Source organism: Dreissena polymorpha, chromosome 4 (assembly GCF_020536995.1).
Source record: "Dreissena polymorpha isolate Duluth1 chromosome 4, UMN_Dpol_1.0, whole genome shotgun sequence".
Taxonomy (NCBI): Eukaryota; Metazoa; Mollusca; class Bivalvia; order Myida; family Dreissenidae; genus Dreissena; species Dreissena polymorpha.
This window is the reverse complement of record NC_068358.1, coordinates 63135303-63207391: the sequence shown is the minus strand read 5'-3', so window position 1 is coordinate 63207391 and position 72089 is coordinate 63135303. Positions and strand designations below refer to the sequence as shown.

At 38.0% G+C, this 72089-nt stretch overlaps 3 protein-coding genes and 1 non-coding gene across 5 annotated transcripts in view; 3 read left to right on the top strand and 1 right to left on the bottom strand.

Annotated features, from left to right (window-relative positions):
- Window positions 1–16529, top strand: part of LOC127876288 (protein inscuteable homolog) — a 23058-nt gene extending 6529 nt beyond the window's left edge. The window contains exons 5-10 of the mRNA XM_052421415.1: window positions 821–934; window positions 3230–3527; window positions 5060–5235; window positions 5425–5650; window positions 6545–6621; window positions 7776–16529. Coding sequence (XP_052277375.1) covers window positions 821–934; window positions 3230–3527; window positions 5060–5235; window positions 5425–5650; window positions 6545–6621; window positions 7776–7907 — 1023 coding nt within the window. The 3' untranslated portion in view covers window positions 7908–16529. The remainder of the gene's footprint in view (window positions 1–820; window positions 935–3229; window positions 3528–5059; window positions 5236–5424; window positions 5651–6544; window positions 6622–7775) is intronic.
- Window positions 16530–25240: 8711 nt separating this feature from the next.
- Window positions 25241–25394, bottom strand: LOC127880339 (5.8S ribosomal RNA). The gene has a single exon (XR_008049531.1). It is a non-coding gene; the product is annotated as a 5.8S ribosomal RNA (ribosomal RNA).
- Window positions 25395–31315: 5921 nt separating this feature from the next.
- Window positions 31316–62005, top strand: LOC127876300 (uncharacterized). Of its 2 annotated transcripts, none has more exons than XR_008047769.1 (3): window positions 31316–31411; window positions 34613–34739; window positions 53145–53648. XR_008047769.1 is itself a non-coding variant. In XM_052421431.1 (3 exons), the coding sequence occupies exons 1-3, from the start codon at window positions 31381–31383 to the stop codon at window positions 61768–61770; spliced, it is 348 nt and encodes a 115-aa protein (XP_052277391.1). In that variant the 5' UTR covers window positions 31316–31380; the 3' UTR covers window positions 61771–62005. The 2 variants fall into 2 exon arrangements, 1 of the variants encoding a protein (XP_052277391.1); XM_052421431.1 differs by lacking the exon at window positions 53145–53648 and adding an exon at window positions 61581–62005.
- Window positions 61839–67248, top strand: LOC127878473 (galactoside alpha-(1,2)-fucosyltransferase 1-like). Its single transcript, XM_052424999.1, has 3 exons — window positions 61839–61928; window positions 61995–62157; window positions 62334–67248. The coding sequence occupies exons 1-3, from the start codon at window positions 61839–61841 to the stop codon at window positions 62507–62509; spliced, it is 429 nt and encodes a 142-aa protein (XP_052280959.1). The 3' UTR covers window positions 62510–67248.
- The last annotated feature ends 4841 nt before the right edge of the window (window positions 67249–72089 follow it).

The window sequence follows — 72089 nt, the reverse complement described above, 5'->3', positions numbered from 1 at the left end:
GATACTGTTTTGGTTTATCATTTTATCTATTAAATATATTTGCAGTCCACTATAATGATGCCTTATCATTACAAGATGTTTGACTGTGAATTAGAAAACCAGAACAAGAGGATTTTTTGTGTTTCAAATCTTGTTTTATGCTCCCGGTTTGTTGGAATATAGCAGTCTGTCTTTCCCTCCAGCACTCCAATTTCCGGAGGTTTTTAAAGCACAGCTTTAAGATATTGAGCTGATATTTGGTATGTGAGTCAACCTACATGACCTACAGATGAAGTGTGAAATTTGTTCCGGTCCTTTGATTTTTGGAAAAGTTATGGGCTTTGGACTTGAACATTTCTCTATAATAACCGTTTCTGGAGGTTGTTCACGTAACGCTTTCAGATATCTTTAATGATCTTTATTATAACCTTTTTCCGGAGGTTTTTTTACGCAACTCTTTCAGATATTGAGTTAATTTTTGTATTTTAGTCTACCTACATAACTTACAGATGAAGTGTGAGTTTGTTTAGGTCTATTGATTTTGGGGCCTTGTTTTCTTTAAAACAAACTGCTGTGGGACTTCAACGCACAGAAGAGGGCATCGTGTTTCACAACCGCAGCTCTTGCTCAGTTTGTTCATACATACATGTTACAACCCTTGATTAATGTGGAATATGACTTTTAACATACATAAATCAATTGAATTATATTGCTAGTTATACATAACGTATTCATTTTAGCCATAGAATTCATAAAAAGGTTATACATATCAAATTAAGATTTTTCAAACATTACTGGTATATAGAATTCAATGTATTGTGCTTTTTATTTTACATTTCAGAAACTTGTAGAAACCCTGGATGAATCTCATACGCCCTTAGCTCTGACCAGCTGTATCAGCACTGTGATCAGTCTGGGCCTGGAGGGGGAACACATGTGTTATGTTCTATCAAGAGTAAGTTGAGGTGAACACATGTGTTATGTTCTATCTAGAGAAAGTCTGGGCCTGGAGGGGGAACACATGTGTTATGTTCTATCTAGATTAAGTCTGGGCCTGGAGGGGGAACACATGTGTTATGTTCTATTTAGAGTAAGTTGACTCATGTGTTATGTTCTATCTACATGTATAGTAAGTTGGGCCTGGAGAGAGAACACATGTGTTACGTTCTATCTAGAGTAAGTTGGGCCTGGAGGGGGAACATATGTGTTATGTTCTATCTAGGGTAAGTCTGGGCCTGGAGGGGGAACACATGTGTTATTTTCTATCTAGAGTAAGTTGGGCCTGGAGGGGGAACACATGTGTTATGTTCTATCTAGAGTAAGTCTGGGCCTGGAGGGGGAACACATGTGTTATGTTCTATCTAGGGTAAGTCTTGGCCTGGAGGGGGAACACATGTGTTATGTTCTATCTAGGGTAAGTCTGGGCCTGAAGGGGGGACACACGTGTCAGTTCTATTTAGGGTAAGTCTTGGCCTGGAGGGGGAACACATGTGTTATGTTCTATCTAGAGTAAGTTGACACATGTGTATCTAGAATAAGTTGGGACTGGAGGGGGAACACATGTGTTATGTTCTATCTAGGGTAAGTCTGGGCCTGGAGGGGGAAAACACGTGTAATGTTCTATCTAAAGTAAGTCTGGGCCTGGAGGGGGAACACATGTTACGTTCTATCTAGGGTTAGTCTTGGCCTGGAGGGGGAACACATGTGTTATGTTCTATCTAGGGTAAGTCTGGGCCTGGAGGGGGAACACATGTGTTACGTTCTATCTAGGGTAAATCTTGGCCTGGAGGGGGAACACATCTGTTACGTTCTATCTAGGGTAAGTCTGGGCTGGAGGGGGAACACATGTATTATTTTCTATCTAGAGTAAGTTGAGGGGGAACACATGTATTATGTTCTATCTAGAGTAAGTTGAACACATGTATTATGTTCTATCGAGAGTAAGTTGAAAGTCCACTGCTTAGATAGCTCGTACTGGCACCATGATAATTCTATTGCATACTGTGGTAATATTTACCGATATGTGTATTATATATATATAGATACAGTCAAAACTGAGAACAGCAGTCGGTCAAGTGAAAATGGCCAAAGTTACCGTTGTCTACGAGTGACTGCTATTCTAGGATCACCACTTTTTGGATGGTTGGTCAGTTGGTAGTATTGCTAGGTTGTTATCCCACCAGTCGTTCGCACACAGTCTAAAACAAAGGCCCATTGCCGATAAGCATAATAACATAAATAATTTCTATAAAATAATACAGAATAATGTCTTATAAATTGATTTAATTTCATAACTATTTTAAAATTAAATCTATGGCTTTATCAACGATAGATTTGTTGTTTACTCATGCATCTTGTTCATTCAGTAAATTTAATCTGACAGTTCGCATTACATTCATTGGGTTGTATTTTTTTTTAAAGATTGTCACTTGTCATTGACGTCATGTCCGAACAAGTATAAAAGGTTAAGCATATTCGCTGTCATGAGCTGAAAGTACAGTGTAACTGTATCGTTTTAATTCAAACAAAAAGACGCCAAAATCTTGTTAAAAATATTTAGTTTGTTATAAAATTTGAAATTCAATGTATATTTTTCTTGAATAGACGATCACTTATTCTTTTATCGCCTTCTTATAACAACACTTGCCAGGTAATTGTTGTTTTAACACCTTATTGGCGATACAGATATATTGACTTTGTTACGCGCTTATGCTTTGTCGTTATAGATGCAGCCGAAAATTGCTACTAATACACTTTCTTATTGTTACGCGCACCTCTTTTGTTTGTGTTCTTAATTTTCGTGACTCGAAAAGACTGGCGCCTGAGTGTCGTTTTCAGTTCAAACATGACTTTCAGGGTAAATATTCTGGCCATTGGCCGTTATGGACAATTTACCGTTATTCTCAAGTGTAAGATAGAGTGTCGGGGGGATTCCAGACTGACCATTGTCTGCAGATGACCATTATTCTTAAGTGACAGTTAGGTCAGTTTTGACTGTATTACTGCTTGATGGGAAATTAGCCACATCATTTTTTGCAATCATCTGCACAGTTATAACTTTAAAACAGTCTTCAATCGTAACAAATACAAGATACAATCTATTAGTAAATAGTTTGGAAAAAAAATTGTAGTCTGAATTGTACAACCTGTGTTTGACACGAAGTGGAAACTGCATAGAATGCGCTTACCTCTTCAGCAATCGGTAAGCAGATATCACCATCGAAGCGCTTTCACTGCAATTATTTAACAGGAAGGTTGCATTCGAGCCTTGTTCGAGATCAGTCGGACAGACACGCTGGAGTTTGCGCATGTCCAGTCTTTAAGAGCGTTGGCCACGATCTGTTGCGTCCCAGAGTCGATACTTGAACTCGAGAAAGAGGGCGGAGTGGACATCTTGACAGACATCTTGTGCGACAAGACCGTGTCAGAAGCTGTGAGGGGAGAGGCAGCGGGCGTTGTGGCCCAAATTACCTCCCCCTGTCTTGATAACTTTCAGCACATCACGGGATTTATTGACAATGTGCAGGATTTGTTACGTGCTTTAATAAGTAAGTGTAAAATTGATTGGTTATGTGCCTTAATAAGTACGTATAGAATTGATTGGTTAAGTGCCTTAATAAGTACGTGTAGAATTGTTTGGTTACGTGCCTTAATAAGTACGTGTAAAATTGATTGTTTACGTGCCTTAATAAGTACGTGTAGAATTGATTGATTACGTGCCTTATTAAGTACGTGTAGAATTGATTGGTTACGTGCCTTAATAAGTACGTGTAGAATTGATTGGTTACGTGCCTTAATAAGTACGTGTAGAATTGATTTGTTACGTGCCTTAATAAGTATGTGTAGAATTGATTTGTTACGTGCCTTAATAAGTACGTGCAAAATTGATTGGTTACGTGCCTTAATAAGTACGTGTAGAATTGATTGGTTACGTGCCTTAATAAATACGTGTAGAATTGATTGGTTACGTGCCTTAATAAGTACGTGTAGAATTGATTGGTTACGTGCCTTAATAAGTACGTGTAGAATTGATTGGTTATGTGCCTTAATAAGTACGTGTAGAATTGATTTGTTATCATAATTATGCTTAAAGCTTATGCTAGTTAACCTAGAAGTGTTTGTTATTCGGTTTAATTTAGATATGTTATGATATTACTTTTATTGTAACATTCACTAATTGACACTTTATTTTAACAGTCTTTTAGTTCATTTAGATCAAACTAAAACTGTAGATTTTGTTGCATCAATTGTCTGAGGATGACAGAATTATCTTAATTATAAATATGTAAATTTGGACATTCCAGCAGCAAAGAAAGTATATCGATATGTTAAAACCACGATATATTTGTAAATGTAATGACTGTATATAAACAATTGGCCATTTAAAGTTAAGATCTTCTTGTTGAAAGTCCACACAAAAATCTTGTTTATGCCCCCGGATCGAAAGATCGAGGGTATATTGTTTTTGGCCTGTCTGTCATTGTATGTGTGTGCGTGTCCAAAAACTTTAATGAAAACTTTAACCTTCGTCATTACTTTTCAATATTGAACATAGCAACTTGATATTTGGTATGCATGTGTATCTCATGGAGCTGCACATTTTGAGTGGTGAAAGGTCAAGGTCATCCTTCAAGGTCAAAGGTCAAATTTATGGCTTCAAAGCGGCGCAATAGGGGGCATTGTGTTTCTGACAAACACATCTCTTGTTTATACCCTTTTTATGCTGCCCTGCTATGGTCATAGTGCAGTGGCAGCAATGAGATACGAGCAAAACTATTATAAAACAGATGCAAAGAAAACTATGCACAGTAAAGTGCAGTAAACGATGGATAAATCTGCAGATAACAAATATTATAGATGATGATCATCTAATTGTTGTGGATCAGTTAATTGAGTCAAATGCCCATAGGATGTGCCAGATATTCATTTTCTTAGGCCTTTTCAATTAAGAATTGAATAGCACTTTTTTGTATTTCAACAGTGTAAGAACTATTGGGAAAAGGACAAGTAATTCACTTCAACATTATTTGTGCGGAAATTAAAGCAGTTGTTAATGTTATGAAAAAAACCACCCTTTCAGACCTTTGCCACACAACCACTTCTCACGAGACATTCCTGCTGGGAGCTGCGGCCATTGCCAACATCACGTTCATGGACAGTCAGACATGCGACGTTCTACAGGGGCTGGATGCTCTCAAGCTGCTCATTCATGCGTCCGGTCAGCCGAAAGCCAAGTCCCTGTTTGTAAAAGATCAGGTGTGTGTTTGCTATGTACTGAATACGAAATGATCATATTTAAAGCTGCGTATCTAGAATGAACATAATTAAAAGGTAAAGGAAGGAGTATGCTCCCAAGACCAAAAAGTTAGTTTCCATCCCTGTTTTGTTTTTTAAAGATTCCTTAAAGAATGCTCAACAATAATGATCAGTTATTTCGATACGCAGATCGCCACCATTCTTGCCAATATGGCCACCACAGACCTCTCACGCCGCGACATCATCTCTTACAACGGGATCCCCCTGCTCATCCACTACCTCGAGCAGCGCCCTGCGGACTGCCGACAAGACGCCGAGGTGTCAGCGTGCGAGCGTCTGCAGCAGAAGGCGGCCATAGCCCTGACGAGGCTCTCTAAGGACGGGGTTACTGCTGCCATGATTGTTGAGTTACAAGGTATGATAGGCAAGTCATAGTGTATAATCTTCCCATAATTACAAAACTTGTGAAAAAGTAGTATTTAACACTAATCCAGTGTTTTCTACGTTATCCATGAAAAGGGAGACAAATCAATCCAACATCTACTACTTAGTGCATTCTGTTTATTTAGATGTGGCATGAAGTAGAAGAATTGAAGTGTTGCATCCGCGGAATAATAATATGTATACAAGCATATACATTTTTTTAACTGTTTTATTTTGTTGATTTTATAGCTGTTATTCAGTTTAATTTCCAATGGCGAAAAGTATCTCTGTTTCCTAAATCCAGTCCAAAAATTCCCAACTGATAATTAAACTTTAAGAGGTTAAGAAATAAAGCTTTAAAGTGTAAAAATTAAGAGTTTGAAGTTTTAATATCCATTTAACTGATACCTATATGTTTAGTATTATCTGTTTTATGTAAGTTTTACCAATAAATATTCAATAGAAATAAATCAAGTAATAATTATTTTTTTCAATTAAAGTAAATTGACGCTAACATTCCCAGTAGTAGAATTCACAAAATGTTGAGGAAAAGCCCTGGAAAAGATTTGATTATTAATCAATCTGACGGATTTAAATGATGTGCAGAGTTAGTATGTGAACCAAGAGGCATCCAACCTATTTTTAGTATGATGATATTTGCAAATGAATCCATAAGCATCCCATGCACATGTGGGCACAAAATAAAAATAATTTCTCAAGTACATCATATCATACAACATGAATAAGCACACTGGTAATCTGAGAATCAACACATGTGTACACAATGCTACTGATTGTATCATTTTAGTTGTTCTGAGACTTTTTCAGATCTATTAAACAATCTTAGGTTAACTAAGACTGGTTCAGATGTATTGTACACTTTCAGGTGTACCACGACTGGTTCAGCTGTGCAGGAGCAGCGAAGAGAGGAACGGAAGTGAGGCAGTCTTGGTGGCCAGCCTTGTAAGTGGGGACAAGAATGATGTACAGTTATAATGTTAATTTAAACTTAAGGAGCATTTTCATGCCCCCAGCATCTACTGATGCCCATAGGCATAACGCGATTAGCCTGTCAAATTAATACTTCCATTTGTACAAGGTTTATACAAAATGACATGTTTCAGATATTTTCAACGCTACCTACGAAGCTTTCAAACACACTCACATCACCCTTATCTCATATTTGACTTTAACATTGATTTACCTTTGGATTTATACTGATTCAGAAAGTTTTTATTCTTGGCTTACTAAAAATAATGCATATCATCTAACATCCATAATGCTATAAATCTTTGATACCTGCTCTTTGAACGCATTAACACACCCACAGCACTTGACCTCATTTTGACATCCGTAATGACCTACTTTTTAGATTAAGACTAATTCAAAAGGTAATTATTCTTTGTTTCTCCAAAATGAGGCCTTTTGTCTCACATAAATAATGTGTTATACAAAGCTTTGATATTTGCATGGATTATGTCTTCGAAAACTTTCAACACACCCACAACAACTTGATCTTTAGACTTACCTGCTTTTGGACTGATTCAGAAAATTCTTGGTCAACCCCAATTAACCTGTTGCTTGTTATCAATTCTACTTTCTTGAAAGCTTTGATAATTCCATGCAATACTCCAGACACTCACACATCATCTGGCCTCATTTTGAGCTTGACTGTTTTTTGGACTTTCATGGACGTATAGCCTAACAATATAAACTCAGTGTAGGGCAATGTTTATCAATAAAAACAAACAAGATTTGTGGTTTCACCTTGCTTTGATACGGATAGTAAGATTTGTGGTTTCACCTTGCTTTGATACGGATAGAAAGATTTGTGGTTTCACATTGCTTTGATACGGATAGAAAGATTTGTGGTTTCACCTTGCTTTGATACGGATAGAAAGATTTGTGGTTTCATCTTGCTTTGATATGGATAAAAAGATTTGTGGTTTCATCTTGCTTTGATATGGATAGTAAGATTAGTGGTTTCACATTGCTTTGATATGGATAGTAAGATTTGTGGTTTCACCTTGCTTTGATACAGATAGAAAGATCTGTGGTTTAACCTTGCTTTGATGCAGATTGAAAGATTTGTTGCTTTGATACCCATGTGTTTACAGGCAGCTCTTCGTAAGATCTGTGCTCTGTGCCCGTGTCCAGACATCACGACGGTGGACTACCATCAGCTGATTAAACCTCGACTGATGGACTCATTCCTGATGTGCTCAAAAACAGATGAAAACTTTGTTTAACTCTAGAAATAGCCTATTCTCCATATTTTTTGGTAAACCGCCCTAATCTGTAGGTCTTCTGTACAATGCCAACCCATTTTATCTTCAAGTGGTAGTTTCAATAATTACATTTGATACAGTCTGTGATTTTTTAAAGATTTTTGATTCAATAATGTGGTTTATACCTAATGTTCTGTATGGTTTTCCAAAATCTTGCACATTTTCTACAGATGAGTGGTATTTTTCAAAATCTTGCACATTCGCAGATTAATAAGTTTTTCCAAAATCTTGAACATTTTCTGCAGATTAGTAGGGTTTTCAAAAATCTTGAATATTTTCTACAGTTTAATGGGGTTTTCCAAAATCTTACATTTTTTTGGTAAGTCTATATAAACATACACATGTATGTTGACTTGTTGAGTTTATCATGTGCTCACAAAACACAATATTTGTCTGCCTATATAATTATATTAACACCACATATTTATACATGTTGCTGTTATAATGTCCACAATTATGTGATTTATATTACAGTTACTTTATTTTTATGTGCTCATCTGTACATTTTAGCGGCAGTCAAAAAAGCAAACATGTATGTCAAACATGTTATGGTTAATTTTTTGATGCTGTTATTCAGACACCCTCCATTTATAAACAGGATATTTACAATTTGTATACGTTATAAAATTATTTACACTATGTTTAATATTGTAGGTTGTTTAAGAATGATTGACAATCATCTGTTTTCTTTTGTCTTTATGTAAATAGTGTTAACAGTATTTGCTGGGAAATTTGTGCACACTAGAATTTTTTTTAGTAAATGAACACTCACTTTGAATTGATGTCTAGACAAGGATATATTGTACAATCATTTTCTGATTAAGAAATCCATTATTTCATGTGTCAACGAAACAACCATTTTTTCAACAACCACAAAATTTCATGCAGACGAATACAAATATTTAAGTTTCATTTTGACCACGATTGCCCCCCTTTGTTCCTTCAGGACTTAAAAAGGGCATTTTCCTACCGATTCTAGGGGCCGGCACATACTTTACGGGCCACTTTAGGGACCAAGGATTCAAGCTAAATTACATTCCTTTTGTCAATATACACTATGTATGTAATGAAAGGTGTACATTTTTAATTTATCAAAAGATTGTACAAGGGAAAAAACTAAGTATTATTATAAACATTTCTATCTATTACAATGAAGGGGTGTAAGGGATATAATTTGACTATTATAAGCTCATTAATTCTGAACACTTATTTCTAACATCTGAACATATAAATTGACAGCCATGCAGATAGGCTTCAAAACATGGCGTGTAACTACAACTGTCTTCCAGTTGCTTAATTTGACTTTTAGTATCTTAATTTGGAAAGTCATGGTTTGATTAGCATAGGCATTTCATTTCTATAATATTTTTGTACACACACCTTTTATTTCCTATTTTTGTCTTTTAATTGATTTTAGTCGTGCTCTGTGAAAAAGGGGTTTAATGCATGTGCGCAAAGTGTCGTTCCAGATTTGTGTATGCATAATGTATTTTGAGTTTCAATTTTCCTATCTGGGCCACTGTTTTAGTTTGTGTGATATTTAGCGTTTTACGTGAAAATGTATAAATATTGTATAAGTAAATTTATGTGGAAAAATTTACTGTTTTGTGAACTTATCCATATTGACAAAGACCCACACATATTAAGTAGAAGCCTATTTAAAATGAAATGAGAGTACAACTGTATATGCAGCAAGGAAGGAACAAATAATATTATGGGAAGCATGTGATGATATTTAATACTGCTATACAGAAAGGGGCCAGTTTGCTTGGCGTATTAAAAGCTCAGCTGTTCACTGTATAGTCAGAGCTCCACTACTGACCCAAATGCTGGCGTTGGCGTCTACAAAATACTCTTGTCAAGGCTGTAGTGCACACTCTCTGTTTCACTGTTTCTACTTCAGGTATACAAGTAAAACATCACACATGTGCTTGGGGTTATTGTGTGAGGTCGCTGACCAAGTTCAATAACTTGGATATGCATTGTTGAATTATGATATTTGAAAAAGAACGTTACATATGTGTTGAGGATCATTATGAACAATTACTCACAAAGATTGGTAATTGTTTCCAGAATTTTAGCAGGATTATAATGCCCAGTTTGTACTTATAAAAGTCTGGTTAAGGTTTGTGGGCTGGTAGAAATTCATTTTTAAGTTTACAATGGACAGGTGCATATCTCTGTTATTACTACAGATATTGAATTGAAACTTCACTCATATCTTTTGGTCACTGACGAAGGCCCATAACTTTGACCTGCAATTTTGCAGAATTATGCCCCTTTAATACTTTGCAGATGTTTTTTTGATATTTTTAAAACGTCACTGAGCAAAATCTGAAATTTCACATATGTCTTCAGGATCATTTTGAAAAGTCACTGACCAAGGTCCAAATCTCTGAGCTTTAATTTAGCAGATTTATGACTCTCATTGTATTGTTTTTACTATAAGGATACAGATATTGCGCTGAAATTTGATGTGTAGGTAGGTTACATGCTGATGTAGTGAGGGATTGCATTTGGGGACCAACGGAGTTAAGGTTTCTTTTACTCAAATACCAACAAAAGTGTTTCCCCTTGAAATCTGTTTTGCTTGTTGGTAGTTTACATGCAGACCTCAAGGTCATTGTTACTTAAAGTTGTAAAATGGTTTCAGCTAAATAACTTTGTATACCCCCACAAACGAAGTTTAGGGGGGTATATAGGAGTGAGCTTGTCTGTCTGTCTGTCGGTTGGTCCATATTCAGTGTTCGCTCTCTAATTTTTAAGTTGTTATCCCCCGCCATAGGCGGAGGGATATTGTTTTGGGGTTGTCTTTCCATCCGTCTTTCTTTCCGTGTTTCCGTCCGTCCGTCCAGAGCCATATCTTGGAAGTGCTTTGGCGGATTTCATTGAAACTTGGTATGAGTATATATATGGATAAGAGGATGATGCACGCCAAATGTCATTATACACCATCTGTTAATAATCGAGTTATGGCCCTTTGTATCTTGAAACAAGAGATGTGTTCGTCAGAAACACAATGCCCCCTATTGCGCCGCTTTAAAAAAAAATAAATAAAAATTGACCTTTGACCTTGAAGGATGACCTTGACCTTGAACTTCCACTACTCAAAATGTGCAGCTTCATGAGAACGCTGCTTTGAAATTATTTTATGTTTTTTACCTTGAAGGATGACCTTGACCTTGAAGGACCACCTTGACCTTGAACTTCCACCACTTACTATGTGCAGCTTCATGATAACGGGGCTTTAAAAAATGTGGTTTTTTGTTGACCTTTGATCTTGAAGGATGACCTTGACCTTGAAGGATGACCTTAACCTTGAACTTACACCACTCAAAATGTGCAGCTTCATGAGAACGCCGCTTTGAAAAAAAAAAATGACCTTTGACCTTGAAGGATGACCTTGACCCTGAACTTCCACCACTCAAAATGTGCAGCTTCATGAGATTCACATGCATGCCAAATATTAAGTTGCTATCTTCAATATTGATAAAGTTATGGCCAATGTTAAAGTTTTCGGACAGACAGATGCCATATATTTGACATTTGACCTTGAAGGATGACCCTGACCTTCACCTTTTACCACTCAAAATGTTCAGCTCCATGAGATACAAATGCATGCCAAATTTCAAGTTGCTATCTTCAATAGTGAAAAAGTTATGGCCAATGTTAAAGTTTTTTTTGGACGGACGGACAGACTGACTGACATACTGATGGACAGTTCAACTGCTATATGCCATCCTACCGGGGGCATATAAATGCTTTTTTGAATGTCAAATATAACACTTTTGTGTCCAGAAGCATATTTGCGGGGATATCAATTCAACGAATTTGCTTGTTTTCATCCGATCTTCACCAAATTTGGTCAGATGTTGTATCTAGATGATGTCTAGGTCAAGTTCGAATATGGGTCATGCCGGGTCAAAAACTATGTCATGGGGTCACTTAGTGCATTTTAAACATTCAGCATGGTGTCCGCTTTCTAATTCAAATAGTTTTCATCCAAGCTTCACCAAACTTGGTCAGAAGTTGTATCTAGATGATCTTAAGGCCAAGTTCAAACATGGGCCATGCCGGATCAAAAACTAGGTAACAGGGTCACTTAGTGCGTTTTTAACATTGAGCCTGGTGTCCGCTGTTTTTTGTGAAAGACAACATGCAAATTATTCTGTGTCAGTGCGGCATGTGGGGGTATTCGTCACCTTTGTGACAAAGCTCTACTGGAGTTTGAAAGAGAGAATGTGCTGTAATCATTTATCTGGGTAGCTTTTACCCTGACCTCGATTCAAACTTAATTGAATTCAAATATTTTTTTGGACAGTGTTGAAAATCGAGTCACTTGACAAAGTCACATTGCGTGTTATAGTTTTTTACTTTCAGCTTTAAATTTACATGTACTATATAACGTATATTCCACTGTAAAGATGTCTGGGTGGTCATTAAATCAGGATACTGACAGATATTGTACATTATACTATCAGAGCTGAAGAATAGTCGTGTGCATTGTTTTGGAACAGCTCTTGTTGATGAGTAAAAATCTTATGAATCAACATTGTGATATGATATTTTATACAGTATATTAAAATATGTTTGTATTAAACTATTCTTCTACATTATCATATATTGATAGTAATTTTTATGTGATATAGTTCATAAGAGAGATCCAGATATGTTTAATCAGATTCCTTATCTAATATGTTTTTGTTGTTTTTTCATACATGCATGGAATGTCAAATATAATTTGCTGTTTTGTCGCCTTAATCACAATTGAACTTATTGATATAAGCCTACTAATTATCGCAATGTTAAAATGTATTCACATGCATTATATAAGTCCCTTGTAGTCAGTTTGCTCTTTGATTATTTAGACAAATTTATTGTGTTTAACACTGACATCAGTTTTAGATGGTTTGCTTTAGAAACACATTTTATTTCTATAGTCAGATTTTTATTATGCCCCACTTCGAAGAAGAGGGGGTATATTGTTTTGCTCATGTCGGTCCGTCCATATGTATGTCCGTATGTCGCTATGTCCATCCACCAGATGGTTTCCGGATGATAACTCAAGAACGCTTAGGCCTAGGATCATGAAACTTCATAGGTACATTGATCATGACTCGCAGATGACCCCTATTGATTTTCAGGTCACTAGGTCAAAGGTCACGGTGACCTGAAATAGTTAAATGGTTTCCGGATTATAACTCAAGAACACTTAGGCCTAGGATCATGAAACTTCATAGGTACATTGATCATGACTGGCAGATGACCTCTATTGATTTTCAGGTCACTAGGTCAAAGGTCAAGGTCACGGTGACCCAAAATAGTAAAATGGTTTCCGGATGATAACTCAAGAACGCTAATGCCTAGGATCATGAAACTTCATAGGTACATTGATCATGACTCGCAGATGACCCCTATTGATTTTCAGGTCACTAGGTCAAAGGTTAAGGTCATGGTGACCCGAAATAGTATAATAGTTTCCAGATGATAACTCAAGAACACTTATGCCTAGGATCATGAAACTTCATAGGTACATTGATCATGACTTGCAGATGACCCCTATTGATTTTCAGGTCACTAGGTCAAAGGTCAAGGTCACAGTGACGTGAAATAGTAAAATGGTTTCCGGATGATAACTCAAAAACGTTTATGCTTAAGGATCATGAAACTTCATAGGTACATTGATCATGACTCGCAGATGACCCCTGTTGATTTTCAGGTCACTAGGTCAAAGGTCAAGGTCATTTGAAAAAAAAGTTATGAGCTATTGTCATCACCTTGGCGTCTGCGTCTGGTTAAGATATTATACACTAACTAACTATTATGAGGGGACTGGGCTGGCAAAGTTAGATAACTCTGGTGTGCATTTTGACAGAATAATGTGCCCTTTTTATACTTAGAAAATTGAAAATTTGCTTTAGAAAAAAGGATACTTTTTGTGATTGGGAATATAGCCGAATTTCGGCTATAAAATCGGGCCAAAACAAAACCCTGCCTAGGATCATGAAACTTCATAGGTACATTGATCATGACTGGCAGATGACCCCTATTGATTTTCAGGTTACTAGGTCAAAGGTCAAGGTCACGGTGACACAAAATAGTAAAATGGTTTCCGGATGATAACTCAAAAACGCTTATGCTTAAGAATCATGAAACTTCATAGGTACATTGATCATGACTCGCAGATGACCCCTATTGATTTTCAGGTCACTAGGTCAAGGTCATTTGAAAAAAAAGTTATGAGCTATTGTCACCTTGGCGTCTGCGTCTGGTTAAGTTATTATACACTAACTTACTATCATGAGGGGACTGGGCTGGCAAAGTTAGATACTTTTTGTGATTGGGAATATAGCCGAAATTTGGCTATAAAATCGGGCCAAAACAAAACCCTGCCTAGGATCATGAAACTTCATAGGTACATTGATCATGACTGGCCGATGACCCCTATTGATTTTCAGGTCACTAGGTCAAAGTTCAAGGTCACAGTGACACTAAACAGTAAAATGGTTTCCGGGTGATAACTCAAGAATTCTTAGGCCTAGGATCATGAAACTTCATAGGTACATTTATCATGACTTGCAGATGACCCCTAATGATTCTCAGGTCACTAGGTCAAAGGTCAAGGTCACAGTGACAAAAAACGTATTCACACAATGGCTGCCACTACAACTGACAGCCCATATATATGGGGGGCATGCATGTTTTACAAACAGCCATTGTTTGTAACTATATATATTCAGAAAGTTTGTGGTCGTTCCATATAACAGTATATTGCATAAATATATTTTTTTATTTAAGTCAAAACAAGTTAGTATTGCTTTAATCATTATTATTTTCTGCTTTTGTTAAAAAATAGGTATTTACTAAGAAAATTTTAAACATCTTAAAGTTACAATATCAAAACATTCTATGACATGAAATTCTGTAAGTGACAGTTCTGTCATGAAGTAACATCTTTATTAAGATGTGAAAAATTTCTGCTTTAAATGTATAGTATACAATGGATGCAAACGGATACAATAATTCTTTCAACAGCTCTATTAGTCCCCAGTTAATGTGTTTTTATGTAAACTGTGTAAGGCACTGTACAGAAAAAGTGCAATCTATCAAAATTGTTAAGACAAAGTTTGAATGTGGGTCCAATTCCCTTTTTGCCTATGTAGTATAGGTCATTGATGTTAACTGATATGCGAATAGCCACCTTTTTGGGGTTTTAAATGATCCTCTATTAGTCTGGGGACACATGTTACATTACATATAAGAGTTGTCTTGAATAGCGAATAGATCGGTAGATTCACAGGGTATTTTCTACATGTATTTTTAAAATGTTGCATAGGTTTTAAAAATCCGATGGATGAAACATCTCAATGTATTTAAGATGTGTGTACCAGTTACTGATATTGTGTATTTTTAAAGTGTGTTTTTTTCTTGATGTTTTAATTAGTATTGGGTTGCTGTAATATGTGTAAAATACTGTATAAATCGTTATACTTTTTTGTAAAGAAGTATCTTAACAATAAATTGCACATGTTTATAAGTAATGATAATTTGTATGTACTTATAACACTATATAGCGGTAGTAAAATAGATAATAACAACATCAGTGATAGATGTTGGCAAACATGTGCACTAAGGTTTCATGACTGATCCAGACAACGATGCTATACATTTACATTCCACATCTATATGGGTAAATAGTTCCCTTTTATATATGTCTTTTACATTAAATTCAGATGGTCATTAGGTTTGTGTAGTGTTTAGTCCAATATACATGTAGCAGTGACAAAGGTCGAGTGTTTGTGCTTTCGTTCGTACGGGCTTGTCCTGACTGTAACTTCGTCATTGAGTATATAATTTTGCAATAACTTGAAGAAGGCGTCAGATGTAACACCCGTAAAATTAGCTCAAAGGTCAGGGTCACTCTTAGAGGACAAAGGTCAATTTGATTATACATCATCTTTTTCGGACTATAACTGACTCGTTCATCATGCATCAAACAGTATGTCTTTTTACCTAAAAGGTAATAAAATTGAAAGGTAAACATCTAAATGCGGCCATACAACTGTTTTTTTTTATTATACAGTTTGAACGGTTTATTATACTATTTGAACATGATTAACCAAATTTTTCTCCCCGTGTGGAAAATGTGTGTAAACCCTTCAGCAAAGGTCAAGGTCACACTAAAGTCCTCAGTTCAAGCGTGTGCATTATTAAGCTTATTCAGTAATTTCAAGCATTATTGACTTTAGGTTTCAAATGTTTCTTTGTGGTAATACTGATGAAAGGAATTCTGAAAAAGTGTTGTTGTTTTTTTAAAGAAATATTAGCAAAAACTGTCGACCAATATACTTAGCATGGTATTAGCTATTGTGAAAACACACAGCAAAGCAAATGTCATCTGAAAATGTATACATGTATATGTATGATAACAGTGCCTTTGAATACCAATCAAAAATTGTATAGTTTATTATAAAACAATTAACTGTAAGTTGTATGCATTGATGATAACGTTATTGTATGAATACCAACAGCTTTTCATCTTAAGTTGTAATACGATCTCAATAAATATACATATAATACAGATTAGCTTTTTTAACTAATGATTCGTTTCTCACCCTTCAAGTTTCCGCCGCTTAATGACACTTAAAAAATGTGTATGTGCGTGCGCGTGTGTGTGTGTGCGTGTGTGTGTCTTACATAAGTGTTTAAGTGGTACATATTATCCCATGAACTTGTGTACAAATGCAGACTCATTGCATTTTAAACACGTACGCGGCAGTTTAGTTTTACGCAAATTTGTTTTGACTGTAACAACGGTTGCGCAATAAGTGTAAGCTTTTTCGGATATTCGAATAAAAACGGGATGCATAGTCAATAAGGCAATGATACCAAGAAATAAAGTATCATGAAGTTTAGAAAATTGATAAACAATGTGTAGCCCCTGAATTACACAGTTAGAATCGACCAGCATTACTGCGACTTTTTTTAACAACAAGCAAGAATCTGATCATCTCATTACAGAAAACAGTCAATACTTCCTTATAACTGCAAATGTTTGTGTCGCAAGTACGACATGTTTAAAACGGATAGCTTTCCTTCAAATTAAGCAATTTGTCATTGAATCATCATATATTTAAAACATGCCATAAAAGTATATGTGTTATATATAAAATATAATCAAAATCGTTATGTACGTTTCATGCTATGCTTAAAAATAAATCAGAAAACTTTAATTTCTCAAACAACGGCATAAGATATCAACTTTTGTGTAGAGTTGTTTGAGATAATTTACTACATAGAACTGAGCAATTTTTTTTTTATCCACGACGATCTGAGACGTCTGAATCATGTGCGGATTATGGTGCACCTTGCCGCACGTGTATATAATACTTGCATTTTTGTTTCGCTTAATTTAATTTTCTCTGACCAATATGATTCGAAAAAAACTAACATTGTGTTTATTTTTGGTACGCAGTTGATTAAAAAGCACATTGATGTACTCTAAGGCATTTACAGGCTGGTCAATCGTTAAGCAAATTATTTGAACGTACGCCGGTACCGCATCTGCAACCCACTTATAATACACACATAACGTCATATTACACGAAAGCAATGCAATCTAAATCTTTCTATTTTAATATAGTGAAATCATTTTTGTGACACGCTGCAATTCTTAAGAAAGTACAATGGGATCACGAGTAGCATAGGGGAATTTGATAACGCCCGTATTCTGGAATGGGAAAACAACAGCTTTAAAAATACACTTTTATAATGGATTTTCAATATTAAAGATATATTCTAACATTTTACAAAACAATGACCCGCATTATATTGAGCAAACAGGATCGGATATTTATTTTGTTCATTTTCAGTCGTGATGCGTTAGAACTTAGCATTTATTGTTTGACTGCGAATTATGTTTTGTATTGCAATTGTGAATAAAAGAGCCGGTTGACTTAGCAAATATCCCCCGCTAAAGGCGGAGGGATATAGAATTGGCCTTGTCCGTCCGTACGTCAGTTCGTCCGCCCGTCTGTCACAAACAAAATGTTGCGGGGATATCAAGTCAACGAATATGCTAGTTTATCTGTTTTCTTATTTCTTTTTGCTAACCCACGAGCAATTTGGGTAAATTGCAATGAAATCTATATGCGGGAAGGTATTAAAAGCTGAAAGTAAGAAATTATATATTGTTTAATTTTACAACGTAAAACGTAGTCGTTTAATTCAAAGGTCAATACAACGAATAAAAACACCCATCACCCTCAATTTTTATTTTATTTTAATATCAGCAAAAGATGGATCTATCAAACATTATGCTATATGTAATAAAAAATAATTAAAATTATCGCGTACTTTTTTAAAATGTATTTTGTACTTTAAAATATATGAGTCATTGTAGATTTAAAAACAAAATACTGATTTCAGTATTATTACATTACAGTGGCGTATCAACAACTAAAAGATTATTATCATGTAAAAAAAAACTCATAATAGATAACGAAGTTCCTGTAGGTAGTGAATGATTGCTTTACATATACGCCATAATTGCCTCCTGTAGTATCTCTATTCATATGCGAACTTGTTTGTAGTATGTAAATGCTTTCCTAAAAATGCAATACTCATGCTGGATTAGATTTTTATGGTACACGAACTGTAAAATTGTTTTTCATATATGTTTTCCTAGCAATTCCAATAATATGGTACTGCGTTTATATACCTTTATACATACAAATGGTATGCCGTGAATAGGTAAAGTCATATCAAGTATCACAATTAATCCCGTTGATATGCCCCTTTACGTGCATTGTATACGTATTGGTTTTGATTGAATACTTAATTAATCTAATGTAATGATTTGATATACCTCATTTACAATTTGTTTTTTCATTATTATATAAATCTACATTTGCATACAACAATAAATTGGAAAAGTCATGTCAAGAATTTTAACAAAAAAGTGGTATGCCCCTTAAAAAGTATCCTGTCAAAAATTACTGTCGCCCGCTACCTTGGCAATCACGTGCGGAATGTTTACACATTATTCTGTCCCATTCGCGCATACGCAGCACGCAGTTTTGCATTTCCGTTGTATTTGGATAATTAAAATATCGATTGCAGCTGAAACTGTGCTGTAGAATAGAATAATGCCATTATTTAAGTTTTGACAGTAGCTCTAGTCATAAAAATTTCCATTTAGTATAAACGACACGCTTACCTCAATGGCAACTTTAATCAAATGCTAATAACAATAAAGTTACAACAATATACACTTCCAGTGTCTGTTCTTAAGGTGTTATGCATGACAAACACCTTAGTTTTTCCTAAGTGGGCCACTGTTTTAGTTTGTGTGATATTTAGCGTTTTACGTGAAAATGTAAATATATATATATTGTATAAGTAAATGTATGTGGAAAGATTTACCGTTTTGTGAACTTATCCATATTGACTAAGACGCACACATATTGAGTAGAAGCCTTTTTAAAATGAAATGAGAGTATATGTAGCAAGAGAGGAACAAATAGTTTTATGCGAAGCATGTGATTATTAGCTCGGCTGTTTTCAGAGAAAACCCGAGGTATTGTCATAGTCAGCTCGTCGTCTGCCGTTCGGCGTTCGCCGTCTGCCGTGCTAAAAACCTTGACATTTTGCTCTAAAATCAAAGGGCTTCCTACAACTTTGAAACTTCATATGTAGATGCACCTTGATGAGTTCTTCACGCCACACCCATTTTTGGGTCACTAGGTCAAAGGTCAAGCTCACTGTTACCGCTAAAAAAATCGGACAAGCTTTTATTTATTCAAAACTGCACCCGCAGCCGAGCGTTGGCACCCGTTATGCAGTGCTCTTGTATTTAATACTGCTATACAGAAAGGGGCCAGTTTGCTTGGCGTATTAAAAGCTCAGCTGTTCACCGCATAGTCAGAGCTACACTTCTGAACCAAATGCTAGAGTTGGCGTCTACAAAATACTCTTGTCAAGGCTGAGGTGCACACTCTCTGTTTCACTGTTTCTACTTCAGGTATGCAAGTAAAACATCACACACGTGCTTGGGGTTATTGTGTGAGGTCGCTGACCAAGTTTAATAACTCGGATATGCATTGTTGAATTATGATAATTTTATTTGAAAAAGAACATTACATATGTATTGAGGATCGTTATGAACAATGACTCACGAAGATCGGTAATTGTTTCCAGATTGTTAACAGGATTGTTACGCCCAGTTTGTACTTATAAAAGTCTTGTTAAGGTTTGTGTGCTAGTTGAAATTCATTTTTAAGTTAGCAGTCAAAAGGTGCATATCTCTGTAACTACTACAGTTATTTAATTGAAACTTCACGCATATCTTTTAGATTATCACGTGAGGTCACTGACGAAGGCCCATAACTTTGACCTGCAATTTTGCAGAATTATGCCCCTTTAATACTTTACAGATGTTTCTGTTTATATTTTTTTAAAGTCACTGATCAAAATCTGTAACTTTTACCAGCTTTAAGCATTAATTGCCGCTTTTGAACTTGTGCATGCAAGTTCAAATTATACTAAGGTTTGCATGCAAGAAGTACATGTAGATTGCTCTGTAACTAATACAGATATTCAATTGAAACTTCACATAGGTCTTCAGGATCATCTTAAAAAGTCACTGACCAAGGCCCATATCTCTGAGCTTCAATTTGGCAGATTTATGACTCTTATTGTATTGTTTTTACTATAAGAATACAGATATTGTGCTGGAATGTTATGTGTAGGTAAGTTACATGCTGATGTAGTGAGGGATTGCATTTGGGGACATTAGGGTTAACCCTTTGCATGCTGGGATATTTGTTGTCTGCTAAAATGCTGTCTGCTGAATTTCTAAAATTAACATTTTTTTGCGATTTTTTTCAAAGAATACTATCAGAATAACAAACAGTTTGGATCCTGATGAGGCGCCACGTTCTATGGCGTCTCATCTGGATCCAAACTGTTTGCAAAGGCCTTCCAAATTCGGTTCCAGCACTGAAAGTGTTTGTTTACAAGCAGACCTCAAGTAGAAATATGGTTTCCGCTAAAAACTTTTTGAGTTTGAATTGAGATATTGTGCTGTAATTATTTATCTAGTCAGCTTATACTCAGACCTTGATTCAAACATAATAAAATTAAACTAAATTAGTTGGTAAAGAGTTGGCAATCAATTAACTTGATATAGTGACATTACTTGTTATAATGTTTATGCCCCCAAAGGGGGGCATAAAGTGATCGCACTGTCCGTCTGTCCGTCACACTTATGACTTTGTGTTTAGGTTTCGAAAAATGCTCACAACTTCTATGTCGCTTCAGATGTAACATTCATATTTGGTATGCATGTGTATATGTACAAGGCCTTTCCATACGCACACAAATTTGGACCCCCTTGATCTTGAACTTAGGGTGCGCGTTTTTTTATGGGCTAACTTTATTATGCCCCCTTCGAAGAAGTGGGGGTATATTGTTTTGCACATGTCGGTCTGTTCACCGAATGGTTTCCGGATGATAACTCAAGAACGCTTACACCAAGGATCATGAAACTTCATAGGTACATTGATCATGACTCGCAGATGACCCCTATTGATCTTCAGGTCACTAGGTCAAAGGTCAATGTCACGGTGACTCGAAATAGTAAAATGGTTTCTGGATGATAACTCAAGAACGCTTACGCCTAGGATCATGAAACTGCATAGGTACATTGATCATGACTGGCAAATGACCCCTATTGATTTTCAGGTCACTAGGTCAAAGGTCAAGGTCACGGTGACTCGAAACAGTATAATGGTTTCAGGATGATAACTCAAGAACGCTTACGCCTAGGATCATTAAACTTCATAGGTACATTGATAATGACTGGCAGATGACCCCCATTGATTTTCAGGTCACTAGGTCAAAGGTCAAGGTCTTAGTGACTCGAAATTGTATAATGGTTTCAGGATGATAACTCAAGAATGCTTACGCTTAGGATCATAAAACTTCGTATGTACATTAATCCTGACTCGCAGATGACCCCTATTAGTTTTCAGGTCACTAGGTCAAAGGTCAAGGTCACGGTGACTCGAAACAGTAAAATGGTTTCCGGATGATAACTCAAGAAAAATTAGGCCCATGATCATGAAACTTCATAGGTACATTGATAATGACTGGCAGATGACCCCTATTGATTTTCAGGTCACTAGGTCGAAGGTCAAGGTCACAGTGACAAAAAACGTATTCAAACAATGGCTGCCACTACAACTGACAGCCCATATGGGTGGCATGCATGTTTTACAAACAGCCCTTGTTTTACGAATTATTTTTCGAAATATTTGGGTATTTGAAATAAAGCAATACTTCCACAGTTCTATGTATTAATGTCATGCGTAGTCTATCGGTTAGCTAATTGTTTGGTACACGCGCTTCTCGCCTAAGCGACCCGGGTTCAATGCCTGCTCCAGAAGCATCCAGAAGAATGTGAGTTTTTTTTTGTGGTCACAATGCCGGACAGGTAGGGTTTGCTTTGGGAACTCCGCCCCCCCCCCCCCATCCCCCGAACACAGGACCGCAACAACAATTTAAAATCTTTTAGTTACAACTAGAAATAGCTTGGAATGGGCGGTATAATTTACAATCTCTATTTTCGTAAGACTGTTTAGTTAGTTTAAGTGGGAGCGGTTGGTCATTCTCAGGGTCCATACATAGTGAAGCCTGGGTCCGTTTTAATGAGAGCGACCATGGTCGGGCGACTATGGTTGTACCAGCGAATAATCGTCGTGCGACGATAACCGAGTTTAATGGAGAGCGATGATCGTCAGTCGAACGTACGTTGTTCGACATATTGTCGTGCGACCGCAGTCCACCCCTCACACCACGACTGCTCGTCGCTTGACGCTTTGTCGGCACCCAAAACCCGTGCCAGGAGACTCCCAGACAATCTGCGACGGTACCAAGATCGTCTTGACACCTGTATGACAATCCCAAACTGTCTGCGACGGATTCAGAAGGTCTCCCAGACCAGCTGGGCACTTTCAAGAGACTCCAAGACAGTCTGCAACGCTGCCAATACCATCTAGGCACATGCAGAAGACACCCAGACAGTCTGCGACGGTGCCAGAGAGTCTTACGGACCGACGAGGCACCTGCAGGAGACTCCCAGACAGTGTGCGATGGTGCCAGTCTCCAAGACCAGGGGCGCACCTGCAAGACACTCCCAGACAGTCTACGACGGTGACAGGACCGTCTGGGCACCTACAAAAGACTCCCCAAAACTGCAAGACAGTCTGCCAGACCGTTGCGGCAGACAGTCTGAGACGATGCCAAGACTGTCTGGGCACCAGCCGGAGACTCCCAGAAGTCGTCCAGACCAGTGGGGCACCTGCGACGGTGCCAAACAATCTCTCAGACCGGCGGGCAACTGTAGGAGACTAGTTGTCTCTTGTCTCCGAATGTGTCAAGAACGTCTGGGCACCTGCAGGAGATTCCCAAACAGTCTTCGACGGAGTGAGAGACTGTCTGGGAGTCTCCTGAAGTTGCCCAGACGGTCGTGGCACGTCGCAGAATGTATGTGAGTCTCTTGATTGTGCCCCGCCGGTCTGGAAGACTGTCTGGTTCCATTGCAGACAATCTGGGAATCTCCTGCATGTGTTCTTACGATCTTGACACCGTCGCAGACTGTCTGGGAGTCTCCTGCAGGTGCCCCTCCGGTCTGAGAGACTGTCTGGTAACGTCACAAACTGTCTTGGGGTCTCCTGCATGTGCCCAGACGGTCTTGGCACCGTCGCACACTGTCTCGGAGTCTCCTTAGGTACCCCGCCGGTTTAACAGACTTTCTGGCACCGTCGCAGACTGTCAGGGAGTCTCCTCCAGGTGCCCAGACAGTCATGATATCGTCGCAAACTGTCAGGGAGTCTTCTCCAGGTGCCCAGACAGTCTTGGCATCGTTGCAGACTGTCTGGGAGTCTCCTGCTGGTGCTCCGCCGATCAAGGAGACTGTCTTGCATCGTCGCAGTCTGTCTGGGAGTCTTCTTCAGGTGTTCAGACGGTCTTGGCACCTTCGCAAAATGTATGAGAATCTCATGTATCTGCCCGCCGGTCTCGGAGACTGTCTGGCATCGTCGCAGACTGTCTGGGAGTCTCCTGCATTCGTCAAGGCGGTCTTTGCACCGTCTCAGACTGTCTGGAAGTCTCCTGCTGGTACCTTAAACGCGACGAGTTGTCAGTCTAGTGCATTCCTCTTTATGTCCCGCATCGTTTAATGCCCCCGGTAGGATGGCATAGAACAGCTGAACTGTCCGTCAGTCTGTCCGTCCGTCCGAAAACTTTAACATTGCCCATAACTTTTGCAATATTGAAGATAGCAACTTGATATTTGGCATGCATGTGTATCTCATCGAGCTGCACATTTGGAGTGGTGAAAGGCCAAGGTCATCCTTCAAGGTCAAAGGCTAAATATATGGATTCATAGTGGCGCAGTAGGAGGCATTGTGTTTCTGACAAACATATCTCTTGATTTTACATGTGTTTGCTGTCCTCAACGCCACCCCACACGCGTTTATGGCTGCCACAATCTCCGGCCACTTTTTCCGCTTATTTGCCTCGGTCACAAATGACCCGTGCTTTCCCTCCAGCAGGTTTTTGTTCTCGATAACAAACTCTAAAAGGATATCTATATCTTTTTGGACCACGAATGGCACTGACTTAAATTGTGCTGTCTTCGTCTTCCATTTTTCGCGTGTATTCTCGCCGTCGGATGTTGATGGCGGAAGTGGTAATTTTCCTAAAAATAGCGACTATCACGACCGCAGTCGACTGACCACACCGTCGTGCGACCGCAGTCGCGGCAACTTGCTCCTTGAACGCGACGAGTGGTTTAATGGAGAGCGACGATCGTCAGTCGAACGCGCGTTGTTCGACATACTGTCGAGCGACTGCAGTACACCCCTCACACCACGACTGCTTGTCGCTTAACGCTATGTCGGCACCCAAAACCTATGCAAAATGCTAATAAATTACTGATATGCTTAAGTTCAGCGGGTAATCTCGTCTGATCCGATGTCGGTTCGGCTAAGGTGTTCGTGGCCGGGCAGTGGGCGCGAAGGTCGGCTGCGCGAGACAAGAGGCCCGTCGAGCCCTGCCGTCACGCCGCTTCGCGAGTGTACGCTAGAGCCGAGACAGCCACACATGTGGTCTCGAGACGGACGGATCGGCCGCTGGTGGGCCAGTGCGACGCATCAAAGCCCGGCGTCGTGGTGCCCGAGTACCTCGCTGCGGCACTGCTAGGACACTGATCGCTCGGGAGTACGTTTTGTCGACCCTCGAACAGGCGAGTCCCCGGCAATTAGCCGGGGCCGCAATGTGCGTTTAAGATGTCGATGTTCAATGTGTCCTGCAATTCACATTAATTCATGCAGATAGCTGCGCTGTTCATCGACGCACGAGCCGAGTGATCCGACGCATAGTGTTGTTTTTGTCTGCACATTGAAGGGTCGACTCGCGGCCGCCGTGAGGCAGCCGTAGGTCCGCGCTTCGACGCCGTGCAGGGCGAGCGAAGACTTGCGTTCTAGGGTGACTAATACAAGTCAAGACCGAGTGTTTCGTGTACCACGATCGGGGCGGCAGCGACTCTGCGCCGCCGATCTTTGAACCTCGCGGGGCAACCCAGCGAGCGGTCCCGCTGGCCTCGGGGTTGCGAGACCTCCAGGTGCCCCACAGTCTGAACGCTAAGGCGGATTCCGCGTCCGTTCGCATTTCGCCCTGGCGTTTCCAGCTTGAAGGACACGCCGCCGTCATCAACGTGGGCTAGTAGCGCGGGCGGCAGCCAGTACCTCGGCCGCACGCTCATTGTCGCTCAACTTTGTCGGCTTCGCCGCAGCGCAGGGCCCCGATGACTGGGACCGCGCGCGACTGGCCTGTGGTTTTGAGATTCGCGAAGCGCTTCGGCTTTCTGCGATAGTCTCGGTTATGATCCATCCAAAGGTTCACCTACGGATACCTTTTTACGACTTGTACGACCTCTACCCCGCTCGACTTGCGCATCTTATCGGCGCACCGAGAGCCGACCGCGAAGCCGGCCCAAGGGTCCAATCCGAAGAGCTCATTGACTGGAGCGATCGGTAGTAGCGACGGGCGGTTTGTACAAAGGTGAGGGACATAATCAACGCGAGCTGATGACTCGCGCTTACTAGGAATTCCTCGTTCATGGGCACAATTGCAAGCCACAATCCCTAGCCCGAATGGGATTCAACGGATTTTCCGGCCCTCTCGGGCCAGGCAAGACGCACACTGATCCATTCAGTGTAGCGCATGTGCGGCCCCGAACATCCAAGGGAATCACAGACCTGTTATTGCTTAATCTCGCGTGGCTAAACGCCACTCATCCTTCTAAAAAGCTCAAGGTGCGCAGCAGAGGAAGCCCAAGCTATTTAGCAGACCAGAGTCTCTTTCTTTATCTGAATTAACCAGTCAGATTGCTCCACAAACTAAGAAGCTGAACGGCCATGCAGCACCAACCACCGAATCAAGAAAGAACTCTCAATGTGTCAATCCTCGCTATCCTCCTTGGGGGCCCTACCAGGCCTGGCTCGCGCTTCTGTACGAGCGCCCAATGTCCCTGCTTGCGAACACAGGCCCGCGACGTTCGGCTACTGCTTACTGGTTGACCACTACTAGTGCTAGGCACGTCGCGAGAGAAACTTTTTCTTTCAACAATTTTTCCCCCATATATATATATATATGAATGTTTTCGTCCTCAGCGGTACCGTCCCAAACGATATTGTACATTGCCAGCGGTTCCGTAGTTCCTCTCTGTACACGAAATCGCAGACACCGGACGATTCTCGGCCGACAGTAACCTTCGCGATCGGCAGGGCGTCCATAATCCCATGCGTGACCACAGATGCCTCGCGAGCTCGGAAGCCCGCTGGCCCGCGCGAGACCAGCCGGGCCGGCTAGCGAGTCCCGCAAGCCAGGCCGACCGAGACCACGCGGGCAAGTCAGTGGGTCCCGCTAGCGGGTCCCGCAAGTCAGGCTGACCGATGCTCCGCAAGCTTGGAAGCCCGCTGGCCCACGCGAGGAGGCGGCGAGACCACGGCTGTGAGTCCCACAAGCCAGGCCGACCGAGATCCCCGCGAGCAAGTCAACGGGTCCCGCAAGCCAGGCCCACCGAGGCCTCGCGAGCTCGAAAGCACGTAAGTCCGCGCCACTAGTACGCAGGTACCACTGGTACTACTACTTCGACTACCCCTACTACCACTGGCGGGGAAAAATCACAGCTTCCACCACGGCCGTCATTGGTTCCGCGAGAGGCCTTCGCTCAGGGTCCGGTTTAATAAAAAACTACAAAACACGACTGTAGTCGCGCGACTGTGCGGTCGACCGACGGTTGTCGGCCGACAACTGACAAATTGTCGCGTTCACGGAGAAATTTGCCGCGACTGTGGTCGCATGACTGTGTGGTCAGTCGCCTGCGGTCGTTGTAGTCGCTATTTTTAGAAAATTATCACTTCCGTCATCAACATTTTTTTATTTATTGTGCGAAAACTCATATCACGAAAAGTAAATCTTAAATTTGTTAAAATAATATGATATTATTTGTTTAAACAGAACTCGCTTGCGGATTCTTCGTCAAACGTGTGTTTGTAATAATATTCATTAAGTGTTCAAAGTTCAAATACAAAATCTGACGCAATGAAATAAATTCTACTACAATGGTTCACGCGTCTCTGGACAATGTCCTTTCGCGTGTCAAAATTGCAGAACCTCAAACATACTTGCCAACGCAGTTTCAAGATGTTGGTACTAAAGACCGTACATTTATATGAATATTCACCATATACCAATATGAATTGGTGCGCTCGTCAAATCGGACGGAAGGGAGGATCGAATGAATAATGCTCGTAGATCGAGGAAAACGCGTGCAAAAACTGCATTGTGGAGTCTGGATGTCTACGGAAGTCTTTAAAACCAAATAACGGGTTTGCAATCAGCTCTGGAATTCACTAATGATTATGGACGTAATGCTGAGACATTTTTGTTAAAATGTTCTTTTATATCTGGCTTCTAAATCTGCCCAATAATTATTGCACTTAAAGTTTTGATACATTGCATTATCGTCTGAAAAATTCATATTAATGAGAATCTATCTAAATAAGGTTGATATTTCACTTTTATAGGATTGTACTTATGACACTTTATCTGGGCAATGATTGTTTTGTTAATTATTTATATTCCATTGTAAATTTCACTTCAACTTGATACACATACTCGAATAATATGTATGGGACTCTGCTAAATAAATCTAGGTACATGGTGCCGAGAAAATGGTATTTCGGGGAGTTCGTTCCTGCATATTTTATAATACTGTCAACATATCTGAGATTTGCTTTATTGATACCATGCTGTTTTGTCTAAAATAAACGGTATTTTTATACAGGATATATTTCACATCTGATCTGAAAAAAACGTCATGAATTCGTATTGTCGGTACTAGGAGATTAATCAAATGAATATTTGAAGCATCTGTCAGTATTACAGAAAAAAGTTTACTTACACTTATCTTGTCTGTATTTAAGATATTAGTCTAGTTATTGATGGCTCGCAACTGATCTAGTAATCTGAGTGTTTTTTAGCATTATTTTTGTGATTTAATTTAATTATTGATGTCTTTATCAATATATCATTTTATTTCTCAACCTACAAAAATGACGCAATGATTCATGAGGGAAAATACTTATCCTTTATTTGTTGATATTTGTTTCTGTTTTTCCCTTCATTCGTTGTAACCACAAATTCTTTCTTCTAAAAGCCATTATTCATTATTAATATTGATGTAGGTTATATGACTCATTCAATATTGTTATTACAAAATTAAATTGGTACTGTTTCTTATATATAAACACGAAGTGATGAAGCTATTGGTGGAGTAACATTAAAGTTGTGCACATGTAACTAAGTATCGACACCATTTTACTTTACACTTTACTGCATGTATAAATCATTTGTGCGTTAGTATAAGTTGTGCCGTTTTTTATACCATGATGTATTTTTACAATTTTAAAAGAATGCTATCAATATACATGTATGTTGTCATTCCATATAGTTCAGCATATATATGCGCCGACTCTGTCAAAAGTGGGTTTAATGCATGTGCGTAAAGTGTCGTCCCAGATTAGTCTATGCAGTCCGCACAGGCTAATTAGGGACGATATTTTCCGATTTTATGATATTGTTCGTTTAAAGAAAGTGCCTCCTTAACAAAAGTCTTTTTTAGGCACACAGTGTCGCCCCTGATTAGCCTGTGCGGACTACACAGGCTAATATTGGACGCTACTTTACGCACATGGATTAAACCCACTTTTTACAGAGAACGGACCATATGTAGAGTAATGCGTCAACGGGACACGTTGAATGTAAAATCAGTGCCTTCAACTGAATTCATCTCAACGTACGTGTACAATTTGCGAATTATAGGCCAAGATAAGTTCCAAAGAAAGTTGCCCGTAATGCGCAATTTATTAAATGATATTGGTGCACATAAACCCGGGATTATTTGCGCGTTGCCTTCCTGTGGGACTAACCTTTAACTTTCAGTGAACAGTTTGCACTCCTCTCTTGTATTAATACTACTCTTTATAAGCCGGGAGAAAAATAAATGACGCGACGTTTAGCATCATAAAACATATTTATCCCATTGTTATTAAGGTAAATCAATTAAGTGCATTTAATCTAAACTACTGTATATGTATTACTTTCCCTTGCTCGAGACATCCGTGTATTGGATGGGAAATACGCATATTGATGAAACAATATTGTATAAATTTCGAAAACGTATTCTAGATCTACAGCAAAGGTGTCTATGAGCTCCAATAGCTCTCTCCTTGGTAAGCGAAATCGACGGAAAAGTTCATCATCATTGTACATGTCTAATGGATTTAACCTATCTCTAAAAACTCGCTCTCTTCGAAAATGTCTTCGCATTCGATGAACAAGTCGCATGGAGGCCGCCATGATTAAACTCGAAACTATCCGCGTTCATTTTGCACGGGTTTTGAATGCCGACAAAGCGTCAAGCAACGAGCAGTCGTGGTGTGAGGGGTAGACTGCGGTCGCTCGACAATATGTCGAATAACGCGCGGTCGATTGACGACCGTCGCTCTCCATTAAACACGGCTATCGTCGCACGACGATTATTCGTTGGTACAACCATAGTCGCCCGACCATGGTCGCTCTCATTAAACCGGACCCTGGTGTGAGGGGTAGACTGCGGTCGCTCGACAAAATGTCGAACAACGCGCGGTCGATTGAAGACCGTCACTCTCCATTAAACACGGCTATCGTCGCACGACGATTATGCGCTGGTACAACCATAGTCGCCCGACCATGGTCGCTCTCATTAAACCTGACCCAGAAGACTAGTCAGTTTCACATACCATTGTGTAGAGATATGAAAAGCTTCTCACCCATAACATACTGTTTGCTTCACATTGATATGAACATTACGCATTGTGTAACACACTTTTTCAGTGATTAACGTGTTTCACGGTATCCAAATGATAAACGATCTTCAGAATTACCCTCGAGGAGCTTAGACTGGACACCAATCGGAACATTATATTTGAAACAGTCCAATGTACGAGATCGAAATTACATAATTACAATTATATTATATTATCGTACATTTATTTTATATACTTAATGCTGATAATCCTCTCTGGATCCGGCCCTGCTGATTTAATAGCATCAGTTTATATCCGCTGTACATACATGCATATACAAATAATTAAACAATGAAGATTTTGCTTTTGCTTTGATTCTGTTGAAAGGACTTTTCGCATTTAAAGGTATACGTAGAGGCAATCTAAAAATAGCATATGTACGGACGGTTTCAGAAATAGATCGATTCGAGTTCTTTTCCTGAAGCTCATCTTTAATTCGAAATAATTATGAATGTGAAACGAAAAAAACAACACATTATATATATATATATATATATATATATATATATATATATATATTATATATATATATATTTACGTTATTAAAGTGCTCAATCGGTCCCGTTTGATTGTGTTTGCGCAATTTAAGAAATACGTATTAACGCATTCGATATTTCCTAAGTAGGAATAATAGTTAAACACAAATGTCAATGCTATTAGCGAAACATAATGCGTTGACAACGCCCCATAAAGGTCGTCTCCCTTTACGTAAAATTAAGTCTATAATGTTAGGCTTTTCTGAAATAACTACAAATAATAATCGGTGGTAATTTGAAGAATAAGGCGAAACACCATTATACTCTTGAAAGACTGAATGTAGGAAACGGTTCCAGTCTACTATATCGAGAATATTTCCCATTAATGCACGTTCAACTCGTGCACTTTGGCAGGAAACGTTACAATATAAAGGAATGTGTCTACTATTGTAAGTTAGTATCAATGTGTCTACAAAGAACATGACCATAGCATGTTTGATGTTGATCGTGGGTAAGCAATTATTCTTATTTAGCATGTAATTATTTCATAATTCTTACATCGCGTTGTACTTTTAATATATGGAAGTTATTAGAGCTCAATTGGTCCTTTTCGGCTCGGGTACTACTTACATGTACCCCGGGTACACTTAAGTATACTTACATATACCCCGGGGACTGTAAATATACTAAAATGTACCCGGGAATTTTAACGCTAAATAGATCTTTGTCGTTGTTTTTTTTTTAATTAATTATTTGCATATGTATGTACATTTTCTGTAAATGGCGTCTATATGAGTGAAAGTCATACTCGTGTTGGTGTAGTTTGTTTGTTTTAATAGAAGTTTTATTTACGTAATCAGGTCCGTAGCCAGGTTTTTGAAAAGGGGGGTGCGAACTTTCCCATCAACGATTGAGCAACGAAGTGGCGGCGAAGGGGGTATATGCGGGAGGGGTTGTCTCCGTCCTGCAATTTGGGGGTTTGTGGGTTCTCCCCCTAGAAAATTTTGGAAATGAAACCTAAACTCCTGCATTCTGGTTACTTTTTATCTGTATTTAGAGCCTGAAGTCATAGAGCATTTTTATATGAAATTTCACTTTCATTGACCATACTCAGTGACTGATCGACATGAATATGGTATAACATACATGAATTCCCCACTACCGTTTTTCAATAACCACCTTTTTGATCAGTCACGGAAATACATAATTTTATATGGTGTTTAACCCGACACTAGTACGCACGCACATACTTAATTAACATATGCAACAACACATTTATAGAATGTAAAATGAACAATAAGAACGGTAAAAAATATCATTATTTATTGGAATCTTGGAATCTTGATAAAATTGGGGTGTTTTACTATTCCAAACTTCTACCATTCATAAATCGAGCAAATTAAATGGAAATATTTGACTTTTTCAAAACAATTGTTTGTCTGCTACCATGGATAGAACCAGAGGTCTAGCATTGTTCTGCTCTAAACGTTCTAATAGTGTATTGTACAACAAACACTGATTGACAAAACTGGGTCTTCTCTAAACTGCATCAATACTAAACAGAAATCAAACTATTATAACTGGTTACTTTTATTTTGTTAAACTAGTTTTAACAATTTAGTTATCTTTTTTATAAACGAATTTCAGAAACATATAACAATTAAGGCTTTATAAAGACCCTATAACCACAAACTACTGGCCCTATGGTCTCAAAGTCATTAACAATGTATACCAGGACGTTGAAGAAACAAGATGGTACTATTTGCCAATTATGCTCAATATCCTTCACAGTTAACGCCCACCTGATCATATGTTATAACGTTTATAATATAATTCATTATTACAACTGTTTAAGAGTAGGACATATTCCCCAGTGTCATGTTTGACATAATTAAAACATTGTGGAAAGTTCTGTATGTGGAGCAGAACAGATGCCATTAAGTGTTGGTAACAAAAAGCTAAATTGCTTTGTAGAAATGATTTGTTTTCTTGTCATTCAACAACAAAAATCCTGTCTTGGGCATAGCTGATATTTTTTGCTGGAAAACCCTTTACGGGATCCGAAAATGGTTGCACAATGTGTAAATGAATTGTTATAAATCGTGGTATAATGCAAAATTATTAACCAGTGACTCACTTCGGTAATAGTCGTGAGGGTTTCCTTTGATTTCAGTCATTTTCGGAAGCTGGCATAACATTCCGTTAATAATCATCTAAAACGTATTTTCTTTTTTATAAGATCATTTATTCAAGTTAATCAAATTGTTTTTCCAGCCATAGAGATCATTGTCGAAAAAGGTTATTAGACTCGGATTTCAACCCACAATACGTAGGCTTCATCATTATGTTATAATATCTTTTACAGTTATAGCTTTAACAGACATTAATGACAAAAGTAACAAAACAATCATTTAGTATCAAATATCTATAAATAAGTATCGGTTTTATACCGATTAGAGTGCCAGGATTATAATTTTGCATTATACAGGAAACACATGTCTATTTATTTATATGTAATCTTGGAAATGACTTCATCGAGAAGTTAATTATATGGTGACCTGTCGGTTGCATATTGAATACAGCATTATTGTAACGCTTAAACACGAAGACTCACTGGGTTCCTGGAAAAGATAAATAACCTTTTTTGCGTCAAATAAGTTGGGTGCAACTTATAGTACAATTTATTTTAATCGTCAAAAACATTGGGTGCGAACGCACCCAACGCACCCCCCCCCCCCCCCCCCCCTGGCTACGGGTATGAGTAATTATGGTAATCGGTAGCGCGTTTTACGACATCGGATTTTGGGCGAACAAAAACTCGTGTAAAGTCTAATATCGGTCGGGTACGTTTTAGTATATTTACCGTACCCGGGGTACATGTAAGTATACTTATATGAACCCGGGGTACATGTAAGTAGTAACCGAGCCGACAATGACCAATCGAGCCCTAATGTGATTTCAAGTGTCGTTCCTAGTGTAAATGGTTACTTTCACGAACTATAAAGTATGCAATGTTAGTGTGATTGTGAACTTCAATTTAATTTATCCGACGGGTTCAAAAAAGGTTAACATGGCGTGAATTACCTTGTAAGCCTTTCTGAGACTAGTCGGATACAAAATGATTATATACTAACCCATTTATGCCTAGCGTCTAGAAAAAATGCATTGGCAAACAGCGTAGACCCAGATGAGACGCCGCATGATGAGGCGTCTCATCAGGGTCTGCGCTGTTTGCTTAAAGGATTTTTTGTAAGAAATATTCTAAATACATAAATAAATATACTAGACATCCCTCATTTTGGAAATAAATTTATCCAATTTAGAAGGATGGGAGAGTCAATTAGCCATAAATGGGTTAACGACATATGCAACAAAAATACTACTATGAGCCACCATGGTGTATAGTGTAGTTGCGGTATGTTTTAACAAATATACTTATGCAATAATTATATGTTATGCATTTGTAATACTTCAACATTACTATTTATATTATTAATGTGAATATTTATGTTGTATAATGGTTTGATATATACAAATTTCTTTGGACCTCGGTTTATTCACATTATTTATTTATTTGCAATTAACAATTTCCGGTAGATACTTTATTTCAATGTTCGATGCAAAACATCGTTGCATGATGCTCTGCTATTAACATGAAGACTTCATTGTGCATAATTATTATTTTTACATCTGACCCACGTGTTTTCGGCAGGGTCTGTGTGCATTAACGCTTCACACGACAAGAAAACGGCGGATGCCATGGACGAGCTCCAGGCACGAGTTGGGGCTCGTCCGTTTTTCAACAGGGCAGAGCGCTACAGTCAATTTCAACTGGCTAGGTAACATTTAACAGTTTAATTGTTACAACTAAATTTTTGTATGACAGTTAAGAAGCGAATTTTCATTTGAAGCTTTCTGGATCTGGTTACGAATACCTTTAACTTGTATTGTGAAAAACTAGGAAAAGTACGTTTTCTCACCGAAGCTCTTGTTTTCTAGCCGTCATGGTATCGTTCATAAAGCTAGACCTTGACCTTGAACTTAGGGTACGCGTTTAGGTTTCGAAATCTGCGTTAAGTTTCGAAAAATGTTCATAACTTCCATGTCGCTTCAGATGTAACCTTCATATCTGGTATTCATGTGTATATGGACAAGGCCTTTCCATACGCACTTTAATGTTTACCCCTTTTACCTTAGGGTCCGCGTTTAGGTTTTGAAATCTGCGTTTAGGTTTCGAAAAATGCTCATTACTTCTATGTCGCTTCAGATGTAACCTTCATATTTGTTATGCATGTGTATATGGACAAGGCCTTTCCATACGCACACACATTTTTACCCCTTTCACATTGACCTTGAACTAAGGGTCCGCGTTTAGGTTTCGAAAAAAGTTTCTGTTATTTTGCTGTCTTACATAACTAGCAAAGCGTTCTTTTCGGGGGCATATGCCATCCTATGGAGACAGCTCTTGTTTTTAATGTTCAGATTTAAATTTACATAGACTTTATAGCTTATACATATATTCCACTTTAAAGATGTCTGTGTGGTCATTATATCAGGATACTGACATATATTGTACATTATACGATCAGAGCTGAAGAATAGTCGTGTGCACTGTCTTGAGACAGCTCTTGTTGATGAGTAAAAATCTTATGAAGCAACTTTGTGATATGCTATTTTATAAAGTATATTAAAATATGTTAGTATTAAAGTACTATGCTACATTATCTTATCTTGATAGTATTTTTAGCTCGACTTTCCGAAGAAAAATGAGAGCTATACTACACGCCCCGGCGTCGGCGTCGCCGTTGGTGAAAGTTTTTTCTTAACTCAAATAACTTGAACACTATCAAAGATAATAAACTCAATCTTGGAATACTTCTTTATGGCAACAAGATAATTACACACGTCAAGATGCATAACTCTGTCAGCATTTTTTTTAGAGTTATGCCCCTTTTTATACTAAGAAAATTGAAAATTTGGTTAAGTTTTGTGTTAAGGTTCACTTTATTCCTAAAGTATCAAAGCTTTTGCTTTCATGCTTGCAACACTTACTAACTATCATAAGGGGACTGTTCAGCCAAATTTATGTAACTATGACTGTCATTTTGACATAATGATGGTCCCTTTTATACTTAGACAATTGAAAATTTGGTTAAGTTTTGTGTTTTGGTCCATTTTACTCCTTAAGTATCACAGCTTTTGCTTTCAGACTTGGAACACTCGCTAACTATCATAAGGGGACTGTTCATGACAAGTTGGCATTTTGACTGAATTATGGCCCTTTTTTGACTTAGTAACTTTGAATATTTTGTTATCCCAACGCTTTTTGAAAAGCGTGGGTATATTGTGGTAATCTCCGCCGTCCGTCTGTCTGTCTGTCTGTCTGTCCCTCTGTCTATCTGTCTGTCTGTCTGTCTGTCCTGGCCACTATCCCCTCCTACACTATTAGCACTAGAACCTTGAAACATACACACATGGTAGCTATGAGCATATGTGCGACCCTGCACTATTTGGAATTTTGATGTGACCCCTGGGTCAAAAGTTATGGGGGTTGGGGTGGGGCCGGGTCAGAGATTTTTACTCATTTGTTTAGGTTATTAGCGAGGCTGTTTTCGGAGAAAACACGAGCTATTGTCATAGCCAGCTCGTCGTCCGCCGTCCGACGTCCTCCGTCCGAAGTCCGCCGTTCGCCGTCCGCCGTCCGCCGTTGGCGTCTTGCTAAATCCTTTACATAACTTTTTAAATATTAAAGATAGCACCTTGATATTTGGCATGCATGTGTATCTCATGGAGCAGCACATTTTGAGTGGTAACATTTCAAGGTGAACATCATCCTTCAAGGTCTAGGGTAGAAAAAACAAAGTCAAGGGAATTAATAAGCTTTAAATGAATATAGTTATCTGACCTGCCCACGTATATATATATTTGTTAAATAAATCAAAACGGCGCAGTAGGCGGCATTGTGTTTCTGACAAACACATTGTGGTAAAAGGTCAAGGTCAAGGTCATCCTTTACGGTCTACGGTTAAAAAAAAAATTAAGGGAAGTAATAAGCTTTAAAAAGGGAGATAATTATTCAATATGGAACATAGCCACTTTATATATTTGGCATGCATGTGTATCTCATGGAGCGGCACATTTCGAGTGGTCAATCACAGTCACGGTAGTGGCTTTTAATTATTTGCTACTAAAAATAGAGGTTTGTTAAAGACAATTATTTTCACGGGAAGTAATTTATATAATTATAAATCTCATATTATATATTTCCTTACCAAGAATTGAAGTTCTTTTCACAGTTACTGTACAGATTTATTATTTTGATTATTTATAACTCCAATGATTGATTTGTCAAATGTTTTTTTTTTAAATGATATAATTATAATTTTTTTGATGTTCATCACATACCTGTGGACATAATACCTATGGACATAAGTCCACAGACATTATCAACTCTGGCTTTGATCTCTTCTAAACCACAGGTCTTGGTTGTCAGTGATGTCTGACATGGTCATAATTGACTGTGAGGCCCTCCTTCCCCCCCCCCCCCCGGTTGGGTTGGACAAAATTCAAGGGAAATAATAAGCTTTAAAGGGAGATGATTAAAAGCAATTTTATTTCAAAGCGGCGCAATAGGGGGCATTGTGTTTCTGACGAACACATCTCTTGATATAATTAGTCCCCTACCGGTTTCACCGGAGGGGACTTATGGTTTTGTCTCCGTCCGTCCGTCCGTCACACTTTTCTGGATCCTGCGATAACTTAAAAGTTCTTAATATTTTTTCATGAAACTTGAAACATGGATAGATGGCAATATGGACATTATGCACGTCATTTCATTTCGTTCCTACGTCAAAAAATCTGGTTGCTATGGCAACAAATAGACTAGAAATACTGCTGAAAATGGTGGTTTTTCTGGATCCTGCGATAACTTTTAAAGTTCTTAATATTTTTTCATGAAACTTGAAACATGGATAGATGGCAATATGGGCATTATGCACGTCATTTCATTTCGTTCCGACGTAAAAAATTATGATTGCTATGGCAACAAATTGACTTGACATACTGCTGAAAATGGTGGTTTTCTGGATCCTGCGATAACTTTTAAAGTTCTTAATATTTTTTCATGTAACTTGAAACTTGGATAGATGGCAATATGGACATTATGCACGTCATTTCATTTCGTTCCGACGTCAAAAATTCTGGTTGCTATGGCAACAAATTGACTAGAACTACTGCTGAAAATGGTGGTTTTCTGGATCCTGCAATAACTTTTAAAGTTCTTAATATTTTTTCATGAAACTTGAGACATGGATAGATGGCAATATGGACATTATGCACGTAATTTCATTTTGTTCCTAAATAAAAAAAATTGGTTGCTATGGCAACAAATATATATATATATATATATAAATCTGGAATTTCTGACAATGGTGGAGCCGGTAGGGGACTAATATTGCTTGACAATAGTCTTGTTATCATTTGTTACCTGTTCTAATTTGTAAATGCTAGTTTTCATTATATACCAGTGGCCTTATGTCCATACATACATGATGAACTCTGGCTATGATCTCTTTGATAAACCACAGGTCTTGGTTGTCAGTGATGTCTGACTGGGTCATTTTTGACTGTCTACAGGCCTCCCCCCCGGTTGGATTGGACAAAATCAAAGGAAAGTAATAAAGCTTTAAAGGGAGATGATGTCTATACCTGCCAAATAATAAATAGAAATTTTATTTCAAAGTGGCGCAGTAGGGGGCATTGTGTTTCTGACAAACACATCTCTTGTTGGGTCACTAGGTCAAAGGTCAAGGTCACTGTGACCTCTAAAAAAAATTCTGACAAGCTTTCGCAGCCTAGCGTGGCACCCGTTATGCGGTGCTCTTGTTTTACTATAATTTCTTCATTTCTTCACCGATTGTCTTAAATTGATACCGAACCTCTCTTATGACAATACGGTCAATCTCAACTATGCATGGCCCCATTACCAACCCTGGGACGCCCCGCCCACATAGGCCACGCCCACCCAAAATGGCAGTTTTACTATAATTTCTTCATTTCTACACCGATTAACTTCAAATTGATACTGAACCTTTCTTATGACAATACGGTCAATCTCAACTATGCATGGCCCTATTACCAACCCAGGGGCACCCCGCCCACATAGGCCACGCCCACCCAAAATTGCTTTTTACTATTGTCATAAGAGAGGTTCAGTATCAATTTGAAGTGAATCGGTGTAGAAATGAAGAAATTATAGTAAAACTGCCATTTTGGGTGGGCGTGGCCTATGTCCGAATTTCTTCATTTCTACACCGATTCACTTCAAATTGATACTGAACCTTTCTTATGACCATACGGTTAATCTCAACTATGCATAGCCCCATTACCAACCCTGGGGCACCCCGTCAACATAGGCCACGCCCAACCCAAAATTGCCTTTTACTATAATTTCTTAATTTCTACACCGATTCACTTCAAATTTATACTGAACCTCTTTTATGACAATACAGTCAATCTCAACTATGCATGGCCCCATAACCAACCCTGGGGCGCCCCGCCCACATAGGCCACACCCACCCAAAATTGCCTTTTACTATAATTTCTTCATTTCTACACCAATTCACTTCTAATTGATACTGAACCTCTCTTATGCCAATATGGTCAATCTCAACTATGCATGGCCCATTACCAACCCTGGGGCGCCCCTGGATCAAACATGCGGCCTGGGGATACGCGTCGGCCTCTGCCGCGCCATTTCTAGTTAAATTTTGTGTTTAGATGCACTTTACTTCTAAAGTATCAAGGCTATCGCTTTTAAACTTCAAATACTTTCTTACTATCATGAGGGTACTGTACCTGGCAGTTTAATTTGACCTTGACCTTGTAATAACCTTGAATCTCAAGGTCAGATAAGTAAATTTTGCTTAAATTGCCATAACTTCTTTATTTAGGATCAGATTTGATTCATACTTTGACAAAACAACATTTACCTGACATACCACAATGGACTCCACCCAAACCATCCCCCACACACCACCCCAGAATCCCCCCTCTAAAAAAAAATAATATTTTTTTAGTTTTTAGCAGTTGAACTGTCCGTCAGTCTGTGCGTCCGTCCGAAAACTTTAACATTGGTCATAATTTTTGCAATATTGAAGATAGCAACTTGATATTTGGCATGCATGTGTATCTCACGGAGCTGCACACTTTGAGTGGTGAAAGGTCAAGGTCAAAGGTCAAATTTTGCAATATTGAAGATAGCAACTAGATATTTGGCATTCATGCATATCTCATGGAGCTACACATTTTGAGTGGTGAAAGGTCAAGGTCATCCTTCAAGGTCAAAGGTAAAATTTTGCAATATTGAAGATAGCAATTCGCTATTTTGTATGAATGCGTATCTCATGGAGCTGAACATTTTGAGTGGTAAAAGGTCAAGGTCATCCTTCAAGGTCAAAGGTCAAGGTCATCCTTCAAGGTCAAAGGTCAAATTTGGCAATATTGACGATAGCAACTCTATATATTTCATGCATGCGTATCTCATGGAGCTGCACATTTTGAGTGGTTAAAAGTCAAGGTCATATTCAAAGTTTAAGGTCAAAGGTCAAATTTGCACTATTGAAGCAATTTGATAGTTGGCATGCATGTGTATATCATGGAGCTGCACATTTTGAGTGGTGAAAGGTCAAGGTCATCCTTTAAGGCCAAAGGTCAAATATATGACTTCAAAGGGACGCAATAGGGGGCATTGTGTTTCACGAACACAGCTCTTGTTTTTTCTAATTTTTGAAATATCATCTGATAAATGACCACACCCACACATTATTTCCCCTCTCCACCCCCACCCCCGCACACACACAAAAAGAATTATTTATTATTTTGAAACATGGTAAAAAACAAAAAAATTTATTATTTGATTTTTGAAAGACCGTCCAACCATCCCACCCAAGCTATTGCTATGAAACTTGAAATATAATCTTATTAGTTTGTTTTATGTCTTTACAAATGTTCAATAGATTGCGGAAACTATACCTGAACTCAGAATCGTCTATAATGTCCCACTTCTTTAAAACATTAGCGATCATTATGTTTCAATTATGGTCCGCTTCCAGTTAGAATATGACTCTATTACCTTGACCTTATTGAATATGAAATATTTCCACATGATAGCTTACGTTATACTGCCAAGCACTCGAAAAGTCGAGCGCGCTGTCTTCTGACAGCTCTTATTTATATGATATAGTTCATCAGAGATCCAGATCCGTTATATCAGATTCCTTATCTAATATGTTTTTTTTCATACATGCATGGAATGTCAAATATAATTTGCTGTTTTGTCGCCTTAATCACAATTGAAATCATTAATATAAGCCTACTAATCATAACAATCTTTTAATGTATTCACATGCATTATATAAGACCCTTGTAGTCAGTTTGCTCTTTGATTATTTAGACAAATTAATTGTGTTTAACACTGTAGACAGTTTTAGATGGTATGTTTTAGAAACACATTTTATTTACATAGTCAGATTTTTATTCGAAACTGCATATACTCAGAAAGTATTTGGTTGTTCAATGTACAAGTATATTACATAAAAATTAAAAAAATCAAATCAAGTGCGTATTGCTTTTATGATAATTTTTTTTCCTCTTTTTGTTAGAAAATATAGGTATTTACAAAGTAAAGTTTGAATATCTTTAAGTAATAATATAAACGTTACAATATCAACAAAATCTATGACATAAAATTATGTTAATTACATCACTGTCATGATGCGCCATATTGGCCCCCAGTAAATTTGTTTTTATGTTAACGGTGTAAAGCACGGTAAAAAAGACAGATGTTGCAGAATGCCATTTATCAATGTGGCTAAGACAACGTTTGAATGGAGGTTCCAGTCCCTTTTTGTCAACAAATTATAGTTGGTAATTGATGTTTAAAGATTTGTGAATAGCCGCCTTTTTGGGGTTTGAATGATCATTCATTATTGTGTGGGACGCTTACTACATTATTTATAAGAGTTGACTTTATTAATAGCGTATCGGTGGATTCACAGGGTATTTTCTACATTAATATTCAAAATGTTGCATAAATTATAATCATTAGAGAAATTGAACATCTCTTTGTTAGCTCATCTATTTAAAAAAAAATTGTGAGCTATTGTCATCAGCTTGGCGTCGGCGTCGGCGACGGTGTCGGCGTCGGCGTCCGGTTAAGTTTTGCGTTTAGGTACACTTTTCCCATAAAGTATCAATGCTATTGCATTCAAACTTGGTACACTTACTTACTATCATGAGGGGACTGGGCAGGTAAAGTAAGATAATTCTGGCTTGCATTTTGACAGAATTATGTGCCCTTTTTATACTTAGAAAATTGAAAATTTTGGTTAAGTTTTGTGTTTAGGTCCATTTTATTCATAAAGTATCAAAGCCATTGCTTTCATACTTGCAACAATTACTAACTATCGTAAGGGGACTGTGCAGGCAAAGTTATGTAACTCTGACTGGCATTTTGACGGAATTATGTGCCCTTTTTATACTTAGAAAATTGAAAATTTGGTTAAGTTTTGTGTTTAGGTCCACTTTTTCCCTAAAGTATCAAAGCCATTGCTTTCATACTTGCAACACTTATTAACAATCGTAAGAAGACTGTGCAGGCAAAGTTATGTAACTCTGACTGGCATTTTGACGGAATTATGTGCCCTTTTTATACTTAGAAAATTGAAAATTTGGTTAAGTTTTGTGTTTAGGTCTACTTTTTTTCCTAGAGTATCAAGGCCATTGCTTTCATACTTGCAACACTTACTAACTATCGTAAAGGGACGGTGCAGGCAAAGTTATGTAACTCTGACTGACATTTTGACGGAATTATGTGCCCTTTATACTTGAAAATTTGGTTAAGTTTTGTGTTTTGGTCCACTTTACCCCTAAAGTATCATAGATATTGCTTTCATACTTGGAACACTCGCAAACTATCATAATGGGACAGTAAAGGACAAGTTGCATAACTCTGGTTGTCATTTTTACCCAATTATGGCCCTTTTTTGACTTCGTAACTTTGAATATATGGTAACATTTTGTGTTTAAATTCACTTTACTTCAAAGTATCAAGGCTATTGCTTTCAAACTTTAAATACTTTCATGCTATCATGAGCGTACTGTACCTGGCAAGTTGAATTTTACCTTGACCTTTGAATGACCTTGACTCTCAAGGTCAAATTATTAAATTTTGCTAAAATTGCCATAACTTCTTTATTTATGATTAGATTTGATTGATACTTTGACAAAACAACTCTTACCTGACATACCACAATTGACTCCGTCCAAACCATCCCCCACGCCCCCCTCCGAATCCCCCCCGAATCCCCCCCCCCCGAATCCCCCTCAATCCCCCCAATTATTTTTGTTTAATTAAAGATCATCTAATAAATGACCACCACACCCTCACACTATACCCCCTCCACCCCCACCCCCCAAAAATAATTTGTATGCCCCCGGTAGGGTGGCATATAGCAGGTTTGTGGTGTCTGTCCGTCCGAAAACTTTAACATTGGCCATAACTTTTTCAATATTGAAGATATCAACTTGATATTTAGCATACATGTGTATCTCGTGGAGCTGAACATTTTGAGTGGTAAAAGATGATGGTGAAGGTCATCCTTCAAGATCAAATGTCAAATATATGGCGTCTGTCCGTCCGAAAACTTTAACAATGGCTATAACTTTTTTAATATTGAAGATAGCAACTTGATATTTGGCATGCATGTGTATCTCATGAAGCTGCACATTTTGAGTGGTGGAAGTTCAAGGTCATCCTTCAAGGTCAAGGTCATCCTTCAAGGTCATAGGTCAAAAAACAAATAAAAAATTTCAAAGCAGCATTATCATGAAGCTGCAAATTTTGAGTGGTGGAAGTTCAAGGTCAAGGTCATTCTTCAAGGTGAAGGTCATCCTTAATTGTCAAAGGTAAAATAAAAATCAAAGCGGCGTTATCATGAAGCTGCACATTTTGAGTGGTGTAGTTTCAAGGTCAAGGTCATCCTTCAAGGTCAAGGTCATCCTTCAAGGTCAAAGTTCAAACAAAATATAAAAAAAATCAAAGCGGCGTTATCATGAAGCTGCTCATTTTGAGTGGTGGAAGCTCAAGGTCAAGGTCATCCTTCAAGTTAAAAAACATTAAAAAAAATTCAAAGCGGTGTTCTCATGAAGCTGCACATTTTGAGTAGTGGAAGTTCAAGGTCAAGGTCATCCTTTAAGGTCAAGGTCATCCTTCAAGGTCAAAGGTAAAAAATATATATATAAATTCAAAGCGGCGTTCTCATGAAGCTGCACAGTTTTAGTGGTGGCAGTTCAAGGTCAAGGTCATTCTTCAAGGTCAAGGTTATCCTTTTAGGTCAAAGGTAAAAAAATTCAAAGCGGCGTTATCATGAAGCTGCACATTTTGAGAAGTGGAAGTTCAAGGTCAAGGTCATCCTTCAAGGTCAAAGGTAAAAAAAAAGAAATAATATCAAAGCGGCGCAATAGGGGGCATTGTGTTACTGACAAGCACATCTCTTGTTTTTTTTCAAACATGGTTAAAAAACACAATTATTTATTTTTATTATTTTATTTTTAAAATACCGTCCAACCATCCCACCCAAGAATCCCCCCCCCCAAAAAAAATCCCCCCCCCAAAAAAATGTTGTTGTTTTTTGCATTTTGTTTTTGCATTTTTGGAAGATAATGTAATAAACGACAAAACCCCCACACTATACACCCTTCTCCACTGCACCCCTCCATCCTTTGTGATTGAAATTGAGATAGGTCCCTACACCTTTAAAAAGAAAAATAGATGAGCGGTCTGCACTTGCAAGGCGGTGCTCTTGTTTAAAAGATGTGTGTACATTACCATTACTGATATTGTGTATTTTTTGAGTGTTTGATTTTTCATGAAGTATTAAGAAGTATGGGTTGTTATGAGATGTGTAAAATACTGTCTAATTCGATATACTTTATCGTAAAAAAGTTTTTTGCTAATAAATTACACTTTTTTAAATAAGTAATGGTAATTTTGATTTACTTATAATACTGTGCATTGGTATTATATTGGATAATAACTTGCCAGTGATAGATGTTGACAAAGAATAAGGTTTCATGACTGATCCAGACAAGGATGCTATAAATGTACATTCCACATCTATATGGGTAAATAGTTTGTGTAGTGTTTAGTCCAATATACATGTAGCAGTGACAAAGGTCGAGTGTTTGTGCTTTCGTTCGTACGGGCTTGTCCTGACTGTAACTTCGTTATTGAGCTTTAAATTTTACAACAACTTTTCATACATGACTACATGAAGAAGGCGTCAGATGTAACACCCATCACACTAGCCAAAATGTCAAAGTCACACTTAAGAGGTCAAAGGTCAATTTGATCATACAACATCTTTTTCGGACTGTAACTGGGTCGTTCATCATGCATCAAGCAGTATGTCTTTTTACTTTAAAGGTAATCAAATTTAAAGGTAAACTGCTAAATACGGCCATATTATACAGTTTGAACTGTTTATTTTACTATTTGAACCTGATTATGCAAAATAGTTCGCCCCATGTGGAAATGTGTGTCACCCCTTGAGTTAAGTTCATGGTCGCACGAAAGGCCTCAGTTCAAGCATATATATGTTCATGATTCACTTATTCAGTGTTTTCCATCATTATTGACATTTTGCTTCACATATTGCGAACTGAAATCTGGCTAGTTCTTTGTTGCAATACAGAAGAAAGGAATTCTGAAGAAGTGGTTGTTTTTTTATTATGAAATATTAGCAAAAACTGTTGAGCAGTATACTAAGCCTGGTATAAGCTATCGTGAAAAACCCACAGCAAAGCAAATTTAATCTGAAAATGTATACATAATGATAGTGCATTTGAATGTTAATACAACAAATATATTATACGACAATTTACTGTACGTTGTTTGTCTTGATGATAACTTATTGTATGTATACCAAAAGCTTTCCAAAGTTTTAGAGGGGCCTTTTCACAGATTTTGGCATGTTTTGAAGTTTGTCATTAAATGCTTTAAATTGATAAATGTAAACATTGGATCGAAAAAGCTCCAGTAAAAAATCAAGAATACAATTTATAAAAAAAAGAAAAAAGGCAAACCCAAGCAGGACTCGAACCACTGACCACTGGAGTCCTGGAGTGAAAAGTCTCCGCAATAGACCACACGGCCATCCTTCCATATACAATGAACGATGTATTTTATACTTCATATAAGTGATCCTTGTAGTCTCACAAAATACAAAGACAGCAACAGAACTCTCCAAATTATTCAATCGTTTCGCGTTGCAACGCTTTATAATTTTCAGGTTTTTAAATCGTCAAAAGATGCATATAAAGGCTATTTTAGAGCATGGTAAATGTTCAGCATTACGGTTTTCTCATAAATATCATAACTAAAACGAAAATTTGAGAATATGAACAAACAATTTTGTCAGTTTACCATAACTTGAAAAGGCCCCTTTAATATGCAATAAATATATTTTAGCATACAGAATAGCTTTTTAAACTTATGATTGGTTACTCACCCTTCAAATTTCCGCCACTAAAGGCCCGGTAACACCGTTCGTGTCCGTTCTTATCCGTTTAATGTCCGTTTCATATCCGGTGAATCCTCTCCTTGTTCGGCGATGTCCGGTGACATCCGTTCCGTCCGTTGGGAAGTTTTTAGCATGTTCAAAATTTTCCAACGGATAAAACGGACAGAGATCTCCGTTTAAAGTGCGGTCTTCATACGTTAGTTTACGGTTTATTCGGAACTCGTGCGGTACACCTCCTGTACGTATCCGGTTTCTGTCCGTTAATATCAGGTTGTTCTGGTCCTAACGCATGTTCAAAAGATAATAACGGACAGCTTACGTATACAAAAGTGCGAGAAGTGAGGCGGAACAAAACTGTTGACATACATTTAACCGTTATTAACCTGTGGGTCGAAGAATCATTTCATTTTGGTACGCCTTGTGTGAAGGACATGTGCAATGGAGTGTCGTGCTCGCATTCAATTAGAGTGTCAAACCACCCTCTTGCAGGCCTAGATTGGCCTTTTGAATGCTAATCTGGCCATGTATCGTATTGCTCAAAAGAGAGCAAGGAGGCGGATGCAGCGCAGATGGTGGATCAGGGCTTGGCTAGGTCCCGAGCGGAGGCGTCAGTTCGGTCTGTTTGACCAACGTATGGTCGAACTACGACGAGAGGACCAACGCGCATTCATCAACATCATGAGAATGCCACCCTAGATGTTCGATGAGATTCTCGCACGAGTGGGCCCAATGATAACGAAACAGCGCAACAACTACAGACTTCCCATTTAACCAGATATGAAGCTAACTATTGCGCTGCGGCATCTTGTGTCTGGTTCAAAGTACCGTGATATGCGATTATTGATAAAATCTTTCACTTAGTGATGCAAGCAGGAAATTTGGCATAAATTACCTTTAGGTACCCCTTTCTTTAAAAAGCACGTTAGCCACTTGAAAATTCAAAATGGCGGCATTTTTTTCAAGATGGCCACCAATACTCTGTTTTTAGCAAGAAGTACTAGTAGGGTCAATATATGAACAAAATACCTTCAACCACCAGAAAATTGCTACAAAGGGTATTTTAACTGATCCTGGTAGGGTAGAAGGTTCTTTAAAACATATCAAAAGTTTACCACAATCGGACCTCCGGAAAGATGGTTTTTTTTCAAGATGGCCGCCAATAACCTATAAATGATCATAACAATGTAACTATACAATCAAATTTGATGAATGCGTTGTCTATACATAAGTTTCAAGGGGCAAAGAACACATAAAGATCATCAGACATTGTTAAAGTTTACAACAGTACACACAAATCCAACATGACGTCCAAATAGTATACATAAATCCAACATGGCATCTTAAATGGCCGCCTAGATGGCCGCCAAGCCCTATTTATGATCATAACTATGTAAATATCCACTCAAATTTGATTATTTTGGTTGCTATACATAGGTTTCAAGGGGCAAAGAACACATTAAGATCATCAGACATAGTTTAAGATTATTATATTAGACACAAATCCAACATGGCGTCCAAAATGGCCTCCAAGATGGCCACCAAAATCTATAAATGATCATAACTTTGTAACTTTCCACTCACAATTGATGATTATGATGTCTATACCGAGGTTTCGAGGGGCAAAGAACACATTACGATTGTCAGACATAGTTTAAGTGTATTATGTTACACAGTAATCTCACATGGCGTCAAACGGCACAAAACGAAGGACCACAAGTCCATTACTTTTGACGTGATGCTTGTTATGTGAAACGCCATAGTTTGGACCTGCCGTGATTTTTGGATTTTGACAAGAGGATCGATATTTTTCAGCTTTAGGCAACACTGAATTTGCAGGGAATGATGCGTATCTTGCACCAGAAAATACAGTACCCTGGGCTGGAATTGTCATTCAAATTCTTGCCTATGATTAATATGTACAATGGGGACAAAGCGTACATTCTGTCAACATAAGCCTTAGTTCGCAACCTTGCCACAACCTTCACACCATTGTAACGTTTGACCAACCCTTGTATTGGAAGGCTGCCGAAATCATCACTGATGCACCACAAAGTAGTTTAAAGTGTTGATTAGAATTTGGGATGTTTCATAAACGTATGAACTTGAGGTGGGGGGGGCAAAGGATCCCTCATGGCAGAGCCGAAATGACCCAGGAAGATCCAGACATTCAGATACTGCTGGATCATGCAAAGGATTTGTACTCTTCCCTTCTTAGGGGCAAAGTGACGCTAGCAGATTATCTGTTATGCGATTTATATCAAACCCGAGAGGGCTACAGAGAAGGAGAAACATGAACTTGCCCAGACCTCAAAGACAAGCATAATATGGCTGAATTACCAGCTTATGATTAACAATTTAAGGGTGTTGATTAAAGCATATCGTACTGGGTGTTGGCTGAGGCATTAGCAGGCAGTGCCCGATTTGCTATCCATCTTTGCTGAAAATAAGCGACCAAGAGGAAACGCACCCAGACGTTTATCGAAAGTTCGGTATTGGTTTTCACGTTGTTCGTAGGAGCCATCAGTGCCATGCTGGGCTAGGACGTGATCTTGTCATTGAGCACACATTGATGATGTGTTTATAGAGCACATGTGGTCTAACTCGCGGCAGTGAAATGGCTGAAGAAATGCAAACCCCTTAGACCCTATCTGCATCATCCGAGCACAACGGTGGGATGCAGGATTTAACAGATCTGACCTATACTTCAATTCCACAACACAAAGATTCAACTGAGGCGTGCATCAAAGGGGATTCTTTTGATCTATAGAAAATGCAGACACAGATTACAACCTGCTCTCCATACACAGCTAACCCTCCTCTGAGAAACATGGTCAATAAGATAGTGGCTTGGTCAGATGTGAATGTTCATGCAGGTTGGGAAAACGATCATAAGAGATATCATAGGAAAGTTGGTCTTTGCTTATAAATTCACGAGAAAATACAGAGCCAAAGCTCTTGGGAATAGCTTGGCTGATAAGATCGCTTCTGACCGTGCTTTTTATCCTGCTCTTCTGTTCCAGCGTTTCCTGGTGGTGTCAAAATCTGGAGATCCTTCCGTTGCAGTCGTTTTGTCTTTTGAACTGAGCTCCCATCCTGCTGCCTTCTTTGAAACCAAGAACATACTGTGTACAGCAGATAAGCCTCAGATCGCTCAGGCAATTTGAGAGTATGCTATAGACACATAATGTGAGGCTGAGATGAACTGTATTCATGAAACAGATGCATTATGGTGGCACTTTGCTGAATCCTTGCCCATGGAGAAGGGCGACTTATATAACGCAATAGCCGAGTCTTATGTAGATTCATAGACAATGCATTGCGGACAAGCGACAGTGGGGTTCGATGGCTACGAAGACGGTCATTATAACAAAGACAACAAGCACCGGAGACGATGAAACAAACGTGAATCGTGAGTTTCAGCAAAGAAACAAAATGCTCATGTAAAAAAGGAAAGCTTTTTGTCTCGGGACAGAAACAAGGCCGGCATGATTGCTCTGATAAGCACAACTCTGCCTTAAATGGGATGCTATGTTGTTCTGTCTTCAGTGGATGCAGAGGTTGAAATTGTTAAAGAAACAGTATAACGATCCCGTCGTAGCACCACACAGTTGGTGGGCGAGGATACAGATTTTCTCATCTAGATCCTGCATAACTCCAAAAGGGACATTAAGACCATCTACTTCTGCTTTGATGTAAATAAATAGTCAAAGGAACACAAAGTGTATACTATTAACCTTTTGGAAGAACTCATGCTTATTCAGGCTGTAATTAACATTCAATAGTTTCAGCAACGGTAAAAAATGAAGTCTACAGAAGTTAGTAAAACCTGATCCTATTTTGAAGTCATGTGCTAGTTCATTCTCTCTTACAAATGTCATAAATTGGAGTTTATGATTATTCAACTGCTTAATGATAACCTCAACTCGATTAAAGTGTTCATTATCTCCGAAACTATAGCGTTTTACATAACAACCATAACTTTTGAGTAACAAGTTATGGACTTGTGGTCCTTCGTATTGTGTTAATGGCCATTTTGGTCGCCGTGTTGGATGTTTGTGTAACATAATTAGCTTAAATTTTGTCTGATGATATAAATGTGATAGTAATGTGTTCTTTTCTCCCTGAAAATTGGGTATAGACACCAAGTTAATCAAATTTGAGTGGAGAGTTACATAGTCATATTTTATGATCATTAATAGGTTTTGACGGCCATCTTGGTGGCCATTTTGGATTTGTGTGATATATAATAAACTTAAGAAATGTCTGATGACGTTAATGTGTTCTTTACCCCCTGAAACCTATCTATAGACACCAAAATCTGGATCTTAAATTGAGTGGAAAGTAACATAGTTATGATCATTAATATGTTTTGGCGGCCATCTTGGCAGCCATTTTGGACACCATGTTGGATTTCTGTGTGACCTTATTAACTTACACTTTGTCTGACGAAATAAATGTATTCTTTGCCCCCTGAAACCTGGGTATAGACATAAAATTCATCAAATTTGAGTGGATAAATATATAGCTATGATCATAAATAGGTTTTTGCGGCCATCTTGGCGGCCATTTTTTAAGCAATGTTGGATTTGTGCGTACTATATTTAACTTAAGCAATGTCAGAATTTAAATTCAAACTAGTCAAATTGTTGTGTACGAAATCAAAATCAAGTAATATTCACAGCAGTAAAACCTTTCAGAGAATTTGCTTCTTTTTTTTTTCATTTTTCAATCCTGACGGCGGCCATCTTGAAAACGGACGACATTTTGAAATTTTGTATTGGCTAACGTGCTTTATCAAATCTATAGTTACTGAAAAGTATATGTGCCAAATTTGGTGCTTGCATCACAAACTGAAAGATTTCTTGATATATAGACTTAATCTGCTGAGCTAACAACACTATTTCTCTTTTCGTGCCAGAAGTAAGTACCGCTTAATTTACTTTAGTGCTAAAATTAATTTCAAAAGGCTTTTGATAGTCATTTTAATATATTTATATATTTTAATGTCTACTTCTATCATCATTTTTAGCTCATCTATTTTTTGAAAAAGAAATTATGAGCTATTGTCATCACCTTAGTGTCGGCGTTGGCGTCTGCGTCGGCGTTGGCGTCTGCGTCGGCGTCCGGTTAAGTTTTTGCGTTTAGGTCCACTTTTCTCATAAAGTATCAATGCTTTTGCATTCAAACTTTGTACACTTACTATCATGAGGGGACTAGGCAGGCAAAGTTAGATAACTCTGGTGTACATTTTGCCAGAATTATGTGCCCTTTTTATACTTTAAAATTGAAAATTTTGGTTAAGTTTTGTGTTTAGGTCCATTTTATTCCTTAAGTATCAAAGCTATTGCTTTCATACTTGCAACACTTACAAACTATCATAAGGGGACTGTGCAGGCAAAGTTATGTAACTCTGACTGGCATTTCGACAGAATTATGTGCCCTTTTTATACTTAGAAAATTGAAAATTTGGTTAAGTTTTGTGTTTAGGTCCACTTTATTCCTAAAGTATCAAAGCTATTGCTTACATACTTGCAAAACTTACTAACTATCATAAGGGGACTGTGCAGGCAAAGTAATATTACTCTGACTGGCATTTTGACAGAATTATGGGCCCTTTATACTTAGAAAATTGAAAATTTGGTTAAGTTTTGTGTTTTGGTCCTCTTTACCCCTAAAGTATCATAGATATTGCTTTCATACTTTGAACACTTGCAAACTATCATAAGGGGACAGTAAAAGACAAGTTGCATAACTCTGGTTGTCAATTGTACAGACTTATGGCCCTTTTTTGACTTAGTAACTTTGAATATATGGTTACATTTTGTGTTTAGATCCACTTTACTTCTAAAGTATCAAGGCTATTGCTTTCAAACTTCAAATACTTTCATGCTATCATGAGGGTACTGTACCTGGCAAGTTGAATTTTACCTTGACCTTTTAATGACCTTGACTCTCAAGGTCAAATTATTAAATTTTGGTAAAATTGCCATAACCTCTTTATTTATGATTAGATTTGTTTGATATTTTGACAAAACAACACTTACCTGACATACCCCAATAGACTTCACCCAAACCATCCCCCACGCCCCCCGAATCCCCCCTCCCAAAAAAAGTTTTTTTTAAGATCATCTAATAAATCACCACCACACCCTTACACTATACCCCGCTCCAACACGCCAACCCCCCAAAAAAAAGTTTTTTGTTTTTTTTAACATGTTTTTTTTATTTTTTTTTATTTTTTCGAAGATAATGTGATAAATGACCACACCCCCACACTATACACCCTCGCCACTCCATTCCTCCCTCCTTTGTGATTATTATTGAGATAGGTCCCTTCACCTTTAAAAAGAAACATAGATTAGCGGTCTGCATCCGCAAGGCGGTGCTCTTGTACTAGTATATGAACTGCATTGTGTTTAGTTATTGGTATAGGATAAGAGGCAAATAGATGAGTGCGCGCACTACATCACTAACCCCTAAATTGTATAATACCATTAGTACTGTCTTGTGCGCATATCTTGAAATGCACACAGTTATATGCACCGTTTATCAAGTAGTATAGTTTTACCTAATCATCCACTCGCTAAAAGTCATGAATTATATACTTTGTCATACACTTATACTCCACGCTAGCTTATCATACTGTTATCTTTTACACGTCAGGTTTGTAGAGCAGTCATATATGAGTGTGCTGACGAGGTGATGCCGTTGCCAACAACAACTGCCGATTGGACGCGAATAGCTTACTGCTTCATGGGCAGCCGGTATTTTTCCCATACGCTTGGTGTTATTGATGGCAAACATATTGCCTGCAAATATCCACCAAGATCCGGGTCTACGTATTTACTACAAGTAGTACTTCTCCGTTGTCCTGCTAGCTCTGGTGGATTCTGACTACAAGTTCGCCTGGGCTGACATTGGAGGCCGTGGTGCTGCATCCGATGCACAGTTGTGGAACGAGTCAGACCTGAAGGCAGCAGCTGATAACGGATACATTGACCTGCCAGAACCTGAAGCTTTGCCACATGATACTGAGGATGTACCCTACTTTTTCATCGGAAAGAAAACATTAAAGTGTCCGACTGGCCAAGATTTATTTATCTATTTATTTTATTTTTGGCGAAAGGGTATATAAACATTTATGATCAAGAAACAAACAAGCATATGTATTACAAACAAAGCAAATAAAATTATGATACTTTAAAATATAATTAAAGCATCACATAAAATGACCCTTTTTTGTACGTTGATGTTCGGTACTTTTCCGTTTCTCTCACGTTGGGAGAACGTTTTGTCCGGTACTAATGCGCTAAACTGCCGTTCTATCAGGTAGAAGTCCATTACTCGCACGGTAATATCCGTAAGCCGACCGTTAAATATGCGGTACATATCCGTTAAACGTACGTTTTTTCCGTTACATCATCGGTACTTGTGCGGTCATTGTGTGTTTCCTACGCTTCACACACCGATTTCGAGCGTCTTGAGCAGCAGAGCAGGTACATTTTATCACCGGATAACCAAAATCTGCATATTTTGTCTGTTTTCTCTCCGTTACACATTCGTTAGTCGGTCTGACCGGGCCTTAAATGACAAAAAAAAATAAGTGTGTAAAATAGTGATAAATGGTACATATTGCTACATGAACTTGTGTACAAATGCAGACTTGTTGCATTTTAATAACACGTTTACTTATTTAATATTTCAAAACATGTTCGAAAACTGATAAATTATTGGTTCACACGTCATCATCTGTGAACACTGTTTAAATGTACCTGCCTATGGTTCTAGATATCAAACTAAGCATTTACTAAAAACATTGATCAACTAGTATGCCTCGTACATTCGGTTTCCAATTTTTTGTTATATATAAAGACTAAACATGAACTTCATGATGTTCACAAATGTGGGACCTGGTTAAAAATTATTACTATTAACACGTGTTTAATCTCCAATAACGCAGTATGGTGGATCTGGTCTGATAATTTAACCAATATGACCTTTTAGTTAGAATTGAAACCAACAACCGTCCTGCCGATGACGCAGAAGCCAATGACAGTGCAGATACTTAACAGCAAGCAATATTGTGCCTACTTAGTTGGAGTACAATCGCACACCCACCCGTAAATCTCCTGTAGACTCAAGTGCTATGGTCGTTGTGGAATGCGGATCGACATTCATCATCGGCATGGAGTCTCTTCGTCGTCAATATTTCGCCCCTGATCCATGGACTTCTCGGTAGAATGGGGCCGCCGTAGCTACTGTGTGTGTGTAGCTCTAATTCTTCCAGATTGTCTCTTTACGCCGCAGCCACAACCAGCTGAACGACCGCATTTCAGCATGGTTCAGTTTCAGCATAATCCGCTGTAAATCCCTGCCAGTACACTTGACTGCTTACACAAAGGCACACAGACTCTGCACAAACCCGATAGCACCTACTTCTATGGGGAACAACCAAGTACGCCAGCCTTTTTGGTTGCAAGCTTCTAGCAGCTCCGTGTACTTGGCATTTTTCCTCTCGTAGGCCACCTCGCATCTTTTTTTCCCAAAGAACGGTTAACTCGATCTCGATTAGTCGTTTTCATGCCTCTTACCACATCATGATGTCGGGCCTGAGGTTTTTCTGTTCGATACGTTGGAAGACCAGATTCTTGTCAATGTCAACTTTCATGTTCCATTGGGTTGCGCAGTCGAGGATTGAGATTTTTAGTGCTGGCTGTTTCTGTGCGTTTTCATCCGGCTTCACGAAGTTGATAATTGGTTGACGCTAGGTACTTCTGCGTTCCTTTTTCCTTTTTTTAGCCACCTTACTGAGGCCGTTGTCGCTTCGCCATCTGTATCTTCCTTGTTACAGAGCTGTAGGACAGAAAGAAAGAAAACATTATCGAGTGCCAGGATGATCACAAAGTTTGCATTTAGAATCTGATGTGAGTCCCCAACTGCATTTGTTTGCGATAGGTGGTCATGGACTGACCTAATGAGGAAGGCAAGTACTTCTAGATGGCGTCACGGGTCAATATCCTGTTATAGTGTTTTTCATGCTTCCCTTGTTCAAATTTCTATCGAATAGCTTGTCTCTTGTTTTCTTCTGCCCTCCTGACGTCTGCCTGGATATTGCAGCGCCTCTCTTTCTTGTCGGCTCGGATCATCAGAAGTGTGTTTTTCGCTTTAATCCCCTGACGTCCGACAGCGGTCGATCTAACAGTTATTCAGCTTATCATAATCTGGAGGTCTGGGTAGCAATGCCTTCCTCTCGGATCTGCTCATCTGGGGAGTCTTTTGGGTGAGAACCATCATCTTGGCTGTCTTAAATTCCTCCATCAGTGAGGACAGTGGGATTTAATTGGGGATGTGTTTTCCTAGCCACTTCCTTAAATGCCGGCTGGTTATCCCCTCTTTGGCCTCTATCAATGAGCTCGATACCTCATACAGCATCATTTGCCACATTAGGCCTTGGTAGTAAGATCACTGGTATAGCCAGGCTTTGAACTTTTCAGGAAGTTTGCTGCGGTCTATCTTCTTAAGTATTTCTTCTACCTGACTTTTAAGCTTCCTATCTGTCCTGTAGTCGTGCGTCGAAACGTTTCCCCAAAACTGTAATGGGACTCTTCATTATCGATGGTACCTCTTCGTTGTGTTTTTTGAGAGTTAATCTATCTATCGGTTTGCCATTATTGATGATCAACGATCTGGACTTAACTGCCTTGAATTTCATCCAGGCCCATGAAGCGACGTCTGTCAGGGCAGTCAACATTCATTTTGACTTTCCATTGGTAATAGTGGTGAGAGTGAGGTCATCCATGAAGCCTCGACTGGATATCAGTTAGATCCCTGATAACATCTTTGCTCCACAGGAGGGAAAGCCAGTATTATTTTTTATTTTATCTCTATTTTTCCGACCAAACACGATTTTGGAAATGGGTCAATTTCTGAGGGCTGGTATCGAAATACTACTGGATCAATGGTACTGATGTTAATTTTTCCTGATAAATTATTTTATTAGCTTTCGAAATCATAACATGTGTAGTTGATTTGTTAAAAATTGTTCGAGTTACATGGTTTACAGTTAAGATGGTGTAGTTTTACGGCAAATGAAGATGCACTCCTTGTTTCTGTTATAGCATATATAAAAAAATTAAAAAATAATACTATGGGCTATACTGTATTTGGTGACAATTCTTTTCTCAAACTTCTGTCAGTCCGTCAGCTGGTGACATACCGAGAACCGGAGTTTGATACCATTCAGGTAGCTCGCAACGATTTTCTGGGTACTGACTGGAAAATGGTAGTTAATGAAGGACTGTGTAAATGAACTTGTGATAGACAGAACCATTGACGAGGTTGAGCCAGACGATTGTGAGGTCTTTCTTACCAGGATTGGCTGTTCATATCAGTTGGGTGATCGCACTGGTGTGCTCTACACAGCCTGAGAAACCGATCACGCCGATCTTCTGAACAGAGGGGTTGATGTACTTGTTGGCTGTGAGGTAGGTCGTCAGTTTTCTGGCGAGGATAGCGAATAATGTATTCCCTTCCACGTTTAACAGTGAAATGGTCCGGAACTGGTCGATGTTCTTGGGAGTTCATTTCATAGGGTGTGACAGTTCCGTCTGCTTCCTTCAAGGCTGCCGGAACTTCGCCATTCCTCTTTACCACATTCAGGAGTCTCTACAACCTGTTTAATAGACGAGGGCACATCTTGTACACTTTGTACAATATGGCTTAAGGTCCAAGAGCAGAACCAAATATAGCCTTTTGGATGTCGTCCTTAACTTCTCACAGTGTTGGCTCTGATGTAATGAGTTAAACCTCTTGAAGTGCTGCAGGTATGAGATCACAGCGTCCTATAGCGTTGTTTCTAGTAGCATTGGAAAGCGTCTCGTGGAGGTATCTTGCTACCTCTTCCACTAAGATTCGAGAACATGTCTTATTAGATTACGAGCAAATTTGTATGGCTAGGTCGTTAACCATTACGCCAACCTTTTCTTTGACCGCTCCCTTATTTTCCTACTAGTATTTTCCGCTTTCCGCAGAGAGTTCAGCTGAGCGCGTCCTTTATCCCTTAGTTGAGATATACCGAAACGGTCCAGCGATAAACTCTCTCTGTATTGTCGCTTTAACTGTCGGACTTACCGTCTTAGATTCTCAATGCGGGGTTACCGTCTGATGGGTCTCGTAGGCTTCTTGCGTTCCTCCTCTAGTCCTAAGCATTTCTTTCCCACCGAGTAGATTATAGTGGTGAGGGTTTGAAACTGCAGTTAATCTGGTCCTTGACTGGTTGCTTCTAGGATAGGTTCAAGATCCTCATCTAGCAGTATCCATAGTTTCTTCTCGGAGGCCATGGGCAACTTGATCATTGGTTTCTTGTGTCTAGTGGCCGGGTCTAGGCGGGGTCTATCCAGAACAACTTCCTTACTTGTTTTCTGACTGTGGTAGAGCTGAAGTAGACATTGTGCGTTGTCTCAAATACGGAGAGTTATTCAGTACTGTGGGTTGCATTCTGACTGGGGTACAAATGCGTCTCGATAGTCAAAACTACAAGCGCTATATTTTTGGCTTCACAAGTTAACATCCAGATTTTCCTAGATGAATTTGCAGACCGTGGTTGTTCTTTCAGACATTTCGACATGAGCAGGTCACTGTTCCTCGTGGGACATTCGTAGTCGATTGGGCAAAAAGTCCGCCCAAGATAGTCGTTCATCCTTCCTTTGTCGGAGTCTGTAGCTGGGGTGTGGGTGTCTTTTTACGAAGACTAAGCGTAATTATATCTACTACTATAAGTGATTTCAAAAACTTCTTCTTATACTTGAACAAAATTCGATGTTGCTTCTACTCTACTCTACTCTACTCTACTCAGTAAAGCACCAAAATCATCATCCGCATGTTAAACGTTTCACCATCAGTGGAGGGCTTGCGCAAAAAAACGTTGAGATTAATAAGCGGTGTTTATGGCTTTGTCGACAGCTTTATATTTAAATATACAGCAACTTAAAGCAAGTAAAAAATCTGTATACATATATAATTGCAAAAGAAAAACGTTACTTCAAATATAAAACTCTCGCATAACTCAAAATCTATATGACCTTACTTAGACCATACAATAAATCTTATGTAGTTGTGGAATCATGGATGATTTCTATTATTTGAATGCTCAACCAACGAAATGAATGAAATTAATAAGAATATTTGCATATTTGTACACATATTCACATGCAACACAACAGCACTACCTATACGTGTATTGTAAAATTAGGTCTAGCTGGATAAATCTATAAACAAGATCAGACGACTGTATCAAGCATGGTGTAAGAATTATGGCCCCTTTTCGACTTTGAATATGCATATTATTGATAAATCTAGGTTAATGTTTGCCTACCAACTCAAATATTTTCTATGTCTCTTGACATATTGCTTTCATTTTTTGCATACTTCTTTTCCAACATGACCCCAATCTATAAACAAGAGAAGACAACTGTACCAAGCATTTTGTAAGAATTATGTTCCCTTTTTATGCTAAGAAAATTGAAAAATTAGTTAAGTTTTGTGTTTAGGTTCACTTTATTCCTAAAGTATCAAAGCTATTGCTTTCATACTTGAAAACTTACTAACTATCATAAGGGGACTGTACAGGCAAAGTTATGTAACTCTGACAGGCATTTTGACAGAATTGTGGCCCCTTTTATTCTCGGATAATTGAACATTTGGTTAAGTTTTGTGTTTCGGTCCATTTTACTCCTAAAGTATCATAGCTATTGCTTTCAAACTTGGAAAACTCGCTAACCATTGCAAGCGGGCTGTACAGGGCAAGTTTCATGGTTGGAATTTTAACGGAATTATGGTCCTTTTTTGTCTCAGGTACTTTGAATATTTTGTTAATTTTTGTGTTAAGATCCACTTTTTTTCTAAAGTATCAAGGCTATGGTTTTCAAACTTCTAAAACTTTCTTATATCATGAGGGTACTGTACCTCGCATGTTGAATTTGACCTTGACCTTTGAATTACATTGACTCTCAAGTTCAAATAAATATAATTTGCTTAAATTGCCATAACTTTTTCATTTATGATCAGATTTGATTCATACTTTGACAAACCAACACTTACCTGATATACCACAATGGACTCCACCCAAACCATCCCCGCACGCCCCACCCCAGAATCCCCCCTCCTATTTTTTATATTTTTTTCCTTTATTTTCCTTATTTTACTCTTGACTATTTTATATTTAATATATATAGTGGAACTATCCTACTCGCCCCGGCGTCGGCGTGAGCGTTGGAATGTTAAAGTTTGCGTACCACCTATAATATTTTCTATGTCCCTTGACAAATTGCTTTTAAGATCATCTAATAAATGACCACACCCCCACATTTTACCCCCCTCTCCACCACCCCCTTCCCCCAACCACACCGCCCGAAAAAAGATTTTTTTTTAAACATGGTTAAAAAACAAAAACAAATGTATTTATTTTATTTTTGAAGGACCGTCCAACCATCCCACCCAAGCTATTGCGATCAAACTTGAAATACAATCTTATTATTTTGTTGTATGTCTTCACAAATGTTCAATAGATTGTGGAAAATATACCAGAACTCAGAATCGTCTTATTTAATGTGAACAATTTCCCCATGATGGCTTACGTTATACTTTCAAGAACTCGAGCGCGCTGTCTTCTGACAGCTCTTGTTATGTTTTATGTCATGTTGTATGTATTAGCCTGTACTGAACAGGTTATTGGTCACTTGTCTTAAATTATAGACAAGAGGATGTTAATAAGAACTGTTGACCTGGAAAAGTTTCTGAAGTTTCATCATAACTATATATTTGCTAAATCACAAGCAAAAATTAGACTTATACTGTAGACGGTGGTAATTACGAAAAACCGTAATTATATTTAACAAACTTAATATTTTGCTAAAAAAATCAAACTATCAACGTTCAAAAATTTAAAGGGGCCTTTTCACGTTTTGGTTAATTTACAAAATTACATAAAATCTTTCAGAATCGCAAATCTTCGTTGTCGTGAAGATATTTGTGAGGTAACACTAATACTGAACATTTACCATGCTCTAAAATATCCAGTATAGGCATCTTTTGACGAATTATAAAGCGTTGCAACGCGAAACAATTGAATAATTTGAAGAGATCTGTTGTTACCGTTATATTTTGTGATACTACGAGGATTGCTTATAAACAGTATAAAATACATCGCCAATTGCATGAGCACGGATGGCCTAGTGGTCTAAGCCTTTACTCCAGGGGTCAGTGGTTCGAGCCCAGTTGAGGGCTACTTTTTTTTTATTTAATTGTTTTCTTGTTGTTTTTTTACTGGGGCCTTTTAGATCCAATGTTTACATTTATCAATATAAAGCATTTAATGACGCACTTCAATACATGCCAAAATCGGTGAAAAGGCCCCTTGAACGATACTCTAATAATTTATTGCTTTACGATGATTGTTAAGTCCTGACGCGTACGTCAGCTCTTTGGTATATTATCGTTTTATTATCAATCAAGGGTCGAAAAACACTGAGTAGTCACTGCAGGAAACAGCTATATGTATTATCGACAGAAATGCATCTTATACTATTACGTTTAGCTTTTATCGCAGGAAAATACTTGTCTTGTTAACGATTTATGATTTTGAACTGTAATATTGCAATGCGTTGCATGTTTTAGCAACTAAAGACTATTTATATAGTACTGTTTTATTGTTTTAGATTACAATGAAATTTATGCATTCAGTTTTTTGCACAAAACACAAAGGTAGAAATTACTCTTACTGTTACGTCTTCGTTGCTATTCACTTAAGCATATTTTGACATAATTTAGAAATGACGGTTTAAAGCAAAGGCCCCTTGTACAACATCCGACCATTGTATGCAATAAAATGAATGAAATGTGTAGAAATATTCCGATATCAAACAACGGAAATGCCACGTAAGTATTAAAAATTGGTAATTATGCCATAATGGTGTTCTTTTTATAATTTTTTACGATAAATGAGATGCAACTTGTGTTTTTCAAATTATTAATGGTAAGAGCAGTATACCCATGTAAGTGAGAAAAGTAACACCCTCAATGGAGTGTTTTGTTTTTTTTCAGAACAAAACGATGGGTGTTTCTGTGTATCATACTGTTTGTCCTAGTCCAGATGTTTGTGTACCGACAATCCAAAACAAACACAGTAATTCTAGACTGTCTGCAGGAAGGAAAAGATGACAACGTAACGGCTTACAATTATTTTGCTCACTGTTCAGAAATTTCAGAAAAAAAAGGCACAACGGAACTTTGAGTCTTAAATTGAAAGGTCGACTAGGAAATCAGATGTTCCAATATGCTTCGATACTTGGACTAGCCGACATGATGAATTTCACACAGATTGTCATAGAAGGTGGAAATGATATTTTGACCTCATTTCAACTGTCTGACAACAGAGTCACATTTACTCGCGTATCTACCAAGGGTAGAATTATAAATGAACTTCTCTGTTGTGCTTTTGACACATGACTTACCAAGTTCAATAACACAGAGGATGTCCTCGTCAACGGATACCTACTATCATGGAAGTATTTTTACAATATTAATATACATATTAGACATGAATTTTCATTTGTGCCCAGTATCTTGTCAGATGCAAAGAGAATTAAACATGGCGTTGCGAAACAGTTTAATGTCACATGATTGAATCGAACATATATCGGTGTACATGTCCGAAGAGGTGATTTCTTTAAGAAATCGTTCATAGAGTTCGGCCATTTTCCTGTAACTAAATAATTTATTACTCGTGCAATTCAGTTGAGCACTAAAATGTTTGGAAACGAGACCATTTTCGTGTTTTGTTCTAATGGTATCGAGTGGGTAAAAGAAATTTTTATAACAACAGCAACAACTGGAAGGTTGCTTTCTTGGAAGGAAACTCTGACGCCGTGGATATGGCCGTTCTGAGTTTGTGTGACCATACCATTGTCTCCACGGGGACTTTTGGTTGGTGGGCAGCCTGGCTGGCGGGAGGAACGACGATCATCTCTTAGTAGCAGGCCGGAAATGGATCGCCTCTTAGTAAGCAATTCGTCTATCCGGAATATTTTCCTCCAAAATGGATAGTTTTAGATCACAACTAATGAGTATGAGTTTGTTTAGTTATACGGCAAGATAATTTATATATATAGATGTAGCTGTGCAAAATAATTTATATGTTGACACAATAAAGATAGCATGTTGATAAGTTGTTTTCATCAGTTTCAGGATATATTTAACAAGATGCGTTAATAAATAATCAAGTAGTTGGGACAATGAATATCACATATTTAACGCCATACATGACAATGTAAGATTTACAACTTTATAATTTTAATATGTAATGGGTAAATAACACAATCGATTTCTGCTTAATGCGGACAAATGGAATATAAAGAAGACTGTTTTTTAATCGGCATTGAAATGGTTAATATGACATTTTCGTCGTAAATATATAACATGCGGACAAATATGCATTAATTTAAATTGTGCCTACAGACAGTCGGCTGTTTCCACTATCTTAGCCGATTATAATAGTTCGTACTGACAGTGAACATTCGTGTTTTCGTATTCCAAATTTGTTTATTAATATTTCTGTATTATTCATTATACCCCCACAAACAAAGTTTAGGGGGGGGGGTATATAGGAGTGAACTTGTCGGTCGGTCGGTCTGTCTGTCGGTCCGTATTAAGTGTCCGCTCTCTAATTCAAGTAGTTTTCATCCGATCTTCACTAAACTTGGTCAGAAGTTGTATCTACATGATGTCTAGGCCAAGTTCGAACATGGGCCTTGCCGGGTGAAAAACTAGGTCACGGGGTCACTTAGTGCGTTTTAAATATTCAGCATGTTGTCCGCTCTCTAATTCAAATAGGTTTCATCCGATCTTCACCAAACTTGGTCAGAAGTTGTATCTAGATGATCTTAAGGCCAAGTTAAACATAGGCCTTGCCGGGTAAAAAACTAGGTCACGGGGTCACTTAGTGCGTTTTTTAACAGTAAGCATGGTGTCCGCTCTCTAATTCAAGTAGTTTTTATCCGATCTTCACCAAACTTGGTCAGAAGTTGTATCTAGATGATCTTAAGGCCAAGTTCGAACATGGGCCCTGCCGGGTCAAAAACTAGGTCACGGGGTCACTTAGTGCGTTTTAAACATTCAGCATGGTGTCCTCTCTCTTATTCAAGTAGTTTTTATCCGATCTTCACCAAACTTGGTCAGAAGTTTTATCTAGATGATTTGAAGGCCAAGTTCGAACATGGGCCATGCCAGATCAAAAACTAGGTCACAGGGTCGCTTAGTACGTTTTACACATTGAGCATGGTGTCCGCTCTCTATTTCAAGTAGTTTGAATCCGATCTTCACCACACTTAGTCAGAAGTTGTAACTAGATGATGTGTAGGTCAAGTTCGAACATGGGCCATGCCGGCTCAAAAACTAGGTCACGGGGTCACTTAGCGTGTTTTAAACCTCACCATGTTGTCCGCTCTCTAATTCAAGTAGTTTTTATCCAATCTTCACCAAAGTTGGTCAGAAGTTGTATCTTGATAATGTCTATGGCAAGTTTTAATATGGGTCATGCGGGTCAAAAACAAGGTCAAGGGGTCACTCAGTGCGTTTTAAACATCACAATAATGTCCGCTCTCTAATTCAAGTAGTTTTTATCCAATCTTCACCAAACTTGGTCAGAAGTTGTATCCAGATGATGTCTAGGTCAAGTTTGAATATGGGTCATGCCGGGTCAAAAACTAGGTCACGGGGTATCTTAGTGCGTTTTAAACCTCACCATGTTGCCCGCTCTCTAATTTAAGAAGTTTTCATCCAATCCTCACCAAACTTGGTCACAAGTTTTATCTGAATGATCTCTAGGACAAGTTTGAACATGGGCCATTCTCGGCCTAAAACTAGGTTCCGGAGGTGCCCGCTCTCTAATTCAAGTAGTTTACATCCGATGTTCACCAAACTTGGTAAGAAGTTTTATGGAGATGATCTTAAGGCCAAGTTAGAACATGGGCCTTTCTGGGTCATAACTAGGTCAAGGGGTCACTTAGAGCGTTTTAAAAATTGAGCATGGTGTCCGCTGTTTTTTGTGAAGACGACATGCAAAATATTATGTGTCAATGCGGCATGTGGAGGTATTCACTTCATTCGCGAAATTAAATTTTACATAAGGCACAAAATAAATGTTGCATATTAATTTTGTCATTTAACATAATTAAATGAGTAGGAATAACTCTTGTATAATAAAAAAGTAACGAAAAACAGTTTTGCCGACCTAACTACCATATGTTTTGGAGATATCCATGGAAAAAAAACAGCATATTTTATTGGCCTTGGTGGGGTGGGACATATATTTATAATTTGAAAATGTTTATGGCATATATCAAATATGATGATGTTAACTACACCTCTTGAGAAAGCAGATATCAAGTTAGCCAATAGAAAAGGAAACATCGCTTGCGGTAATAGTAGAATTGAAATCGTTATGCGGTTCTCTTAATCAAGTGTATTACACTGTAAATATTTATAATACTTTTATGCAATAATAAACCATCTCATATATTTATCATTGAAAACTAAATTAATAGTACGTCCTAAACATTACAGGAGCCAAAAACTACATAAAGTATGAATATTATAACCTAAGAAAATTATCAATTTCAAAAAATAATTCAGAATGTTTTGACATTGAATGGGAATTGTTTACTACCATTGTAGAACAAACTTATACGCTGAATTTTATAAAAATTGTAGTTCTTTACAACTTTGTATAAAAAATTGAACTCAAAGAACCAAGTTGAAATCTTAAAAAAAATATAGGTAGTACCTATGTGTCATAAATCACAATAACATGTACCTATTTTTATTTTTCTATGCATTTTTATACAGATATACACATACTATTTGCCTACTACAATTAATGCATACTTTAAATATGTATACATCCTAGAAAATGTCTTTATTTTGAAAATGTCCCTAGTATTGCTTTTAATCCCCTTCATTCATCTTAATATTCATATACTATGTGTTTATTAAAATGTATACACACTTTAAACATGTATAAATACTGGAACATCTAGTTTTCTGCTTTTGTTCTTTGTAAATACTTGTTAAAGTTTTTCCAACACAAAATTGCATACAACTGTCTCGTATTTTCAGCATTGTTTTTGGTTTGTAAACTTTAAATGTCTGTTGACACGAATGTGTGTTTTTTTCCTTATTATTATTTGGTACTATGTAATCGCTAACAAAGGCATGTTTGATTTTGTTTATAAACAAAAGTTATTTTTACACCCTTAAGAATATAATGCATAGAGGAAATGATTTGCTGTTGTAGAATATTTAAATAAAAAATTAAACATGATCTAAGACATTAAACATTTACTCTAAATTCTGTGTATTATGTGTAAGTCACTCTTTCTCCCATGGTAAAGTAAGGGATTTAGTCCACCTTCTATTCTAATTGCGTTGTCTTTGTATGTCACAGTCTACAATTATATAGATAACGTATGACATGTATTTTTAGCTCATCTATTTTTTGAAAAAAAAAATGAGCTATTGTCATCACCTTGGCGTCGGCGTCGGCGTCGGCGTCGGCGTCGGCGTTGGCGTTGGCGTTGGCGTTGGCGTCGGCGTCCGGTTAAGTTTTGCGTTTAGGTCCACTTTTCTCAGAAAGTATCAATGCTATTGCATTCAAACTTGGTACACTTACTTACGTTCATGAGGGGACTGGGCAGGCAAAGTTAGATAACTCTGGCGTGCATTTTGACAGAATTATGTGCCCTTTTTATACTTAAAAAATTGAAAATTTTGGTTAAGTTTTGCGTTTAGTTCCACTTTTCTCAGTAAGTATCAATGCTATTGCATTCAAACTTGGTACACTTACTTACTATCATGAGGGGACTGGGCAGGCAAAGTTAGATAACTCTGGCATGCATTTTGACAGAATTATTTGCCCTTTTTATACTTAGAAAATTGACAATTTTGGTTAAGTTTTGTGTTTAGGTCCATTTTATTCCTTAAGCATCAAAGCTATTGCTTTCATACTTGCAACACTTACTAACTATCATAAGGGGACTGTGCAGGCAAAGTAATGTAACTCTGACTGGCATTTTGACAGAATTATGTGCCCTTTTTATACTTAGAAAATTGAAAATTTGATTAAGTTTTGTGTTTAGGTCCACTTTATTCCTACAGTATCAAAGCTATTGCTTTCATACTTGCAAGATTTATGAACTATCATAAGGGGACCGTGCAGGCAAAGTTATGTAACTCTGACTGGCATTTGGACGGAATTATGGGCCCTTTATACTTAGAAAATTGAAAATTTGGTTAAGATTTATGTTTTGGTCCACTTTACCCCTAAAGTATCATAGATATTGCTTTCATACTTGGAACACTCACAAACTATCATAAGGGTACAGTAAAAGGACAAGTTGCATAACTCTGGTTGTCATTGTTACGGAATTATGGCCCTTCTTTGACTTAGTAACTTTTAATATATGGTTAAATTTTGTGTTTCGATCCACTTTACTTCTTAAGTATCAAGGCTATTGCTTTCAAACTTCAAATACTTACATGCTATCATGAGGTTACTGTACCTGGCAACTTGAATTTTACTTTGACCTTTGAATGACCTTGACTCTCAAGGTCAAATTATTAAATTTTGCTAAAATTGCCATAACTTCTTTATTTATGATTAGATTTGATTGTTACTTTGATGAAACTACTCTTACCTGACATACCACAATAGACTCCACCCAAACCATCCCCCGTGCCCTCCCCCCCTTCCCCCCTTCCCCCTCCCCCCTCCCCCCCCCTATTTTTTTTTTCAAATCATCTCACAAATGACCACCACACCCTCACACTATACCCCCCCACCCCCCCCACCCCAGCCCCCCCCCCCACCCCACCCCCACCCCCATTTTTTTTTTTTTTTTTTTTTTTTTTTTTTTAAGATCATCTCACAAATTACCATCACACCCTCACACTATACCCCCCCCCCCTCCCATTTTTTAAAACTGTTATGTTTGAAATATTGTCCAACCATCGCACCCAAACTCCCCCCCCCCCCCCCCTCCATCGCCCCCCCCCCCCGATTTTTTTTTTTCGCTTTTTTGGAAGATAATGTAATAAATGTCCACAACCCCACACTATACACCCCTCTTCACTCCACTCCTCCCTCCTTTGTGATTGAAAATGAGAGTCCCTTCACCTTTAAAAAGAAAATAGATGAGCGGTCTGCACCCGCAAGGCGGTGCTCTTGTTTTGTATGTCACTGACTCTACTTAATATATGGTATATTGTGTTGCATATTATGTATTTATATATGCATCTTTTTCCAGTCTTGTAATAAAACGTGTTGGAAAAAAACAGTACGTTATTTGAAGAGCATACTTGTTTCATTTATTGTCAAGCAAATTTAATACATTCTTCACTGTCTCAAAAAATAAAAGGATAATATGTTTATGGATGCTAAGCACGATGAATAATTTTGAAAATGATTGAGAATTATATTTTTATTTATAATTTCACAATTAACGATGAGAACTATTAATATGTATATTTGATACAACCTATACATGGTACAATACCTCCCTACCCGTGAATTTAATAGAGCGTATCGTTAATATAAGCTTAATAACATAGTCTTCCTGTGGAGGAATATAATATTGTTACCATAACACTACGGACTTTCTTAAGTATAGTCAGTATACATTTCAATTATACTTCTTTTACTCTATTTGAATGGCTTAGGTAAACAACTATGTAACTTAATCTCCAAACCTATGCAAAATTGTTGGTATACATTATCATATAACTAAGGTTGTAATAGTGCATTCGCTAAATCAATCACATTTGCGCAATTTTATTTGAAATAAAGGTTTATGCTGCATATAATTATCGAAAGAAGCGAAAACCTATTTTATATAGCTACTCCGAAAAATCAAAACCCCGCACTTCAGTTCATACATAAGATGTGTGCAACGGCGTAAATATTTTACCAAAACCTTTACTATGTTGACTTTCATTAAAACCGTTTATTATATGCATACTGACGACCACTTCATTTATTTAATGTGGTAGATTGAAATCTATAAGAATTGTTAATTATGTAAGAATTTTATACACACTAAATTTTTACATTCAATCGATTAATAATCACTTACATTTTCAAATTTCTCCTTTTTACCAATTTCATAACGATTAATAGTTTGCGTCCTCTTTTATTAAATAATAAATACAGTCCTTTAAGTCAGAAGTATTTTTATATTCATTATTTAAAGCTAGAAGCTTTTTTGTTTGCTTTTGTTATCCCCACGCTTTTTGAAAAAAAGGTGGGGATATTGTGGTGATCTCCGCCGTCCGTCCGTCTGTCCGTCCGTCTGTCCGTCCGTCCTGGCCACTATCTCCTCCTACACTAAAAGCACTAGAACCTTGAAATTTACACACATGGTAGCTATGAGCATATGTGCGACCCTGCACTATTTGGAATTTTGATCTGACCCCTGGGTCAAAAGTTATAGGGGTTGGGGTGGGGCCGCGTCAGAAATTATCACTCATTTTTTTAGGTTATTTTACATTTACTTCTTTATTTCTACACCGATTCACTTCAAATTGATACTGGACCTCACCTATGACAATACGGTCAATCTCAACCATGCATGGCCCCATTCCCAACCCTGGGGCGCCCCGCCCACATAGGCCACACCCACCAAAAATTTCCATTTACTATAATTTTTTCATTTCTACACGGATTCACTTCAAATTGATACTGAACTTCTCTTATGACATTAGGGTCAATCTCAACTATGCATGGCCCCATAACCAACCCTGGGGCCCCGCCCACATAGACCACACCCACCCAAAATTGCCTTTACTATAATTTCTTCATTTCTACACCGATTCACTTCAAATTGATATTGAACTTCTCTTAAGACAATACAGTCAATCTCAACTATGCATGGCCCCATTACCAACCCTGGGGCGCCCCGCCCACATAGACCACACCCACCCAAAATTGCCTTTTACTATAATTTCTTCATTTCTACACCGATTCACTTCAAATTGATACTGAACCTCTCTTATGACAATACGGTCAATCTCAACTATGCATGGCACAATTACCAACCCTGGGGCGCCCTGCCCACATATGTCACACCCACCCAAAATTGCCTTTTACTATAACTTCTTCATTTCTACACCAATTCACTTCTAATTGATGATGAACTTCTCTTATGACAATACGGTCAATCTCAGCTATGCATGGCCCCATTACCAACCCTGGGGCACACCTAGGTCAAACATTCGGCGTGGGGATACGCGTCGGCCTCTGCCGCGCCATTTCTAGTTTGTTTTTGTTGTTGTTGTTGTTATATGCTTTTCTAATTAGTTTTAGTGATATTGTGCTTAAATATCATATATTGTATGCCTTATTGTAGATGGAAAAGATATACGATCTACAGACGCATGCTAAAACTTCAGAAACAAAAATAATGTCAGGAAGAAAAATTATGCAAAGTTTGGAATTATATTGTTATTCTTTTGCGTTCACACTGTTAACCGTAGAAATAACACTAAGCCATACATCTCAAGATTGTTGTTAATTAAACGTGTGTCTTTGTATAGAAGTTAACTTTGTTTGACGTATGCATTATATTTTGGCAAAAACAAATAAGTATTAATTATAAACCAATATTTTATTTGCAATTTTAAGCCAGTATATGACTTTGAAGAATGAATGCTAAATTAAGATAATGATCTTTTATTGGTAAATATATCATATATAAAATATTGTATTCCAATGAAATTCATCGCGATTAAGTTTATGCCAATACCGACTCTTATGCCTTCGTTGTAACGAATCTAAAATGAGACAAATCTACACAGAAACAGGAGATTTATGTATAGCTCAATTACATTGACCTTGCACTTGTGAAATCCATTGGCATACATTAAAAGCTTGGAATTTTTCCTATATTGACACTCGGTTCGTTCGTGCGCGTAGTTCACGTACTCCAATGGACAATATTAAAAAGTTAACTTTGTGCCGTACGCTTAAATCAATCAACATGTATTCCTCGTAACGTTACTTAAATATGTTAATGCATAAAGGAAAGTTCAATGTTGATATTGGCTAGCTATACACGAATAAATGTTCTATTATACAACAAAAATGAAATTCTGTAAAATTATTGTTTCGTTGATGTTCTGGAATTACTTATTCTAAACTTTTGTTTTAGTTTTCATCAACGTTTGATCTATTTTGTGATCGTAATAACTCATTTTAAAGTGTTTTTTAATGAATAAAGTAAATAGTTTAAACCGTGTTCGTTGTTATAACTTGTTTGATTTTATGATTAACATTTTATAACAAATATTTCGTTAATAGACTTTTGTATCACTTTATTTTGTCCTAATGGATTGATTGGTTACGGACGCGTTAATATTTGTTTAAACAATTAAGTAGACATTGATACTGCCTTAAAAGGCAAGTGTAGACCTCATTAAGTAAGGAGGTGGGTTAAACGGCATAAATAGACAAAGAAAGAAAAATGATATTAACCCACTTGAGGGATGGTTTATTGGGTCATTCGGGAAATCTATTTGTGTCGGAACCTGTTGGTTCCTATCATGATATCTACCCACACACAACCCACAAAATGAATCGAAATTACTGTTGTTGTTTACCCTTTTTCTTTCTTGAATCATTAAACATAAATCTTGAGACAACACTTTTGTTCACCTGCCTGATTTAACAAAGCTCTAATTTTATAAAGCACATTAACATAACAAATATTGTTGCCTGCAAGCAAACCGTCAACATCCCAAACAGTTTACCATATCCACCACACTTGCAGAAAAGCAGCTGAACAGTTTTCTTCGGAATATTATTTCCTTGTTTAATGCTAAATCAATATAATTTAATGATATTACAATATTGTAATGATATAACAATAACACGCTGGGTATGCGGATACTTTGATAGCAGATGACACTTCGATACCAGATAACAACAACAGCCATGCGCGAGAGGTAAGTTCATCAGTTATTTTTTTAAGTTATACCATAAAGATTAGTTTTAAGCTCTACTGCAAAAGGCAGAAGAGCTTATGGGATGGCATGGTGTCTGTCTGTCTGTCTGTCTGTCTGTCTGTCTGTCTGTGTGTCTGTGTGTGTTTGTGTTAGACGTTGTCTTGTTTATCCGATAAAGTCCACAGTTTTCATCCGATTCTTTTCAAACTTACTCGGTGTCTTTATATTAATGAGGACTCGAACCCTATTGATTTTCAGGTCACTGGGTCAAAGGTCAAGGTCACAGTGACTCGAAATAGTAAAAACTTGTTTATCCGATAAAGTCCAGTTTTCATCCGATTCTTTTCAAACTTACTCAGTGTCTTTATATTGATGAGAACTCAAATCCTATTGATTTTCAAGTCACTGGGTCAAAGGTCAAGGTCAGAGTGACTCGAAACAGTAAAAACTTGTTTATCCGATAAAGTCCACAGTTTTCATCCGATTCTTTTTAAACTTGCTCAGTGTCTTCAAATTAATGAGGACTCGAACCCTATTGATTTTCAGGTCACTGGATCAAAG

Bases quoted from the DNA above. Each gene is read 5' to 3' on its own strand.
- LOC127876300 (XM_052421431.1), top strand. From the start codon at position 31,381: ATGACCATAGCATGTTTGATGTTGATCGTGG. The intron at 31,412-34,612 runs GTAAGCAATTAT...TGTTTTCGGCAG, and splicing joins ATGTTTGATGTTGATCGTGG to GGTCTGTGTGCATTAACGCT. The intron at 34,740-61,580 runs GTAACATTTAAC...GTTTTTTTTCAG, and splicing joins AGTCAATTTCAACTGGCTAG to AACAAAACGATGGGTGTTTC.
- LOC127878473 (XM_052424999.1), top strand. From the start codon at position 61,839: ATGATGAATTTCACACAGATTGTCATAGAAGGTGGAAATGATATTTTG. The intron at 61,929-61,994 runs GTATCTACCAAG...TGACTTACCAAG, and splicing joins ACAGAGTCACATTTACTCGC to TTCAATAACACAGAGGATGT. The intron at 62,158-62,333 runs GATTGAATCGAA...AATGGTATCGAG, and splicing joins GAAACAGTTTAATGTCACAT to TGGGTAAAAGAAATTTTTAT.